Genomic DNA, 72089 nt, shown 5'->3' on the forward strand with positions numbered 1-72089 from the left:
ACAGCAAGGTGCACAGTCAAAACCAGGTATTGATGAAACACCATCGGCCAAGCTAATAAACAGAGAAAGCAACCAGCCATGGATACGAGAAACCCAATTTCCAGCTCTGAATTACAAGTTTTAAAACTCTCCCTTCAATCAGCTGGGAGATGTGGTTGAATACCAAGAGGCGACTCGGGACTTGTGTGCTTACCTAGGAAACTGTTGGCCAATGACTCTTTAGCTGAAAATGGAATCTTTAAATCTCAAACAGCGTTTTAAGGCTGCATGCAGCTAGCAAGACTGACCCCAATATTGTATAGAATCAAGAACACTCGTAGCTGGTTCCTCTGAAGCAATTTTACCACTTCTCCCAATGTCCCAAGTCTTCCCTTTCCTTTTCCTCCTTTCTCCCTGAACCCACTGGTGTCCTGGTAATACAGAGAATTCTACTCACTGAAGTTTCCCTCTATGCTGGGTGCATCTACTTCCCCAAATAGAGCTGAAAGACTTTGTTCTCTTTTAATCTCCAAAAGAGCAACCATCACCATTTGAAATGGGTGGCCCAGAGAGGGCTCTTCTGGGAGGATTCAGCACAACTATCTCCTCGCTAGAAGTTGGTGGTCAAATGGCCTGGCCAAGCAATAACCCCCTTGACCTGAACCAAACCCTGCCATGGGGGATAGGCAGCATTGGAGGGGTGGGTGCAGCAGCCATGAGTTTGGGTCTGGACAATTATACCACACAAGAGTCTGTCACCAGGACTGTGATCAAAGAGAAAAACTGGCCAGCGCTGCTCATTCTCGTCATCATCGCATTGACGGTTGGTGGAAACATTTTGGTGATCCTGGCAGTCTCTCTGGAGAAGAAGCTGCAAAATGCCACTAACTTCTTCCTAAGGTCCCTGGCTGTGGCAGACATGCTCGTGGGCATCCTGGTCATGCCTATTTCCCTTATCAACATCCTCTACGGTAAGACACATGCACTAAATACACCTTTGTAATGGAAAGTTTGTGAAAAGTGTTTTGATTAAAGAACAAAAACATAAATCAAAAGGGGACGCTTTTTAAAAAAAAAAATTTATCTGTACAAGTCAACCTATCAGAGTGCAAGGAACAGTGTAAAAACCTTTCTATTTCTATGTCCATAAAAACACATAATTATCAATGTATGGTATGGTTGATAAATATTTATTGGTTCATTTTGCCATTTTTACTTTGAAAATATGCACTTTAACCCACAAGAACCCAGGGTGACATATATGATACAGACAGTTTATAAGAGATTTGGCATCACTTTATTGTAAAAACTTTGCTCAAAACCCTTTTGAACACAATCAGATTTTTGTTTTCTACCCCTCAATGGATACCAGAAAGCAGAAGATCAAACTAAAGAATTTTGAAATATCAACTGGTAACAAACAGTAAATATCCCCAGAAAACTTCTTTTACATTTTGTTAAAAGGAATAATAACGCCCTCATATTAAAAAAGTTACTTTTTTATTTATATTTTTAATGGGTAGGGTCTTTGAAGGATTAAAAAAACTAAAATAGGTGAACTATGAGAAAAATACTGACTGGTCATGCAGTTAATTGTGCCGTAAAGCTGCTTTACCACATAACAGCATGAAAATACAACCTCATGGTTACACCATGCAATGTAAGGGCCACTCCATGGTGCTGTGTCTTGTGAGGTGGAGTCATTGTACAAGGTTTGTTTTAATCAATCCTTCAGATTCTCTGTGGTATTAGCATTAGGAGAGTTTAAAGGCCCATAAAGTGGCTTTTAGTTGACTGTATTCCTTGTGTTGTCCTTGGGTAGCTTTCCATTGGTGCAGGGCACATTGTCCTGTTGTGGAGGTTCCTAGCTTCGTAGGAGTGTTGTTGTCATGGGGGAGTCACACCTGATCTGCAGCAATGATTTGGTTGGTAGATCATTGTCAATGAAATGTTTGTCAGATTCCAAGGCTTCCCAGAAGAGCGATCCATTGTCAAAAGATGATCAATGTTTTTTAATTACTTTTACTTCAAGTGATCCAAGTGAAAAGGAAACACTTCCACAGCTGACTGACACATATGAAGTATGAATCACATCTTTATTTCTCAGGCAATTAATTATAGATATCTTTGAGGAATAATGGATTTTTGGACCTCAGATAGCCCTCGCTTATAGTTTCAAATACTTTTAGATTCCCAGACTAGCAGACGGTTTATATATCTCTGAACGGTAGTAATCTGTGTGCCAATCATAAAGTATGTTATGAGATGTTACTGGATACATTAACTACTGTCACTTGAGGAAAAAGTTAAGAGATCACAAGGATTTGTAGGGTTAATACTCTGAGAACCAAGAATATCTGAAATGAAATCAATAGATGCCAAATCAATGGACAGCTGTCGAGATGCCCTGAAGTTACCAATCAATAACACTGGCTTTAAGATGGAAAACATGCATTTTTAGAGAGGAAACTGACCCCTACAGTAAGAAAACATTGAGAAGGTTGGTTGTTTGAGTGTTTCTTTGGTTTATTGTCTCTCTGTGGTGGCCCTGCCAGAGTGTGCCTGGCCTCCCACCCAATGATTGCTGGGATAGGCTCCAGTTTCCCTACCCTAAATTGGAGCAAGCGGTTAGGAAAATGAATGGATTTTCAGATGGAGATTATTACAGTGAATATCAAATATTTAAACCATTTAATGCTCTCTCTGTCTAAATTTTTTGCATATATTCCAGCCAGCTTCTGTCATGCATATGTACAAGTTTTCCGTGATTAAATCAACACATTTACACAAGCACTGCATGCACCGATGCACTAAGACTCACTCATGTGTTCTATTTTAATCAAGATAGATGCATGCTTCTAACTTTCATCCAATATTTAAAAAATCTTCGCAGCAGTTTTCTACCACTGATTTCACACACTCAGTCACTCACCATCTGCCGCCGGTACACTGCAGCATGCGTGCTGTGATTATTGCACAATATTTTCTATGTAATTTTTACAGTTTCCCCTCACTTTCATGTTGTAAGTGACTACAGTTCCAGAGGATACTGACTATCTGCTATTCCTCTTGTTTACAGTATGTGACCTATGTTTCTGGATGAAAGCATTACACTAGCGTCTTTTGCCATCTTGAATAAAAAGTATTGAAAGCAGGCCGTCCACCACTAACTTTTAGCCAAGTCTCTGCCTTAAAACCTTAAAGGAACGAGTAAATATCACCACCACAGAAGTGAACCTAGAATTTAAACATTGGCCAACTTTTCTCATCAACCTCTGCACTTTCCATTGATGGTAATCGTTACCATTGCTGACATTTCTCACTACCAAGACCTCAACTTTTGGGGCATTTCAAGTTTTTAGTTGATATTTTTGGTGCAAATAGTTAGAACCTAATTTATAAGTACTCAGTGCTGAAATATTTGTTATTTTTTAGAGAAATGCAGGCATTTCATCAGTTATTTAAGGTGTTCTGGGGAGGTAATGCTTAAAAACCAATTCAAAACCATTCTCAAAGCAAAGAGTCACAAAGACAACTAACCGTGCACACTCCTAATTTCTCCTAGGGACACTTCAGAATAAATAATTGACCTAGCATGCATGCTGTGGGAGGAAACCCCAGTACCCAGAGACATGCACAAAGAGAACATGCAGATTTCACAAACAAAAAAAAGCTCCTACTTGAAATTCAAACCAGCACTTTGCATGTTTATAAAGAACTGCTGCGTAGTATAAACCTCTTTTTTGACGGATCACCTAATAAGTGATTTGGGAAGGGTACCATAAAGAAATATCTGCCACAACTGAGCTGTTTAAGGAGGGACTGTAAGCAGCTATGTGCTCTATGATTTGGAAGAAACACCTTTACTTCCCTATCCAAAAAAACCTTGAGCAGAGCCTTCCTCACAATAGAAGTTCCTTCTGTATTACAGAGGATTCATGGAGAAGTGATGAACTGTGCAAGATGTTTCTAGTTTTAGGGTCAAAACAAATCCAGATCAATGCACACATTGTCTTTTAATGTCAATACATCACGTGTAAAGGACGTTATGGCACATAGCCACAGTGCAACACAAAAACTGGCTCAACTGTTTTGCAGTAGAGGTATGTAACTTAGCTTTTCTACTTGTTTAACTACAAGCAGATCCAGCAGCTTACTATTACGTCAATCTGGCATCAGAGGTAATTAAAATTGCTTTACTTAGTAGTTTTTAGTAAACATTAAAGGTTGGAGCATACCACGATGTGGCGGATTTTATAATCTACCTTTTATGTTCTGCAGTTTAGGAAATGTCCTGGAACGTCACTTCAGATGGTATCAAACATGCATGTATGCAGATGTTCCTCTTGATCTACTGGTATTTTCACCTCTGCCTTCTTTCTCATCGCCCTGCAGTTCTTATTTATCCTCAACAAAACTTGGCCAAACTTGCAATTTCCAGTCCTCGCTTTTGTAGCCTCTGGGCATCCCTCAGGAATACTAAGCAGAACGGGGAAGGTTGATCGCTGCTTAATGGGCCGCATATGGTGAATAGACACACTCGCTCACTCTTTGTGTATCTGTCTGTCAGTTCAAGCTGTTGCCACCGCTGATTGCTCGCCGTGGTAATCAGCATTTCACTCAAGCCAACACACACTCAAGCAAAAAAAATAGAAGTCGGACGGGTATATCTTTCTGTTTCACAAACATCCCAAGACAGATCACATACACAGATCACAAAATAACACAAAGTCCCTGCAAACCTTTCACATAGGCGCTCGCACACACTTGAATGAACTTGAGCTTGGATCTATACTCCCAGTGTTATCCATCGGACTGGTAGCCAACTGCATCGATCGGCAAGGCCAGCTAATAGATAGACCAAATACACACATGTGCAAACACCCACGTGCACATTACTGAATGTTCTCACACCTTTGGAGTGACAGAGAGATTTTTGTGACTAACATTGGCAATGATGTAAAATGGTAATTAGAAATGTGTTATTTTTGTGTTTTTATACACGAATATACTCCAAAAATACAGCTGTAAGTAAGTCGCTAGTAAATACAATGGATAGAGACCAAACTTAAAAGAAAACACACACACACACACACACACATACACAGGTAGGCAGGCATGAAGAATGACTCATAATATATATGACAGATTATTCGCTCTTTGTAACCAACCATTGAAATGATTTTGATCACATTATTTTTCTTTGATTAATCTCTTTATCAAGAAAAGAGACTCCTTAAAAAAGGGGAAAACAAAGATGTCTGCTTTACACAGACACACAACTTAAAGGTCACATGCGGTCACCACAGTCCTGTTTGAAGGGATACTGTCGTTATGGTTGTTATTTTGTGGCAGTGAGAAAAAAGTTTTATTACTTTGAAACGGATGAAATCTGCCAGACATGTACAATACCGGACATGTGCAAAACTGAATCCTCATTTATGCTCCCTTTACGTACATAATGGTATGTTCACACCAAATGTTGTGAAACGTCACTGCTCACACACTCCCATGTATGCCGTACCCGTCTGCCACCATGTCAAATCCCGCCCCCAATGTGCAAACTCAAAACGCGAATCCCAACTCTTTGACATGGACGCGAAATGGTGCATGTAGTCACATGGCCACAGCTAGAGCCAGATCTGGTATGTTCCCAATCTGCGTGTGCGATCTAGAATTTTCTGTGTGGCCGAACCACAGTTTGCGGGTGATTTAGTGATTGTGTAACTGGACGGCAGGTGAAAACTTGTTGCAGACTCGACGTGGTTTGCAGCATGTCACGTTTGGAGAGAAAACATGACCTAGCAAAGAAATAACAAATAGAGGCTGTATGGGAGCACATTTATGAAAAAGTTAATGCTGTCGGTTAAAGGGGACGAAATAACGAAATAAAAAGACGGAATAAAGACATTAGAAAGTGAATGAAAGAATTAAAATTAGCCTAAGAAATCAAGGTACTGGGGAAAATGCCTTGTTGGTTTCTGTTAATGACTGTCGCGTGCGTGGAAACCTGATAACCGTAACCATCCGGCAACACGTGACATTTAGGACTTGAACTGCACATCTGGGGGATCCAAGTTGCGACATGTAACATCTGTCATCTGCAGGTGTGTGTGACTCCTCTCCACATCCATCATGAGTTTCTCTAAAAGCTTCAAAATGCTGGATAAGCCATATGTTTTTGATGATTGTTTCCTCGTTTATCCCACAAATCTTCACATGAGGTGAAGAACACGTTCTCTGCGTCTCTGCTTTGTTTCAGTGTCTCCTTCTTGTGACATTAGCCGCAACAATTCGAGCAAGAACACACAGACTGACAGCACGTTCTTTTGAAACGTGTTAATTATAAACGCAGTTTCTATCAGCAACATTGCTCTCAGGTTGACGAAATCACAGGTGTTAAGTTAATATATTTACATTTTCTCCTCCCAACACACACAGAACCGGCTGTGAAAGGCCCCATATTAAACATTAAACATTGGACGTACCAACAGTCGCGCTGTTTTTGTGCAAAAATTAAGACACAATCCTCAATGCGTGCTGTTAATAAATCAGCTTGTACATTTCTTGTGTGCGTAATCATTTTGCACACATTTTAGTTTGTGCAAACCTTTAGTAATCCGGGCATAAGAGTTCCACTGTATGCATGAGCCCACTGCGTTTTTATCAAGTAGAAAAATCAGCACAGTCGGTCTCACCTGTATGACTTAGACTGGTCCAGTACGAACTTACTGGGCAGAAATGGGACTGATGACTAGTCAAAAATAAAAATGATATGTCTGCGTCGGAGCACACAGAAACTGTCATATTTCAGCCTCAAACTGTGTAACATAGTCAGTAATCCCAACACTTATGATCACTGACATTCTTCATAATGTGGATTTTAAGGACATAATGAAGCTTTCTGTGCAGAAGAGACCAGAAGAAAGCGCTCCCTAAAAGAACAGTGCAGTGTTTAGTGAAAGCATCTGCAGGTTTTTACATGTTGCAGCTGCAGTGTCTGAAAAGTCATGTCGATAAGCTGTTTCTGTTTAGGAAGCTTCACAGGGTTGTTTGATCTGTTGCTGCTGTTATTTAATCGTTCATTATTGTATTCAATACCGTTCATTATGGTCATGTTTTTAATATGTCAATACAACTAACTAAATAAAGAAAACCTCAGTGTAAACTTGGGTATTATTTTCTGTAATGAGACTTGGTACATTTGGAGGACGGGGCCTACCGAACTTCTCAGCACAAGGGCCCAACAGTAGGTAAATGCGGCCCTGTCTGTGACACGTAGTGTAAAGCGCTCTCAGTGTTTCGCATGACTGAAAAAGGGCTACTTACCATGTTGACTGTCACTTCAGCTTTCTTTAGAAACATCATCAGAGGTCCATCATCTTGACGTGTCCCTATCAGCTGGTGGTGGAACCCTGGTGGAGGAGGCAATCGGACCGATTTGCCCAGTGAGCCATGGCTCCTGCCACCTGGTGGTCTTTGCAGGATGTTGCATGTGTTGGACATAGGCCTGTCAAATTTTGCCATGTGATTAATTGTCTCAGAAATTATTGCGATAAATGATAATATTGCGCTCCGCGATTATTGTTGTCATTTTGGGATTTAAACTAAAGTAACAATAAAGCCATAATAATGCAAGAACACCCTTTCAAAGATCAACATACTTTCATTTCTAAAGAACATTTAGCTCGATGTGCAGACTAGACTCATCTAGTCTCCCGTCTGCTAAAACAGATCAGGATTTCTCTTGGAGTTTTGGCAATGTGGTTACTGGAACATATGGTCTCTAAACACCATGTAACACAGTTACATAGTCTATGGTCCAGTTCATGTAAGTGAACGTGTTTGGACTTGACCAGAGGTCAATGGAATGGTAAAATGTCATTTTTCATGTTATTGTAAAGTTGTGGTATTGCCGTTTGTAACATGTACGTTCATCCAGGCGATTCATACTGGCTGTGAAAAGTTTGCAACATCTTTCAAAATGTCACCTTTTTAACAATATTAAAGGGTGGCATCACTTACCAACCACACTGTCTGAGTGCACACCATGTTGCACAGTCCTGTTTGTATTTAATCTGTCGGTTAAACACTCCAGTAATCGTGGACTGTCGGGAAGATGGAGCTAGCCTGTTTGTTAAGGTCTTAAGCACAAATAAAAGCTTGTTGTATTGCCGAATTCAGATAAAATTGTCTCAAAACCAAATGCAGCAGAAGAGAAAGACAAATGAAAATTATTCCATCTGACAAACATGCTTTTTTTTTTTTATTGTGTGATTCATTAACTTATTGCTTATTGCAACAGGCCTAGTTGGACAACATTAAGTTGGTGTCCTCGGCTCGCCTCTTCATTTCTATAGCCTTGAACTTGCTGCTCTCCGATCCAATGACTCTTGCCTCGTCCCAATCAATGATGTGGCTTATTTACGGTTCACCTGTTCTGCTTTCACTTTTTGAGATCTCATGAGTTTTGTTTCCTTTTTGCGTCCTTTTCTATATTTGTTTTGTTTGTTGTTGTTTGTTGTTGTTGAACCTTCTCCCTGTCTGTCCTATGCATGTTTTGCATTGGATTTCATACATAACACTGCACTTTTGGTCCCAGTGAATCTCCTCTTTTGGCTTTACCAGTAGCTGGTTTTACTGCAGCTTTCATTTTGTGTTTTTAATGGTCTTCTGAATGCATTCACCAATTCCTCTGATGTGCAGTGTGGTGACCATGTTCTTGCTTCTGTTTTTGGTGTATTGCTTTTGATGTTTTGTCCTGTTTCCTTCATTTTTGACTGTTTTTGACTTGCAGTGCATCATACATTGTAAGAAAAAAACAAAAACGGCAACAAGAACATGGCCATGGTGCCATACATCAGTTAGAATCTGTGAACATATCCAGGGGACGTCGGATGGCGTTTCTGAGGAAGACAGAGTGACAGCTGAAACATGTCAAAAAGATAAAACCAGCTCCTTTCTAAAAAAAAAAAAAACCACTCGAACAAACAGCATATCTATCACACAGCTGGTGAGTCTGTTTTTGCTTTGACTAGTCGTCTGAATGGGAAAAGCCTCCATTTTTGTTTGTGACATTATGAAACATGAAAATCACTCCAAAATTCTGATTTATAAATTTGGGTATTTAAAGAAGGAATTAACCCAATTTTTGATTTATTTTTTTTTTTTTTTTTTTTTAAACTATGGCTTTTAAATAAATCATAACATCATAACAAAGTGGAAGCCTCCAGATGGTGGAAATAAGGAAGAAACTGTGAATGATAAAACAGCAGCAGAGATGAGCTCATCTAAACTCTATCATGGGAGAAATGGGAACACACAGCCAAATTGCAGGTGTTACTTTAAGCAAAATGGGAGAACACACACCAACAAAGCATTCAAACCTTCCTTTAAAGTGTATTATCACAGAGATCCATTTCTGCTTTCATTCATTGGAAATAAGACCAACATCCATATGATGTAAAATGAAATTAAGCATTCGTCTGTTCCTTTTGGCCAGTCTGTGCCTTGCTGCTATTTTGACCTTAAACTAAATCTGTATGAAATCCAGATGAAAAACAAACCTTTAATTAAACCTGTATATTAGATTTTTCTTCTATAATGTGCTCTTTTCTCATTCTGATGCAGAAAAGGTTAATTATACTTGAAAACGCTGCAAGATATGTACCCTTTTAATTTGTATGGTTTGATTGCCATTAACTTGAAATTTATTTATTAGAAGGATAACCCTTTGAGATGCATCATTTAGTCTTCAGGGGATCCTCTGTCAAATTATGATCATAGCCAACAGCAATGACTGCATCATTTACAGTCTAATAACAGATAGCAGTGTCTGGATTTCTATTTTAAGGATTTTTTCCACTTTTCAAGATCAGAACTTCGTGAAAAGACCAAACAAAACAATGTCATTTACAACAAACTGTTTATCTTTAGATGCTGAATGTCTGTTGTCATTAATCCTAAGAACTGACTTAACACTCAGTGCTGTTGGCAAATTTCTGTTTGAATTCACACTGATGATACTGTATGTTTAGCAAAACTGTGGTAAAAATAGAAAAATAAATAGAAAATCTATAAATCTATGTTTTATATTTATTTTAACATTTTTCTTATCATCAAATTCTTTCTCCTTAAGCGACTCTTCAGGTCCCCACATTTCTCCTCAAGGTGTTTTTGTTTGCACATCAGTTGAAAGAGCACTTCAGTCAGATTCAATTTTTCAAGGTTTTATTTTATGTCGGTCATCTCATTTCTTTGCACAAAGTTTCCAGCAGTATCACTTCCAAACAGTCTAAGTTCCCTCAGTCTTTCTGCACCAGCATCTGCAGTTCCACCTTTTTCCAAACAGATTTTATTTTGCTGACGTAGTCTCTTCGAGTTCTCAACGTTGTTTTGGTGGATGTTTTGTCATGATTATCTCTCCTTTTTACCTTGAGTGATAACTTAATCTTCTAAAATATGATACATGTTTTTACCAAGCGGCAACCTCCGGCGGTTAAAAGTGAAGCCTATGCGGAAGTGCATAAGACTGCAGTTCCCCCTTCATCCACTAGGGGCTGCAAAACAGAGCAAATCCCCATAGACTCCCATGTTAAAAAGGGCAACTTCACGGCAGAAATAAACATGTTTACAACCTGGTTCAAAAATCCATTTTCGGTTTATAAGTCAGGTTTACCTTCATGACAACTGTGGGGGGAATTAATTTTTTTTTAAACTCGCCCGTTTAGAAGTAATTTAATCTCGAAGTTCGGCATATTTAGGGGCGGGTCCTTTTGATTGACAAGTACCAATCTCCGGCTTCAAGTCAGAAGAACGTAGAACAACCGCGGTTTTCAGCCGGTTAACAACGTGACTTAGCTTTAGCCCCCTAACCTCCATTAGCTGCTTAGCTCTCATCATCTCCGGGTTAGCTCTTAGCTACAGAAAGCTCGGAGTTCGCGCGATGTCAATCATCTGCCATGACGCTCACGGCTGCCCTCTCAGCTCCGCTTCTTTGCCCATATTTGTATTTTCTGGGCGAGATGACGCGCATGATGCTGCCAACATGGCGACAGTAGGGACCGCCCATCGAGCTTCAGTTCAGCTCTTCGGAAACCTACGGGTAACATCACAGAGGCTCCATCTATCTCTGTATATACAGTCTATGGTTTTTACACCTGCATCCACAAGTGTATTTCTTAATTTTTTTTAAGCTTAAATTTTTTTTTAAGCTGTTTGTACTTTTTTTTTTTTTTAAAGTACAAACAGATTTACTAATGGCATGGACTGAGGGTTGCATCTTTCACAGATGCAAAATAGCACATCTCCATCAAGTTAGTGCATCTGCCGCAATGAATATGCAATATAGGGCGTTCACATGCTATTTTTAGCACCTGCAAAGAAACATGAAACAAAAAGACATGCTTTAAAAGGATGTGGAAATAGTTTGTGTGCATAATTGTACACGTGCGGTCATTTTCACAGAAAGGAGACATTGAAAGGAGATCCAGAAAAGGCATCTTTCATCCTTGTGTGAATATATTTGGAATGAATGAGGAAACAATCATGAAATTTTCTTGCTTAGGCAGCTTTGCCATTTTAGAGCTGGAACTGAGGATGGAGTTGGAGATGAGTCACACATACCTTCAAATGACAGAGATTGCGTGTCACAACTGGGATTCCTCAGTCTCATTTTTCAGATGTGTTGCTCAAGTCCTAAACTTGAGCAACACATCTGCAAATAACTGCAGCCACATGTCCCTGGATGGCTGCAGTTATTTGGTTTTCACCCCCTCTGCGGTCATTTACTGAGATCAAACAAGGCTTTTTGCAGTAGCTGTATTTCCTTGAGTAAAAGGAGTGAATCTGTCACATGGGAAAGCAAGAGGACCCGAGACCAGACAAGCAACCTCTAGCAACAAAACAGTTTATTGAAAATGGCAGCAAAGCAGGGCAGGCAGGACCAGTTGGCAGACGAGCAGGCAGGTTAACGCAGCTGAGACACTGGAACAGCACATTGGTGGGAGAACTTCTGCACAGAAGGAGAGATAAAGTAAGACATCAACAGGAGAAAGAAACCACCGCAGAGGCTAGACGTTACCAACTGATGTGCAAGCAACCATCCGGCTAAGGATTGTGATCAGAGCAACCCCCCCCTCCCCACAACATTGTAAGAAAACATCTCAGATCAGTGCATGATTCTTTTATTTTGAAAAACATTTTTCTGCTCTCCAATTTGCAACCTGGTGTGATTAAGACAGTTGGCTTGCAGATGGATCAATTTGTGAAATTTTTAGTAAAACTAAATTAAGCCTATATAAGAAACAATAAACTGGGTCATATTCATTCATGTTTTCTTTCTCATTCTAAGCTAAACAGTGCATATCCCCTACACCCTACTCCCCCATTTGTTTTATTTGCAGACATTTTATTATATCCCAGTAGGCTATTCCTTTTGTGCACTTTCTGTCTTTATACCATCTTCCCACTGTTTTTACAGCATCCCTTTTTATGACTTTGCTCCCTTATAGCGGTTCTTTGTGTGGCCAGTCAGATTTCTTTGCTGTAGGTCATGTTTTACCTCAAAACTTACCATGCTGCAAACCAACAAAACGTGCAAAACCCTCATTTAAATAGGGAGTCTCAAACAGATCTGCACCTGCTGCCCATTCAAGCAATAATTCTTAGTAGATCACCTGCAAACCCTGGTTCAGCTCCACACACAAAATTCTAGACTGCGCACACAAATTACTGTAAATTGGAATCTTAGTAGATCCAGGCCAATGTCACTGCAATGACTCAGCAATGTGCTAGTTGCCAAGTCAGTTATTTACAGACTTGGTTGTTGCTACATGTTATTCAAGGTGTAAATATTTATCAACTACCAAGGAAGAGACTTTTAAAAAAATAGCCCTTAACTCCATTCAAAAATGGCCTCTCCACTCATTTTTTCACTTCCTGTTATTTTCTGTCCAGTATGTACTTGTACTGACCAACAGAGAATGTCCCAACAAAGATCAACACGGACTACTCTGGCTTCACCTGGACAAACTGTTTTTTCTGCATTTTGCAATGACTATTTGAAGTGGCTATCTCCACTTTGTAACGGCCTCTTCACTATTCTCCACAAATATAACATTGCTTGGCTTGTGCTTGTGCTTTTTAAGGGGGGTGGGGGTCTACTTTATGTGACCGTGCCAGGCATTTGAGCCACATACAGACATATATTTGTTGTTGTTCGCTTTTACTCGCTGTGCTGTTCCTTTTAGATTTTGTTTCTTAGCAATGATGAGCAGCAAACCCGAGCTGGGTTGGAAGTACTTTCTTTTATTTCTGTATTTCTTTTCATTTTGTCTTTGTCCTTTTGTCTCAATGGGGAACATCTCAGACAGATGGTGTTGGGTTCTGATGATGTCCAGTTGGATTTCTGTTGGCTGGTAGGAATCAAAAACTACATATTAGTGCGTGATGTCTTTGTCCTCAGAGCTGATATGTGCAGAGAAGGTCTCTCCTTCTTAGGTTTGGGTTTTATCATTCCAGCCCAGTATCACAAGAAAACTTGAAGTTGTTGAAAATAACTTAATAAATTGACTGTGTAACACTGTCTACTGTACATGAGCTGAGGTGATGGCCATGATATAGTTTTTCTCAGGGTGTATATTGGTGAGACCGACAACCGTTTTGGAAAACAGACTGACAAAATACTTTAATGATAGAAAAGCTACTCCATAAAAAAGATACCAGTACAATGGTTCAGCCATGACTGAATCCTTATTTAAAAGGTGCTTGCCTTGGAATGCACAATAACAAATTCGGTCATACACAACAAAATAATCAAATTCAAAACATTTTTTTAAAAGTGACTGTTAATAAAAGATGCAATAAAATGAAAAAAAATAATTGAATTAATAATATCACACAGTCCAAAAATGTCCAAAAGAAACAGCATCAAATGTCCATGTTAATCTCTGCCCTTAGTTCATCTGTGTGTAATAGCCCTGTAATGTACGAATGTGAGATTGTTCATGTAACTGTTCATCTACCCAGGGAGTGTGATTTGTGTTTTCTTATCTGTATGATGATATAGCAGGGCTTTCTGTAGATGCACAATGAAACAGTCGCAGGTGTCACTCACTTCACGCATGTAAGCTAGCATAATGCTTCATGTTCCTCTGGTTGAGGCTCTGGCTCACCATCAAAACTCAGTCATACACCAAAAAAAAAAAAAAAAAAATGTACAGAGCAGCAGTTTTTTTCTGTTAAAGATCTATTTATCTCAAATAAACTATACGTTGTTCATTTTCTTTAAATCTAAATAAATTAACATGAACCGTTCACAATGAAAATGCATCATATAAAGCTATCAAATAATTTTTTAACAGCCAACACACATAAAATGATGAATATTAAATGTCTTCAAAGATTTCAGCTTTTCCAACTATATAGTGTAAAAAATAACTTAATAATGTTCCAATCATGTTTGAAAATTACCAACCAAATTACTGTCTCCCAAAAACTTGATTGGACACTCTTATATAACTTCCAGTTTTAAATATACTCTTAGAAACATAATGATATACAAAAAATAATACAGCCACAGAATGAGTGAGTAATTAGCCATGGTCGGCAGGAGCTAGCATACTATGCTAAGCGCTAATAGTTGTTACTCACCAGAGTTTGGTTTTCTCACAGAACAAAACACCACAGAAATGTCCAGTAACCCCAAAAAAAACTTCTTTACAGGTGTGGATACCTCTCAAAGCGAAATCTCAAAACAAAATAAAGCTTTACCACTCTTCAACAACCTATTAACATTCTATGAACAGTGTCTGTTCTCATTGACTGCATTATCAATTGACCCTTTGTTAAGTCCGGCCTTAGAAGCGCCACTGACTAATCATACATTAGCAATGGTAGCTAAGAGAGCACGGTCTGCCAAACTTTCTCTTCCTGCAAAAATGACAGAGTGCACTTGCTTTTCAGTATTTTTCACATCTTCATAACCCAAAAAATGATTGGACAGATGCCAAATATGGATCAAACGGTTTGGAGGATCTCAATCAAAAAAGACAACTTTGTTTTTTTCCTGGGTAAGATGCTAATGCTAGCACATGGTTATTAGCTATAAAACTAAGAAATTATAACTGAAAGTTACTAGTTCTTTAACAATGAGTAAGGTAGGTGTGTACCAGTTGAGAATGACCAAATATATCAGATCAACATTAGAATGTAATTCCAATAATCAGCAACAAATTAAAACATAAGAGATACAGGCGTTCATACATTAAAGTTAGCTTAAAATAAAACAAAATATTGACTTACCCTGCATTGCAAGAACATTGTTGTTCCTTTATAGGTTTGTTCTCAACAAGAATAGTCACAGCATGAGGTGGCTTTGGTGACAAGGAAACAGTGAGCCTTTGCATTGATTTTAAGGTCTTCTTTGTTAACATTACTCCGCTGACAAATTATGTTATAGAATTGTTTCTCAAAAGCATATTGCAGTCCTCTCTGTCTATTTCCAAACAATTACTGCAGAAATTTAAATTGATGTCATTTGGAACATCTTCAACCAAAATCTCTGAGAAAGCCATGTCTTTTCCAAGGTAGAAATGGCAGAGTAGAAAGCTTGCAAGGCATAGCAACAGCAATCATGAGGGGCGGGGCTTATCGAGGAGTCAATTTATGTGCGTTACAAGATCAGAAATCTTTGTTTAACCCTAACTCCAACCCGCTTTGACAAATATTTAGCTTACTTGTAAATTCAAATTCTTCCATCCCTGCATCATGCCCAACTGGATACCGTTTAAATGTAAAATAAAATCCATCCATTTTCTACATCCGCTTAATCATCATCAGAGTCACAGATCCACAAAGGTCCCAGCTACTCTTATGGCGTAAAATAAAATCCATTTTAAGAACAAATTTATGACTCCAAAGTGATGTTTATTGCAAGAAATTTTAGGAAAAAAACCATCTAGCATTCAAGGCAAATTTGGTCCAAGGCACCCGCTAGACAGCTGAGCAACATATTTGGTGTGTGTGTGTGTGTGTGTGTGTGTGTGTGTGTGTGTGTGTGTGTGTGTGTGTGTGTATGTTATAGTGTGCTCCAATAAGTCTCTGACCTCTGAAAAGTTATGCAAGTCGCCTCCCACACACACACAAACAAGCACAATGATTCATTTCACATGCATGACATACACACTGCTTGTCACACAAATGAGAGATGAATTTACGCCGCATGCATAAATCTGTGTGTGTGAGTGTGTGTTTGGCTGCAGGTCTTATCATCTGTGAAGAAACGATTGCAGGTGTAGAAAGACAAAGCAACAAGCTTTGCCTGTTATACTCTTTAAACAGTTTGCACATATCAATGCAAAAGAGAAGCAAGATGGAAGAAACTGCCGTCGGTGATAATGGCGACTGATTTTTCACTTGCATTGATCTTGCACAGGAGAGATTTAAGGGGAATTGATCTTTTGGAAAAAAAGGCAATTTGTAAACAAACTTGAATCATTTCTGATATTATTTAGGCATCTATGTAGTTTAAGAATACAGACATTGATATCACACAGTAGATGAGAGTGATAAATAACACACAAGCCTGAATAATAAAAGAAAAAAAGACAAATCAAGTGATTAAGTGTAAAATAATTAAACATTTAAGCATGGAAAAATTGATTCAGAGTTAGATAATTGTGGCCCACTCATTTGTTTTTTTGTTTTTTTTTCATCTCTTCTCCAGCCACATGCTTTTTATCTTTCCTGTCAGCATGTAGAATAATGCCAGGAAAGTATTTAAACCTGTTAGGCAGTCAACATGCCAATTATGTAAATTCCTTATTCCCAGTTTAGGCATAAGTTGATTTAATATTCTCTTGGACAGTCTCTGCCAAAGTGTTTCCTCTTGCGGTCCTGTTATTACTTCTGTTGCTGTGTTTAGTCCAGACACTGGACAAGTGTGCCATCTGGCACACTGATGTACAGATAGAAACTCTTACCGAAACTGTTCAGTGACCAGAGATGGTGAGCTGCAGCTCTGTTGGCATATGAAGCTGGTACTTTGGCTTTTTAAATCACTCTTAAGGGATCAGTAGAACATCAGTTTTAGTACCATTCTTAGATCATAAAATATATATAATGTCTTTTTGTCTGTTTGTCTGTTTGTTTGTTTGTTTTGCGAAGCAAAATTCAAAAGTGATTGTTTTCCAAAATCCATTCATCCATTTTCTCAGCCGCTTGTTCCACTTAGGGGGTCAAGGAAGCTGTAGGGTATCCCAGCAATCATTGGGCGAGAGAAAAGTTGTTTTCCATAATATTTTATTAAAATTGACTTTTTATATTTTTCGAAGGGTAGGATTTTAAAACAATATTATATTTAAAACAATATTTTAAACAATATTCAAAACAATAATTATCAATCAATTACATAAAAAAACTTTTTTTTTCTTTTTTTTTTTAAATTACAGTTTGAATTGCAAACAATGTTCAACGTTTGTCAGTGCACAATATCCTGGTACACCAATTACTTCGGTGCACATATCAGAGCCTAGCTAATAGCTTAGCAACTTTGATGTTATTTAGATGTCTATATAGTGAGGTTTCAGATCCCTTTAGTGACTCTTTATAACAAAAAAAAAGACTGCTCTAAAGGTAATCAATTTTCTTTTGTGCTATTGGAGACTTTTGGTGACTGACGTAAAGGCGTAGAGTTTACTCTTCTCGATTAGCCGTTGCTAGTGCTGCGTATGGCATATGCTCTCCTAAAAAACGCACAAGAAGTTTGGCATGCATCCAGCTCCAAGCTGCAGTCAGAGTAGGAAATGCTCCATGACATGACTGAACGGAAAAGTTTCCATTGGTCGATCCTGCCCTGACTTAATCCTAGATATTAATGTCTACTGATAAAGCATGTGGATGAATACATGTACGAAGTTCTAAGTACTGTAACATGCTATGGACTCTTAAAAAAAGAACACTTTTTACCTTTAGGTCTCTGCACTCTGATTGACAGAATGGTCCATTTTCCAGGAGAGCTTATTGATCAGGAGGTAGAGCTTTTCTACTCATTAATCTCTTATGAAGAACCTAGCCAGCTCTGGAGAAGGTAAACTGTTAAGCGTACGTTACCGTGGTTATTTACCCCAGTGAGAAGCAGTGTTGTGCTGGAAAAAAATAATTCATTTAATTTACCAATAACTTAAATTAAAAAAGCACCTTGGTTACTTTGTTCATTAATACGTTACTGTTAAAAGTAACTATATTTACTTTTTTTTTTTTTTTTTTAAATCTCAGAAGTATTTGAATTAATATTTGTTTTAATTAACTCCGGCTTTGTGTAAAATATATTTCAAACTCAAATACAAATTTTTCAGCACTAAGGAGATGATTTTTTTTTTTAAATAATTAAAAATAAAAAAGCAATATAACTTCAACTCAAAAATGTTAAACTTATACCTATATACTGCTTATCATATATATTTTATTTACATATTTCTATAGTTATTTCGAGGTGTTTTCACTTTGTCAAGTGAAGTTGTGTGTGTGTTGTGTATGTGAGGAGGGACTTCTGGTTCAGACGGTTGCTGTAACCAAGGAAACAAGTCAATGGACAGCAGTTCATAAAAAAAAGAACTGTTGGATTAATGCTTCCCATTCATTTCCCATTCTTGCTCATTTGTGGACAGCTGTGAGAACATCGGTGCTTGGTAAAGCGAGCAGAAGAAGCCCAAGTTATTCTGCATGACCTGTGACAGTGGGAGCATGCAAATGTTAAACAGAAAAGGCCCCAGGATGGAACCTCGGGGAACTCCACATGTAATTCTTGTCCACTCAGATCGAAAGTTGCCTATCGACTCAAAGTACTTCCAGTTCTCTTAGTATGTTTTGAACCAGTTTAGTACAGTACCAGAGAGACCCACCCAGCTACTGAGTCACTGGAGTTATATATCGTGGTCAACTGTATCAAATACAGCACTGAGGTCCAGTAAAACTAAGATAGACATTTTTCCATCACCTGTATTCAAACATATGTCATTAATAACTTTGGTCAGAACAGTCTCAGTGCTGTGGTGCTGTCTAAAACCTCACTGGAAGACATCATTACTGTTGTTTTGTGTTTAGCTGATAAAAAATGGCTTTTCCAATTATCTGAGAGGGTCTTGTGAAAGAGTTTACTATTGTTTAAGTAAGAGTATAATAGTGTTTGTGTGCGAGTATGATGGTATGTGTAAAACCAAGTTTAAATTATCTCTCCGGCGGCCTCTCATAGATTGTGACATCGGTCTCAGTTCAGTTACAGAACAGTGTGACAAAGTGTGGCATAATCGTTCAGACGCGGATCCCTTTGAAAAACAACAGATATGGATCTGGTTTGGTACTACAAAGGAAATTAGTCTGAGTTGGAAAAAATCTGATTAATTCTGTTCAGACTGTATTAAAAAACAAAACAAACAAATAAAAAAACATGAGTTACAAATAAAGTCAGATTTGCCTGCAGTGGGAATAGTTTCCCTAAATATCAGACATAATGTTTATTATCCTGTAATATCATTAAAAAGTCCTGATATGAAACAAAAATGATGTGAATAGAAATTATATTCGAGAACAAAATGTGATTTACAAATACAAACATCTAAATTATTTGCAAAGATGAATATACAGCTGTTAAACTTTTATAGCATTACTTATGTTGAGCCCATAAAAATGTCATGAGGTGTTTCACAAAGATCAAAATCAACAAAAACATGTTGTACAAGCACAACACAAGCAGAGATCATAGATATTAGCTTCTCTAGCTCTAATCCATAACCAAGATATTTGATGATTGAAAGAAAAGTTGTATTAGAAGCATGAAGTACCACGTTTTTTGCCTCATATCCTCTGGCAATTACTCTGGTCAGAAGCGTTGAGGATTGTGGCTTCTGGGATTTTTGCAGGATCTCATGCAGCACAGCATCATGGTGCAGTGACTGTTCCCTGCAAAAACATGAGGCAAAGTCTATCTAAAACATTATATGAGGAGTAGTTGTAAATTTCCATTGGACTCTTTCATCTGTGAGCAAAATAATTTCATGTCCCGTCCATTTGAATCCCTGTAAACATGTTTATCTGATATCCTGAATCATAATTATCACAGTTACTTGGTAAATCCGTGCACGTAAACCTTGCTGTTCCTTGCACTTTGATGTTCTCTAATTAATTACAGATAGGTCAAGCTATCTTAAGCCGTCACTGTCTGCAAACCCTGATGACATTCACCAAATCCGGCCCTCAGAACAGACTGACTCTGTGTGACAGATGTTTACAAAGTCAGCAGTCTTAAAGAACAGCAGGCTCATCAGAATTCCCGTCAAACTACCAAAGCTGCATGATGCTCAACCATGCTTTCTGTTGTCATTTTTCCAGACTATGCCTGGCCTCTCCCCAGCGCTCTGTGCCCGATTTGGATCTATCTGGATGTGTTGTTCTCCACAGCCTCCATCATGCACCTCTGTGCCATCTCCCTGGATCGATACGTCGCCATTCGCAACCCCATAGAACACAGCCGCTTCAACTCGAGAACCAAAGCCATGATGAAGATCGCTGCTGTCTGGACCATATCTATAGGTCAGCCCGCCTCTACATTGAAGAAATGAAAGAGATGCTCAGATTCTACTCACACAGATGAGTTTAGAGACAGATTAAGCCAACATACTTCTGCATGGTAAACTAAATTTCTCTTCAGGTGCAAAATCCAGTAAATTACACAGAATCATTACATGCTGGTTCCATTCGTGCTGCAGAAGGAAGAAGCACAGTGGGAGGACTGTTTCAACAGATCTTTTCACTTCGCTGCAAAAATATATATACATTGTTTTAATAAATAGCCATTTTTGTATTCCTCTATTTGTATTATGTGGTGTTTCAGTTTTTAATTCTAAAAGTACAAATACACAACAGTGTATGGTGGGTGGTACTGCTTAGTGGTGGGACGCTGGGAGTGGTGGGCGGTAGTAATGGGGCCCGTGATTGGGGCCTTCCTATTCTCTGTCCTCCAGGGACATCTCACACCAGGCATGTTGGGAAAGAGAGATGAGGGCGTGTGGGAGAGAATGGATGAAGTTGGAGTGGAGGGGGATAAGGGGAGAAATCATGACTTGGGAGAAATTTAGGTACAGGGTGAGTGTATGTGGTTGGGTGTGGGTGTGTATGTGGGGGGTTTGTTGGTGGGTGGGGCGCATGATGGGTTGGGTGGTGTATGATGGAGTGTGCTTGTGTAAAATGAGGACTGTGAATGTAGATGGAGGGTGTGTAGGGGTGTGTATGTCTTTGTGCAGAGTGGAGTGTGTGAGTGGGGATGGGATGGGGAGTTTGGGATGGGGTGTGTGTGAATAAAGGGGGAGTATGTAAGTGGGGGCAGGGTAGAGGGTGTTTGATGGGGCGCGTGTCGGTATATAAAAGTGGAGGGATAGGATGGGATGTGTGAGCATCTAAGTGGGGCAGTGTATGTGGAGGTTTAGGGGGTGTTGGTGTGTGTGTGTGTGTGTGTGTGTGTGTGTGTGTGTGTGTGTGTGTGTGTGTGTGTGTGTGTGTGTGTGTGTAGGGAGGAGCGGGTCAGTGGAGGTGGGGTGGGGATGTGTGTGTGATGGAGCGTCTGTGTGTGTAAAGAGGAGAACATATGAATGGGATTGAGCAGGGGGTGCGTGTCAAAGTGTGTGAGGGTATAAAGAAGGGAAGCTTGGGAGGGGGGTGTATGTGTGTATGGGGGAGTATGTGATTTGGGGCAAAGAGGTAGGGGAGTGTGAGAGCGTTTGTAGGGAAATGGGAAGGTAAGGTATGTACAGAGAGGGAGTATGTGTGGGTGTGTGTGTGTGGGTGTGGTGGGAAGGGGGTCATAAAACTGGGGAACGTGACTGGTGAACCTGGGTGCGGCCTGGCTGCCCCTCAGTGGGGATCTGGGGGTCCTGGCCCTCCGTTAGTGTGGGATGGGCCCTCTGCCTCTGGGGGGTGGGGTGTTGCCTTCAGGCTCTTGGGGCCTGTGCTCTGTCTTCCCTGGGCGATTGGTACCCTGCAGAGCTGGCCCTTGCTGGTATGGGCACCACTAATGCCTGATCCCCCTGACTGCCAGGGACTCTGGCTGGGCCCCCCCTCCTGGGCGAACGCATGGCTGGCACCAGAGTGGGGCGGTTGGGGTCTGTGCTTGGGTGGCATCCAGTTACCCAGGTCTCAGGATTCTCCTGGCCTGCCTCTTGCCTTTGTGTGGGCGGGGTCACACTGGCAAGATCACTCTTCTCTGAACATGTTCCACTCTGTAAGTCCTGCATGTGACACAGTCACTGAGTCGTCCTGCAGGCTCATTCACTAACAGCAGCTAGCTTTCCATCTATGTTTCTGATTTAACTTGTTAGTTTCTGGTGCTCCTGACAGCTGACGTTTGGGTCCTCTCGCAGACGGACAGTGAATCTATGGTCGGCTTGTGTGTGTAAATGCGCGTGTATGCACATGTGTATAAATAGGCGGGTGCATATGTGTGCATATGTGTGTATGTGCATGTATATGGATATGTATGTATGTTTTTCTCTCTTTATCTCTCTCTCTTTCTCTGTCTACAAGGCGTTTTCTCTGGGGGTTTTTTTTTTCATTTTTTTTCGGTTCTCTCTGTCCCTTTTCTATCCTCTCTGGTCTGGTCCAGCAGTACAAATTCTGTAATACGAACAAATATGCTAAAGAAGAAGAAAAAGAAATCCTTGGATCCTACTGTCTGACCGTTGCAGCTGAAATGGAGACTCATCAGACCAGCAACGTTTTTCCATCTTCTATTGTCCAGTCAGACAGGAGTGGCACCCGGTGCTGTTATCCGCAGCATCTGCTTAAATAACCAGTTGTTATTTAAGGTACTGTTTCCTTTTTATCATCTCCAACCAGTCTGCCCATTCTCCTCTGACATCAACCAGATCCAGCCAGCCGTTGCTCCCTGGATATTTTTCTCTTTTTCAGATAAAACTCTAGAGATGGTTATGTGTGAAAATCTCAGTAGAACAAGAGTTTCTGAAAGAATGAAACCAGCCCATCTGGTACAACAACCATGCCATGTTCAACGAGCCTTAAATCCCCTTATTCTTCATCCTGGCGCTCAGTTTGAGCTTCACCAAGTCGTTTTGACATGTCTATATAATTAAATGCATTGAGATTCTGGGATGTGATTAGCTGATTTGTGTTCTTTCGTCCATTTTGTTAAACCATTTAGTCCAATTCTTGGTTGTAAGAAAGCTGGAGCTTATCCCAGCAATAATCAGGTGAGAGGCAGGGTACACCCTGGACAGGTCGCCAGTCCATAACAGGGCTATTTGTGTTAATAAGCAACTAATTCATTCATTCATTTTCTGTGTCATTTCATCCAAATCTTGGGTCACAGTGGAGCTGGAGCCTGTCCCAGCTATTAGCAGGGAGGAGACAGTGTATACTGCTGTTACAGCTGCCACAAATTTTCACTAATCACCCATTTCATTCAGCCTGGAAACCATCCTCTGGCATCCCCTGGCTGGAATTGGCTCCTCACCTTGACTTCATCGGCGTTGCTGAGTTGCCACTCCACCTCTGAGCCAATGAAGATTCGACACCTCGCCACACCAGTATAAAAGAGCGTCAGTTCTTTCATTCAGTGGTAGCTGTGTGGTGGATACAGCTTGTCCACTTTGAGACTAGTTGTTGTTTTGAAGAGCCTTTACGGCCTTGTATGCATTATTGTTGGCCCTTTTTGTATGACAGTTGAGCTTAGCCTTTTGTTTTGCTGTTTCGATTGTTCTGTGATTTGGGTTGTTGATGGTGCTTGATTGTGTTTTTGCTTTTGAAATAGTTTGGTTTTGTATTTGATGTGATCTGCACCACCTGCCCTCCCATTTGGGCTCATATTGTTTCTTTTTCTCTTGATATGGGAATATAAAATTTCCCAAAACTTATTTTCGGTTTTTGGCACGCTTTTGTTTTATGTTGTGGCCCTTACCCCTAGAAAGCTGGGTTGTTACAACCGCGGACAGGTTGCCAGTCCACTGCAGTGAATAAGCAACTGAACAGGGGAAACTAATACAGTGGCTTATAAGTGTATGTTATCAGAAATGTTTATGTTAGAGCAACAGTCAGTGTATTGATGATGCATTATAGCTAATATTTGCAGCACTAAAAAGTTTGCTCTCCCATATATGTGGAAAATGTTGAGGCATCTTGGAGATTTGGCATAAAGCAGTGAATGAAAAATGTTTTGAAGTAAAATATGAAACAAAAAAGATTCATTGTCAAGTATGAGCATTTTTTCAACACTTCCTTGATGTATTGAGCTGATGATTTATTTGGATGTTAAAGGGCTGTTTTTGTTGTTAGTTTGGAAGTTGTTATGCATTTGGATGGTAATAGGTGTGTAAATAATTTGTGGGGTTTAATCTTCTCTAACAAAATATGTGGTATTAAACATTTCATTTTATTCATTCTCCTATATTGCAATTTATGCTTTTTCTGCAGCTATTTTTCAGGCATCTTGTGTCAAAAGTTTATGTAATATGAAAAGATGTCACTCAGTCACATTCCAGGAGGGAGAAGGACTCAGACACAAGACTAAGGAAGAAGGAGTAAATTAATAACATGGATTTTAATTTAAATTAAACAGCAGCAGAAGAAGAAATGTATAAATGTAGGTGCAGCAATATTTTAAAAAAGGCAAAGTCAACAGAACAACAGAGGCAAACAATGACAAGGATTTCTCGTCTCATCTCATCTTCGTGCCGCTTATCCAGGGTCGGGTCGCGGGGGCAGCCGCCTAAGCAGGGAAGCCCAGACTTCCCTCTCCCCAGCCACATTTGCCAACTCTGCGGGGGGGATCCCCAGGCGTTCCCAGGCCAGCCGAGAGATATAATCCCTCCAGCATGTCCTGCGTCTTCCCCGGGGTCTCCTCCCAGAGGGATGTGCCTGGAACACCTCACCAGGGAGGCGTCCAGGAGGCATCCTCACCAAATGCCTGAGCCACCTCAACTGGTTCCTCTCCATGCGGAGGAGCAGCGGCTCTACTCTGAGCCCCTCCCGGATGACCGAGCTCCTCACCCTATCTCTAAGGGTGAGCCCAGCCACCCTGCGGAGGAAACTCATTTCAGCCACCTGTATACGAGATCTTGTTCTTTCGGTCACTACCCACAGCTCATGACCATAGGTGAGGGTAGGAACGTAGATCGACTGGTAAATCGAGAGCTTCGCCTTCTGGTTCAGCTCCTTCTTCACCATGACAGACTGGTGCAGAGTCCGCATTACTGCAGACGCCGCACCGATCCGTCTGTCGATCTCACGCTCCACCCTTCCCTCACTCGTGAACAAGACCCAGAGATATTTAAACTCCTCCACTTGAGGCAAGACCTGACTCCCGACCCGGAGAGGGCAAACCACCCTATTGGCTGAGGACCATGGTCTCAGATTTGGAGGTGCTGATTCCCATCCCAGCCGCTTCACACTTGGCAGCGAATCGCTCAAGTGAGAGCTGGAGATCACGACCAGATGAAGCCAACAGGACCACGTCATCTGCAAAAAGCAGGGACCCAATCCTGAAGCCACTGAGCCGGATCCCCTCAACACCTCGGCTGCGCCTAGAAATTCGGTCCATATAAGTTATGAACAGAATCGGTGATAAAGGGCATCCTTGGCGGAGTCCAACCCTCACCGGAAACAAATCCGACTTACTACCGGCAATGCAAACCAAGCTCTGACACCTGTCGTACAGGGACCGGACAGCTCGCACAAGGGGGTCCGGTACCCCATACTCCCGGAGTACCCCCCACAGGAGCCCCCGGGGACACGGTTGAATGCCTTCTCCAGGTCCACAAAGCACATGTAGACTGGTTGGGCAAACTCCCATGCCCCCTCCAGGACCCCAAAGAGGGTATAGAGCTGGTCCACTGTTCCGCGGCCAGGACAAAAACCGCACTGCTCCTCCTCAATCCGAGATTCGACTATCCGGACCCTCCTCTCCACGACTCCTGAATAGACCTTACCAGGGAGGCTGAGGAGTGTGATTCCCCTGTAATTGGAACACACCCTCCGGTCCCCCTTCTTAAAAAGGGGGACCACCACCCCAGTCTGCCAATCCAGCGGCACTGCCCCCGATGTCCACGCGATGCTGCAGAGGCGTGTCAGCCAGGACAGCCCCACAGCATCCAGAGCCTTAAGGAACTCCGGGCGGATCCGCCAAGGAGCTTTTTGACCACCTCAGCAACTTCAGCCCCAGAGATAGGAGAGTCCACCCCTGAGTCCCCCAGCTCTGCTTCCTCATCGGAAGACGTGTTGGTAGGATTGAGAAGGTCTTCGAAGTATTCCTTCCACCGACCCACAACGTCCCGAGTTGAGGTCAACAGCTCCCCATCTCCACTGTACACAGTGTCGATGGAGCACTGCTTCCCCCTCCTGAGCCGCCGGATGGTGCACCAGAATCGCCTCGAAGCCATCCGGAAGTCTTTCTCCATGGCCTCGCCGAACTCCTCCCATTCTCCCACAAGGATTTCACACTGAACAAAACAGACACCAGAGACACACTGAAGGAAGTAACTTAATAAATAGCAGGTGTTGCATTCAAAGACAGAAACCTGATGGGATTTAAGAGCAAAAACAAAGTTAACGGGAATGGTCAAAGGAAGCACAAACTTCGAAATACAACAGGGAGTGAAGTTAAACTAAATGCAGAATAGTACAAAGAGACAGGAGAAAGGCAACATCTATGAATATGGCTTTAGTGTTGGGGGTGAAGAGTGGGCAAGACTTTATCAATGGTCATATACTAAGAGAGGAAATAATTGCGTTCCTCTCTTACACACTCACATGCATTGCTGTGGTAACTGTGATAGTTAATAATCTGGATCACCTTGTGGAAATATTTGCAAGTTCAAAAAGTCCATGACTGCGATGGACTGGCGAGCTGGCCAGGGTGTACCCTGCCTTCCGCCCAAAGACTGCTGGGATAGGCTCCAGCTTCCCCATGACCCTTCGTTGGACAAAGCGGTTAGGATGATGAATAAATGAATGTAGAGTCCATGCTAATGGACCATGTTAGTCATTGTTCTTTGTAGTATGTAGCAATTGATGTGGTGGGAGGGGGTCCAGTGGCTTTCTCCCTATTGGTGATGATGGTAGACAGGATCCATGTATGTGACCCTAATGGCTTGTGTAGCTAGCTCCATGTTGGGAGCTGTAAGGGAGGCTGACATTGGGGATGTGGCATGTCAAAATATCTCTCAGACTGGTTATAAGGCTATATTTCTTGAGATTTTTCTTATTTTACAATAAATTAATAGCTTCGCTAACTTTCTGTTTACATGAAACTGGATTGTGTAGCTCGAGCTCAGTCATCACAAGGCATCTTAGGTTTTGAGGTACCTGCTGGGCGTCTTTAGTAATAGTATTTTTTCAGCTCCATCGTGAAAATTTTGATTACTTGAGTGGTGTGGGCCCTAAATTAACTCACAGAAAGCTGAATGTGGCATAATCGAATGCTAGCATATAGCTAGATGCTGCCTAGCTTCGAGCTAACATCAGGTTAATGGCCTTATAAGCTGTAGGAAATCACATTTAAATTTACTTTTAACTGTTGAAGTGACAGTGGTGGACACCCTCTAGCTCCTCCCCTGCAACCAAAAAAACTGGACAAATAAACAGTGCATAACATGAGTCAATGAAATCATAGAAACACATTAAAAACCAACATCCAGCTAAATTCACACACAATGGCTAGAGTTACATTACGTTTTTTTATATGGAAATTAATAATTCTGAATTAAATATTTCCGAATTAAAGTTTTGTCTTCAGTTTTACATGGAAATAGTGATTCCAAATTGAGGTTTACATGGTAAATACATTTATTTGTCTGTATTTATTTCTGCTTTAGATCCGTGCATTGGGAAGGACTCTGATTGGATAGGGGGCAGACATGAGTAAACTCCACTTCCTGCTTTTCGTCTTTTCAGATATAACGGAAAACCACAATAAGAACTATTTTCGCTTTGATTTTGATAATGATTTTGAAGCACCATCTCAACATAAGCTTCTCGACCACTTCGCTTTTTTCAGCAGCTAAGAAGGTGAAGAAAGATAAAGTACCAGGGATGGGAGGCAAATGATCGGAATATATGCGTTATCGGGACAGGACAAGGTAATGAGCGAGTGCCAAATTATCGGAATTAACTTAAGCAAAATGAATGTTCCCATGATAGAGGGATTAATCAGTTCAGATTCAAAATGGGAATAAAACAGCCACTTACCTTTAAAATCGTTGAGTTAAAAATGGTCACTTCCATTCAGAATTAGGTGTTTACATGGTTATTTTTTGCCTATTTAAAGCAGATTTAACTTTTATTCGGAATTAAAGAGGGATTAAAACTCTCATGTTAACGTGGCCAATGACACTCAGACCTTCCCTCAAATGTTAATTAACCTGCAGGTCTTTCTTAATCAATACTTTTTGGACAGTATTTACTCTCTGGTCTTGTTTAGTGTCTTTTGTTTAGAAAGTAATTCTTTTAAAAGATCATGCAGCTCTTACACATGGTTCAGGTCAGTGATTAATTAACACATAATAATTCCTTTCCACCTGAATAAACTCACCTTAGTGTGTCCCCCATCCTTCCCATCTTCTCCCCTTATTAGAAGAGTTTCTCTCAAGAGTTTCTCAAGTGTGCGTGTTTGTGTGAATTTCTTTGTGGAAAGTGTTGAGGGATCAGATGACTTTAAAAACTCTTCTCTCAACACTGCCTTACTCTCTCTGACCTCCAACTTCGATTGATGTCATTTCGTGCCCTTTAAGGCCCGGGAGGGCTTCCATTTCTTCGCTCACACACATACATAAACACACTTACAGGCATGGAGAGATTGTTAGAGTATCATTACATCTTCTGACCTTACAGTTAAGGCGGCAAAGTCATATCATTAGTTCATGACTCCCCCGAAGGATAGCTTGTTGGTGCATGTACAGCTTTGCAGTGTCTCTACAGGAGATGTATATCTCCTTTTTTTTAGAGTAACATGTTAATTCAGTGCTTTTATTTAGCATTTATGTCGCTTTCTTTCAAAGACAAATGGAAACACATTCAGGAGGTCTTAATGGAATATATCTGATACAGTTTGGTTAAAATATTACAGAATTAGAACTCCCCACTCTCTTTCTTCTGTTGTGTTACTTTAGATGGACAGTGAAGTTCTCTACAACAATGTAAAACTACATTTGAAAACAAATTACTTAGATTACACTTAGATTACAATAGCAACTAGAAAAGCACTCAGAGAGCGCAGACCTCCGCCAAGCATATTGTGATTAAGACCCAACATAACTTCAAAGTGATCCAGAATCCCGGATCTCCACCAAAATGTAATCATTTGTAATCATTTGCTCCTTGTGAGAACCCCAACATTGTGCACAAACAAATTCGGACGAAAACATAGCCTCCTTGGCGATGGTAATTACAAGCACGTATAGCAAAGTATAGTAGAGTGCACTACAGATAACAACACTGACTGAATGTAAACCCAACAATAAAGGTAGATTGTCGCATTCTAGACTTTCTGTCAGTCCATTTCCCTTTGTTTTGTTTTTCTATTTGCTAAAGGAACATTGAGTAAGAATTACACTCATCTACTGCTGAAATTGTGTATCACATTCAAACAGAGGTGTATAATCCAGGTGCCAAAAAGTAAAAGTCCTGTCCAGCAGCTGTTCCAACCAGTCACTAAACCAGCTGAATTTAATTAGCTCGGCTCCAACGTAATGTAGATCAGTAGCCTGTTGGTGACAGCACCTGTTGTAAAAGCACAGGAAAATCCAAAAACATGGCAGGACTTTTACTTTGTAGCACCTGGACTATGTATTTTAGCACCTCGACTTTTTGAACAGATATTGCGACAGTAGCTGCATGAAAAAGCTTCAACAATGCCAATAAACCCATGTCATTCCACACTTCATCGACTGTTCACTGTGATGAGGAGGTTTAAACGCTGGTTTTCAGCAACAGTACAGCCAGACTAAAAGGCAGTGGGAAGGCTATATTTACTTTGACAAAAAGCTTTGGCAGCTACTGCAACCATGTGAACATCCACTTCTGCACCAACGAAGCTGGTGTTTTCTACCAGCCAATGGTAATTCTCAACCCTTTCTAACAAAACACAATGAACAAAGTTAGCTTTAGGCTAATTCAGGTGGAACAACTGATGCACTTATGGAGGAGAAAGCTACAATTCAGCATCATATTTTAAATTTTTCTCCTTGTTTAGCTCCTCCCACCTGGGGCAGACTAGCCTCATGTTCAGTCTCTTTTTTTTTTTTTTTGGGTCAAGCTGCCTTTTAGGTGTCCTTTTTCTCCTTCTTGGCGGTGATGAAAATGGCCGCATGTGCTGTTCCTGCATTTTTCTAAATGACAATTGAACAGATTTTCCAACTTACCGAGGTAGTAAGCCTCTTTCACTGATCCACTCTGGCGTCTCAATCACTGTGTGATGGCTAGCAGGGAAAACATGTTCTTATTCCACTTCGGTGTTTTTTTATCCCATAACAGTGTCTGTAGTTTCAAGGTGGCCGACTGTCAATGCACCTTTCTACCGGCTTACCCATCATATGTATTAACATTTCTAAAAATCGTGATTACTAGCTGTGGTCATAACACACCATTGATCACACACATATAAATGAGGACATCAGTAAACAAAAAAATATTACACAATGTCCATTCAAAGCTAATGCTAACAACTGTAGCTATATTAGATGTTAAGAGGTTTATGGTTTCTAGTTCAGCTGAGGGCGCTCTGGCTGAGGAAATTTGCTTGTTTTAATCATAATCACTTATCAATATGAACATTCTTCAAACCTTTTATAATATTTTCTGCTGTTAAGTTGCTATTTTGTTATTGCCAGACTGTTCATTTGTTTAGTACTGTTTCCAAGGTTCCTGATAACCTGTTGGTGTGTGGGACTGTAATTAACGACACACCACATCTGCATGTGTGACGTTTTTGCAGTTTCGTAGGAAATACTGGGAAACCATTGTATGGCTAAGGTGTGCTGCAGTGGTTTTCTCCTTATTAATGTATGAAAAATGTCTTGTATTAGCTTAAACTCCTCAATAATGCAACATTACTGTCGTTATGTTCTTTTCAGGCATTTTGGTTGGTAAAAACCAAATCTCACTAAATCTGTCGGAGATTTTTCCTCGTTCACTTCTGACCTGTTATGGAGGTGGAGAGAGTCTATGCCACTGTCTGCATTTTAACTGTGCCCTTCATGCTATCCGCAGAATAAATCTGCAGATTCTGATCCCTGGTGAGACGTTGCTGTCTGTCTGCAACCATTCAAAATCGCTACACTGCAAACAATAATATATAGAAACTTTGGTTTTCCAACTGCAGAAAACAAACGAATTTCTTGCTTTTTCTCTCTTTTTCTCAGCTTAAAGTGTAAAGCACTGACTGCTAGAACTTCATTCAGGTTTTCCAAATACAACTTTAGCATTTGAAATAATTTTCTTGAGAAACTATTTCCCTACAGCCAAACCATCTTCCATTTGCTCTTTCTGATCCAATAAAACACTAGAAAAAGCACAGGTCGTGTATTACTAGCTCACCTCTTATTGAAGTGACCTATAAAGTTGCTTTTCAAAAGTAAACAAGTTCCAACTTCTAACTTCTGCGGTACAGCAAATTCAGGATGATTAAATGAAGTTTTACATGTGGAAATAAAGATCCAGAGGCTGAATTACAGTAATTTGAGCTATTCTGATGTAATAATGCTGTGATGTAAGAGAACTGTGCAAATCTTAGTCTCTACTCTGTCCTCATCTTCCCTTGTCCTGGCATCTGCAAAGCTGAGGGTCCCAGCTGTCTGCGGGGATTATAAAAATTAAAGGATGATGCATGTAGATGCATGTTATGGTACAGATTGTCTCAGCTTCCCACAGAGTGTTTCAGTCAAATTTCAGTCTCCCTGCAGTAGAAATGTCGGCGTTTCGTGTAATTGTTTTAATCCAATACAGCAAGTTTGGAATATTAAAAGTACTCTGGTGGATTTGAAAGGTCAAGATATATATTTACACAAACGTGTACCTCAGTGTGCCTGCGTTGTACTTTGAGTACAACACAGGTACTCAGGTACTTAAATCCCTAACCAGTGATTTAATTATATAATCCTCACATTAGCGATATTTTAGTAAAAATAATTAAATAAAAAATTCTAAATAAAATGTATTTTCAAAGATGCAATAAAACAAACAGGAACTAATTATTTGACTTTTTGATTGACTGTTAATAACAAAGTGCTGCTTCGTCATTTGATATGCAGAAACTTTTTTTTTATTTTTTTTTTTTTTTATGAATTTTTCATTAAGGTCAATATTAAGTGACTTTTTAAAAGAAAAAAAATATTCCTCAAAATACTGATGAGGTACAAGGTCAAAAATAAAGATTAATTTTAAATTTAGCCCATTGTCCAAAAACCTTCAGAAAGCATGGAAACCAGTGTTCATGTCAGTTTCAAAAGATAGCAATAAATTTGAATCATGTTTCTGCTGAGGCCTGAAAAATGACAGAACAGTGCAGGATGTGTCATATTTGCATCAAATTGTAAAATTATGCAGAACAAGGCTGCAATATGTCACATCTGTGTGACGCGTCATTGCCATTTCTCAATGAGAAAGATGTTTTTTTCTCACTCAGAAATTGAAAAATATGGAAACAAGTCACTTCCACATCCAACCAAATATTTTACAAAAACATATTGGGTGTGAGCTCCACCATGGTGCCATTTATGGTGCATGGTGCTTTTAGGGGTATTAAGAATCATCCTAATTTTAGCTTTAATTATGGACATGTTTATGGGTCAGATTCAAATCTGGAATCTGTACAATAAAGTTGTCAGGTTTGGGTTTTTGAAGAAATTTTACAGTAAAAAAGTGCAACAGATAAGTAAATCAGCAATCGTGTTCATGTAATGGCCAGTTTTCAACAGAACTGCATGCTTAAAAAGCAAATGTATCTCTCATTGCCTTGTTCTTTCCAATGTGCCACTGATCAGGTGAACAAAGGATATGATATGAAGCAATCACTGTGCTTTATATTTGCTGGTATGGAACGTATGAGGCACCGCATACGTTAAGGTACATTTTCAAGGTGAGGAAATGTGGATAAGTAATGCTCTCAGACAGTTATACCATTGCCTCTCCTCACTTTGTTTTTGCACTGTAAAGATTTCTCAAGGGCAACTAAATGTGTTCACATCATCTGCTTTTGAATCAGACAAAATCTCTATTATTCCTGTTGGCATTTCTTTGAAGTCCACAAGAGATTGAACACCACAAGCTTCAGTGATGACTGGGGCTCTGGAAGAGCTTAAAGTAATCAATGCAGAAAGATTACCAATAAAACCCACAATCGAGGGTGTATTCACTTATCATGGAGTTTTTTTTTTCTTCTTTGTATCTATTTCAGGCTAGTTTAAGTCCTTCATTTCTTCAAATCCATACAGCCTTAACCATGTGTTCATGTGCCGAACTAGACATGACAGTCTACTCCTTTAAAGTAAACTTTAAATTAATGCGGTTATTGAGTCTGTTAGTCTTTAACTTACAAGCACTTAACTCAAAGACTGCAACAGTGCAGGAAAGACAACAGTTTTCTTTTATTTAGTTTATTTTGTAGCAAATGAAATCAAGTTATAAGAAGGATGTGTAATGGGGGTGGGGAGGACTGTTTTAATTGGATTTACCCTTATTGCTCTAAATTGGGAAAACACCAGATGTATGTACTGTAATTGCTTGCTTACTTAGGGTGATGAATTTTAAAAGGTTTAATTATTTTCTCAGCTTGACTAATTTTGTAACTCCCTGCAGACATCTTTATCAAGTTGGGAGCATCTGTTGGCAAACATTCATAAAAATGCTGTTAAGAGCAATTATAGATTTTTAAAACAAGATCAACAATAGTTTGAGTTTGATTTATAATAGTCAGATTAGTCCCTTCTTTGGAAAACCATGACTTTAAAAGATTAAAGGAAGAACGGTTTGCTTGATTAATGTCATTTTCACAACTAATACTCCACTAGTCTGTTTGATTTAGTACCAAGTTAAACCTGGGGTTGCAACATTCAGTGGATCTCACACTGCATTTAGTCAAACTAACCAAACCTTCTTTCTTTTTCTTTTTCTCTCCCTCTTTTTCTCTCTACAAGGTGTTTTTCTGTTCTCTTTCTGTCCCTCTTCTATCCTCTCCGGTCCAGCAATACAAACTTTATAATACAAAAAATTATGCAATATAAATAGAAAAATAAAATAAGAATCCAGAATATCAAGGGGACCATTATATCTATAATGCTTCTCTTTGCAAAGTAAATTTCCCCAGCGGAACACAGCATCCAAAACAAAATTAGAAAAAAAAAACAAAAAACAACCAAACCTTTTGAAAATCAATTTCTCCTCCCTGACTGAGGTGGCGCAACATCAAAATTACTGAATAAAAAAAACGAGACAAACTATAAGCAAGAAAACTGCTAATCTGTTGGTTAAAGTTGGGAAACTTCAGTCCCAAACAAACCAGGCTTTCCAAGCAAACAAACTGGTTTCAGTTGAAAGGTGCCTACTCTGAATGCACTCTAAAGAACCATTTATGCTCAACTACATACGTAAATGGGGAAGTCCGTTCAAACATTGTCAGAAAGCACCGCTCTGATACTTCCAAGCATCTTTACATTGTTTGCATAGTTAATAAGTGAGTTCACCCACAAGTGGGCAGTGACAGTGATATCATAAACTGTGTGTAAAAGATGGACGGAGCCTCCGTGATGTCACCCGCAGGTACCATTCACAAAGTGTAGGGCAGTTCTGTACCAAGTGGACACCCCTGCCCACACTGCAACACCACCACCACCAAAAGCTCGCCTGGTGACAACAGTGGCTGATGCATAGCGCTCTCCCTGACGTCTCCAACATCGTTGCCGGCCATCATTTCTGCTCAGTGTGAATCGACTTTCATCAGAGAACAGCACTGAGGCCCACTGGTTCCTCGTCCAGCGTAAATGCTCCCTGGCCCATGCAAGACGATGATGCCTGTGCCTGGTGGTGTGGTCAGGTACCCGTGCAGGTCGTCTAGCACGCAGACCACGCTGATGGAAACGGTTTCGAATGGTCTGACGTGACACTTGGGTGCCTCTCACCTCTCTTAAACGTGCCTGGAGTTGAGTGGCATTCATCATCCGGTTTCTCAGGGCAGTGTTCACAATGTAGTGGTCATCAGCACGGGATGTGGCCAAAGGACGTCCACTTCTAGGCCTTTCTGTGACTCTTCCAGTCTCTCTATCTCTGTTGCAACCTGCTGATGACACTCTGTGACACTCCAAGCTCAGTGGCCACTTCTGTCTGAGAACGTCCTGTTTGAAGCATCGCAATGGCAATTCAATTCAATTCAACTTTATTTATATAGCGTCAAATCACGGCAATGCCATCTCAAGACGCTTTACAGACAGAGGGGAAAACATAACGAAGGCCAATTCATAACAGCCTATATAAGGAAACCAACAGATTGAGTTGAGTCCAACTCAATCTCCCATCCTGAGCAAGCACACTGGCAACAGTGGGAAGGAAAAAACTCCCTTTTAACAGGAAGGAAACCTCCGGCAGAACCCGGCTCAGGACAGGCAGCCATCTGCCTCTGCTGTGTGGGGGGAAGAGGACAGAAAGACAACAGACAACAGGAACTGCTACTCCCGGCCAGGGAGACCTGCTGAGACAGGAGACATACATGTTAATGATGCAACACTGTTATGGGGGGGGGGGGTAAAAGAAAGAGATAAAGAGAAAAAGAAAGAAGCTCAGTGTATCAGGAAATGTCCCTCAGCAGTCTAAACCTATAGCAGCATAACTAAGGGATGCTAACCATCCCTAGCTATAGGACTTATCAAAAAGATAAGTCTTCAGCCTAGTCTTAAAGGTGGGGAGGGTGTCTGCTTCCCTAACACTAACTGGGAGCTTATTCCATAAGAGAGGGGCCTGATAACCAAAGGCTCTGCCTCCTGCTCGGCTCTTTGAGACTCTAGGAACCACAAGTAAGCCTGCAGTCTGCGAACGAAGTACTCTACTTGGTATATAAGGAACAATGAGGTCTTTGATATATAGTGGTGCCTGGTTGTGGAGGGCTTTATATGTAAGGAGAAGGATTTTAAATTCTATTCTAGATTCAACAGGCAGCCAATGAAGAGAGGCTAAAACTGGAGAAATATGATCTCTCATGCTGGTTCTGGTCAGGACTCTGGCTGCAGAATTCTGGATCAGCTGAAGGCTTTTCAGGGCATATTTAGGACAGCCCAGTAATAGAGAGTTACAGTAATCTAGTCTCGAAGTAACAAAAGCGTGAACCAGTTTTTCTGCATCACTCCGAGACAGAATGTCCCTAATTTTGGCTATATGACGTAAATGAAAGAAGGCTGTTTTAGTAACCTGCTTAATATGTGGGCCAAAGGACAGGTCAGGGTCAAATATTACTCCAAGGTTTCTCACTGTAGCACTGGAAGCTAAAGTAATGCCATCCAGGTTCATTACAAAACCGGAAAATTTAGCTCTGAGTTTTTCAGATCCAACGAGAATTACTTCAGTCTTATCTGAGTTTAAGAGGAGAAAATTTCTAGACATCCAAGTCTTTATGTCTATGAGACAATTTTGTAGCCTATTGGGCTGATTTGTTTCATCTGGTTTAAAGGATAAGTATAGTTGAGTATCATCTGCATAACAATGAAAGTTTATTCCATGCTGTCTAATAATTTTGCCTAAAGGGAGCATATATAGTGTGAAGAGTATTGGTCCAAGTACAGAACCTTGAGGAACTCCATGACTTACTGTAGTTTGGGAGGAGGACTTGTCATTTACATGAACAAACCTAAGTCTATCAGATAAATATGATTTAAACCAGCTTAACGCTGTACCTGTAATTCCAATCACCTGTTCTAGTCTTTGTAACAGAATGTTATGATCGACTGTATCAAATGCAGCACTAAGATCAAGCAAGATAAGTACGGACACAAGTCCTTTGTCTGAGGCCATAAGAAGGTCATTAGTAACTTTCACCAATGCTGTCTCAGTACTATGATGAGCTCTAAATCCTGACTGAAACTCCTCGCATAAATTATTTCTGCTCAGGTGGGCATGTAGCTGAGCTGAAACTATTTTCTCCAGAATTTTGGACATAAACGGGAGGTTAGATATAGGTCTATAATTTGCTATCACCTCTGGATCCAGAGATTGCTTTTTAAGTAAAGGCTTGATTACAGCAGTTTTAAATGATTGTGGTACATATCCTGTCACTAAAGACATATTGATAAGATTTAGTAGTGATGTGAATGGCAAGGGACTGTTGTTCCACTGTTAGGTGTCGTCTTGGTCTCATGATGTCAAAATGTGAACAGCATGATGAGGACAACTGTTTAAACACCAGCTCTAATTGAACCAGGACATTTATTGGTCAATTCAAGGATCACACACCTGCCGTGATTTTTGCCATTAAGCTCCTTGTTAGAGAACAGCAACTTGTGCAAAATTTATTGAAACATTTAACAGTTGGACATGTGCATTTAAAAGCTTAGAGAAGATCACATTAAGTTCACCTGTACAGGTTTGAATGCATTTTAGGCTTGTTGTGAAATTTCACCCAAAAGCTGAATATCCCTAACTTTTTGTGAATAGTGTATATATTAAAAGCAGTATTTCCTAACTTTTTTCACGTGTAAGAAAATTAGAGAAAAGTTTTTTATAGACTGTTTATAGACAGTTTAATGTTTCCATCTCTGGCCATAGATGCCAATGAGTTAATTGCTAGTGGTGGGCCAATAATTAACACTATCTAGCTGCTCAACTATTCAACATAGACAGCAAAATAACTACAGGGCTACCGTGTTTGGCGTACATCAAAATATGTACACCGGTATGTTTTGATCATCATAAAATTAATGATGGACTGTCACATTTGGTGCAAATCTCAGTATGAGTGGAAATGAGCTGCTTGGCAGAGGTCTGCGCTCTCCCAGTGCTTCTCTACTTCATTATGGTTTAGGGAACAAAACTTAGGGGAAAACGTGTTTTTTTTTCTTTTCTTTTTTTTCATTTTTAATTTCAAAGAAGAATTTCATTTCCTGTTTCATTTCTTCTGAGATCCGTACACTTTGTGCTTTCCGTTTGTCTTATCTGTACTTACATTTGGCTTCACTTCACCCTGAAATTGTGATGATTACTGCCTGCTTCACACTCTTTCTCAAGCCTGGTAGACAAACTAAGATTTACTGTTTATAGCATTAAAAGAAAAAAGTGGAGGAAAAAGAGACAATTAAGCAAAACAGACTCCAGTCGCTGTTTGAACGTAATGTTTTGTAGCATTTCAGAGTCGATGGAAGACAGCAGATATAAAAAACGCAGACATTAATCACTCATGTTAAAAACTTTATTGTTCACTATTAATAAATAACATGTTGTTCAAATGAATTTTCTAATTTCTGAGATGTTGAAATGCTCTTTGTGTTCAGTCAGATTGCTGTCACAACTGACTGCTTTTATCATTATACAAATCTCTTCTTTTCCTACTGGTATTTGTTGACCCCTCTTAAGGGCCCCCACTTCTACATGCTGCTGTGATTGAGGTCTGAGAGGGCATAAAGCCGTCAATGCTGAAGGATTATCGATGAAACATCCAGAGGGAGATTTCTGCTGCTCTTCCCACTCAAATAACTACATACACTGTTTGACTTGAAGGTTGTTTAAGTCCATCTGGATTTTAGATTCAATAAAATTTCAGCTTACACGTCCGAATGTAACTTTATAGCTACTTAATTATCAACATATATGGTGCTTGACTTTGATTTCTTGTTGGACTCATTTAATTTTATTCCACTGTACACATTTTCTATAACTGTGATTGTTACACCTTTATGCATTCCCACTGGCTTGTCTATGAGACTGACTTTGGTTCTCAACACTCAATCTCAATGGATTGTATGGACTCTTCACATCCTTGCATGTATGGCTCTTCCATACTGTCAGAGAAAACTCATCACTTTCTGTCTTCATTATAGTCTCCTCTAAATCTAATGCATTGGTCATGCAGATGGAAATTATTGCTAAATCGGGTGCAGCCGTCTTTTAGATTTTATAAATCAATGGAACTGCACATGCTCCTTTAAATATTATAAATACATTTTAAAAAAGCTGTTCATATCTTTAAGTTTGGGTCCATGAGGCCAAATCGTATAAGTAGTGGGACTGATTCAGGATCTGAACAACAATTCTGGACAAGCCTTCACTTGCTTCAGTGCTTTGGATTCCTTTATTCTTCATGACATAGGTATGTGTTAGAAATGTTCCTTCTGTCCCTCCGTCTATCAAAATCACTCTACTGGATTAAGATCTGGTGGCTGCGGAGGTCATTGGAGTACAGTGAACTCACTGTCATGGCCAAGCAAGCAGTAAGAGACGATTTGAGCTTTGTGACACAGGGCATCATCCTGCTGGAAGTTCCCATCATAGGATGCTACACTGTGTTCATTAGGGAATGGACATGGCCAGCCGTAATACTCCGGTAGGCTGTGGTGTTGAAATTACTTCTACTAAGGGGTTTAAGTTGGGCCAAGAAAACATACCTCATACCATCACACCACCAGCAGCCTAAAGCGTTGATACACGGCAGGATGGATCCATGTTTTCATGCTGAAACACTCAGACCAGCCTGATTAGCATCAACATGCATGCTACAAGCTAAGTCACATAAATAACACAGCTAACATCCCTAAATCCACTGAGTTGCTGCCATGTGATTGGCTGATTAGGTATATTTTTTAACAAGCAAAGGATCATGTGTACCTAACATAGAGAAACTTGTAACTGATTCCAAGTTTTTGGCTTGCTGGTAAACCACCATCCTTCTGTTGAAAGACTTTACATTGCAAGTTTAAGATCAATCATGTTTTTTTGTTTTTTTTTTGTTTTTTTAAATAACCATCAGATTGTGACAATAGAGAAGGAAAATAAGAAAACACAACGTCCCCAAGTCCACGAGTACCATGAGTCCATCTGTTTATTTGCACTGAATAAATGTATTTACACTTTATGTTATCAAGAATCCCGTCCACTGGTACAGTGTGTGTCTGATGAGCACATTATCATATTTGTTAACTTTCATCATTTCCAGATTAGATTTAAAAGCTGTGTGAAGCAGGGGTGCCCAAAGTTGGCCATCGAAGGTCACATGTCTACAGGTTTTCCATGTATCGCCCTCATTGCCATTAAATGGATCCAACAGCCAATCAAGTTGCGCACAATGACTGATCAGTTTGAGTCAGGTGTGTTAGAGCAGGGATACATTGAAAAACCTGCGGGATTGTGGTTCTCAAGGACCGCTGGGTCCCCGTGGTGTAAAGTTGACCTTTACACCCTCAAACGGACATTGTAAACTATCGTCATCAAAGTATCCAGGAGTATCCCAGCAGGCACTGCTCTGTCTCAATGGGTGAATCCCAGTATCTCGCCCCAAACAGCTGCTTTTGCAGATGGTTTGGGTATTATCTGTTATTTTCTCCTAATTTAATGGGGTTCGCTTGCTTTTATGGAAGCGATAAACAATTTTATGTGAATCAACATCCTAAATTTTCTTCCAAACACTATGTGAAAGTAGATAAATGAATTATGACTGGATCCAGACCACCAGACAGCCTTATTAGTCAGATTTATTTGTATTCATAGCTTATTTGGGGATATACAGAAGAGAAAAATCTGCTCATAATGCAGGCAAATTCATATTCCTGAGATGTTTCGGTGTGCCTGTGCAGTCAATTGTAACAATCACATTTGGGAAGCCGCCACCGCTCCAAATTGCATTTTGATGTTGGCCTGGACAGTGGCAGTGCAGGAGAAAATGATGTACCTTGCACTTATACCAGCCCACACTTTGGACTTAATGCATCTGAGAGGACTGAGAAAGCTTGCGGTGTTTGTCTTGTTTTCAGCTCTAAAGCACAAGCTTTCTCTTTCCTCTGTGTTTCTGTGCTCGGGTCAGCAGACACAAACAGAAAAGCCTTTCAAATCAAAGGGGAGCATTAGTCTGTATTATTATCATAGGTCGGAAAATCAGCTCAGCCTTGAAAAGCTTATCCCGCTTCGGTCTTTTATCAGCAGCCTCCTCTAACAGCAGCGCAGTAGCTCAACAAACATCCATTACACACTAATAGTTTTTAAGGAGACTAACAGCCTGTTGATTTATTGCAGGTGAAGCTCTCATCGCCAGCTTAATGTGTTATTCTCCAATAGGCTACATTAGGATTTTAGTTTTACTTTCATTATCAAAAATGAAAAAGTAAAGCTAGACACTTACTTAAATTTTCTTTGGAGCAGTTTTGAAGATATTTTTATGTAATTCAAATCAAAACTGATTATTTTAGCCCTTAAGAAGCCTCAAAACTCTGGACTCCATCTATGACTCTGGAGCCATGACACTCACCACTGCCTCTTAAAGCAAAACGTTGGCTGGTCCTCTCCTACCAACATTGATATTTTTCTGTTTTTAAGGTTATCGTTGGAAAACTACCCGCATACATTTTATCCCTATTGAGAGAGCTTTTATCATACTCGTTCCAGTAGCTTTATCATTTTTAAAGTTCCATTTGTTTCCTCAGAGTTCAGAAAAGCAGTCTTGTCTTTTAACGCTGCAGATACATAAAACTCTTCAGTAATCTCTGGGACCACAGATCATCCCATTTTTGTTTTTTTATTGATTTTAAACCTTTATGGTCTGACTTTCTAAATTTGTCATGTAATTGTTTTAGTTAATTATTTTATACTTTTATGCTGCCATGTCATAGATTTCAAACTTTTAATTCCTAAATATATCTATTGATGTAAAGTCATCTGATCTTGTTTTGTTTTATATGTTATATTTGATCATTGTTCTATGTTTATGATGTGTTGCCGTAAACTCGTCAGGCCTGTAAATGAAGTAAATTACGGTGGCCCTGAAGTGTCACAGCAAAACAAAAGCCACAACACAACACAATTAGCCACAACGGAAGTGATTTTCTTTTTTTTTTTTTTTTTTTTTTTCATTTCTCGGGACCACCACAATGGAATTTACATCATCTGAAGTGAGCAGCGATGTAGGTAACACTGGAAGTCAGCTGTTTTCAGTCCTTACAGATGATAAGCTGGAGATCATTTGAAAAAGTCACTGATGGTAAGAAGAAATGAAAATGAATCAAATTATTTAAAACGTTTATTAATATAAGTATTACCTATCATTATTGTCTCAACTGTGATATGTACGCTAATCCCTGAAAATATTTTATTTCTCTGTATTGCATTTTATTATTTCTGTGTTGTTATTCAATAAAACAATTATTTAAAATGAAGTATGCTATCTATAGTTTGTCGCTGTCTTCATTGCGGCATTTAAAGCTCCTCTCTCCAATTTATTGATCTATTTTGACCCGTCTAGACCAGCAATGCACACTAATTTCAGTATGCAGTGTCATCAACACTTACAGTATTTTACTCTGCATTGGATGAGGCCGACGTAGCGCAAAATCCCGGTAGTTTTTACATTCCAGTCAAACTCTTATTTAAGCTATCAAAAATAAGACATATCCGGGTAAAAGAGCACTTCTGCTCACCCTGAAATAAGCATAGGTTTGTTTTTTGCTTTGTTTTTTTGCATCCCCATCTTTTCCACAACCAGTTTCACGTTTCTGGGACTTTATCAGGCAACAGGCTGAGATGGTCGGTTTGGTCTATGTAAATAGCCACATACCACGAACATACAATAACTCCTGATTTACACAATTGAAACAATAATTACAATGCATACTGACAATATTTTAATCATTTTTTTATTTTTATTTTTTTACCATCAGTGCTTTCTTTTCTTCTCGGACATTTTCGAACAATCTCCCGTTTATCATCTGTAAGGACTGAAAACAGCTGACTTCCCGTGATGTTACGTACGTCGCTGCTCACTTCAGATGATGTCAATTCCATTGTGGTAGAAATAAAAATAATTTAAAAAATCACTTCCGTTGTGGCTAATAGTGTTGTGTTGTGGCTTAATGTGTTGTGTTGTGGCTTAATGTGTTGTGTTGTGGCTTAATGTGTTGTGTTGTGGCTTAATGTGTTGTGTTGTGGCTAATTGTGTTGTGTTGTGGCTTTTGTTTTGCTGTGACACTTGAGGGCCACTGTAGTAAATAACAAGTTAAAATAAAGGTTTAAAAAAATTCTTTGGCGCTTGATTCAAAGTCGCTCATTTTGCATTAAAATTATGCCAAGACTGTTTCTTTCTTTAACCATTTGAGTGCCGTTCCTATCTTTTGGGTTACTGCCTGAAAGTTGTATACCGATTATGAAATGAGTATATTTGCAACCACCAGGGGTATTTAAGCACTTTTCGAGAGAAAACTTGAGATTTTTTATCCATCCATCCATTTTCTTAACCACTTAGTCCAATTAAGAGTTATGGGGCAACTGGAGTCCATAGCAGTAATCATTGGGCAAGAGTCAGGCTACAGCCTGGACAGGTCACCAGTCCATCACAGGGCCAACACAGAGAGACAAACAACCATTCACACTCACTCCTTTAGAGTAACCAATTAACCTAATATGCATGTCTTTGGATGGTGGGAGGAAGTTGGAGTACCAGGAGAGAACCTACACATACACGGGGAGAACATGCAAACTCCACAGTCTACACAGAAAAGCCACCGTTCAAACCTTGCTCGAGCCAAAGCTCAAACCAGTGACCTTCTTGCTGTGAGGCCACAGTGCTAACCACTACACCACCATGCAGCCCATGCAGATATTTTATCAAGGTGTGTAAATATTAGTTTAGTTATATGTTACTGGTGAAGGGTAAGCAAGGATGCCACAATCGCACAAATGGAAAACATTTCAGGTTCACCTAAAAAAATAACACTTTCAGGTTGAGGATGAATATTTCTTTTTGGTCTTTGGTTTCTTTTTCAGCTCGCGAGATGTGACGAGTAAGGGAGGGGGCTTACATAACAAATAGTAGGGCTGTGACGATATGCTTTTGTCCCGATTCGATTCGATTCTGTTTTTTTGGGTGCCGATTCGATTTAAATTGCGATTCTCAATATTCTTCAATATTGATAATTTTTGTAATTAAAAACTTTTTTTTTTTTTTTTATAAAACTTCTTTTTGGTAGTAATTTTTCTTGATTTCAGTTAGGAAAAAACAACACAGTAGCCAGATCATCATTCTGCTGCTATAATGCCCAAGAAGACAAGTAAAAATATCAATAAAACAAATGAAAATGACAAAAATTTTATAGTGGATTAATTTTATTTGAAAAAAAAAAATCTATTTTTTCAACAAAAAAAATCGATTTTAAAATTGTCAAGAAAAAAAATCCTGATTTCCGATTTTTTGATTTGATTTTCCTCCCCCTAATAAATAGATAGTTGTTGGTTACCATTTTTCTCGTGTAAGGCTTTGGCAGGATAGTTTTTTTTATTGCGTCCTTTGTTAGAGGAAAGACATAATATATTAAGAGCGAAACAGATTTTTTTTTTCTTTTTGAAGGTGGTCACTTTGAAAAATTTATATTGATGAAACAAGTTGAATAGCTAAGTCATACTATGACAGCTGAGCATAATGTAAACATTCCCATATTACTAATTTCAATTAGACTGAAATGCAAATTTGGGTGAAATTGCTGGGAAAAAAAATCAAAATAGGACTTTCTAATGTCCAACTGGTGCCAAAAAATTAGAATAACAAGTTAAGATTTCACTCTAATACAATGTAATAGATTTAAAATACTGTTTTTTCTTCACTATAAATGTCTGCATTGCTGGGTTGGTAATAAACAGAAATGGAACTGAAACTGAAATAATAAATCATATTTACAACTCTGTCGTCCTCTTTAGGTGTGTCGATGCCCATTCCAGTCATCGGCCTTCACAACGAGGACAAGGTCTTTGTCAATGGCAGCTGTGCCCTCAATGAGGAACGCTTTATGCTGATTGGCTCCTTCGTGGCCTTCTTTATCCCGCTGGTCATCATGGTAGTGACATATTGCCTCACCATACAGGTAGGCCTTCAAGTGTGGGTTTATGTTTGTGCTTGTATTCCAGCTCAACGCACGTCCTTTCACCTTTTCCTCCCCGGCAGGTGCTCCAGAGGCAGGCTACCGTCTTCCTGTATGAATCAAAGACATCCTCTCAGCAGCCTTTGAACACACCAGCAATCACAAACACACTGCAGCCCCCGCCGAGCACATTCCACCTTCCTCAGCTCAATACACTCGATCGTCCAGACTCACAAGGTAAACAGTGATCAGTACTGAGGTTGTTCTGATCGGATCCTGTTACTTTTAGATGGAGATTAAAACCAGGAAATTGTGGGGATTTCTTTTTCTAGTTTTTCTGACATGTTCATTGGTAATATTTTGTTTGTTTTTCACCTTCTTTACTTTCTTGGAGACTTTAATCACTTAAATTAAACTAGGAAGTGGCGTACAGGAGATTGATGGCTTTGTGTTTACAAACCTCGGGCAAGTTGAGTAAATTTTTGGCCGCATGCTGTCATTCCCGTTTTAATCAGTAAAGAGGCTTTTATGGCAGCTCTGCACTCACAAGACTGAACCCACACAGCTTCTCCATTTATAACAGCCATCAACTAAAATGAGGAAAAGAAGATGCAATCATACTGTTTTCCAAAATGTTCGGACACCAAGTAAAGTGTGAATTAAAGAAGAAGAAAAATATTTGTTGATCTTTATTAGTTCATATTTCTTTATTTTACCAACATACTAAAAATTTGGGAAAGTGTACATCCATCCATCCAGCTACCCACCCGCCCATCTATCTATCTATCTATCTATCTATCTATCTATCTATCTATCTATCTATCTATCTATCCATCCATCCATCCATCCATCCATCCATCCATCCACCGTTCCATCCATCCATCCATCCATCCATCCACCCATCCATCCACCGTTCCATCTATCCATCCATCCTTTCGTGTGTGTGCACACAGAGAGGGTCAGACTATGAGCAGATTGAAAGACCCTGATGGAGTGGCCCCAGGATAAAGTCGTTACATTTCCTGAAAGAAGGTGACTGGTGTACCGTCATGGAAAAAACCAAGCTCAACCCGAAAGAGCCATAGTCTGCCACTTCCATGTGGGCTTCCACCTGTGGGGAGGAAAATCAAAGTTGTCAAAGTATCGTCCACCTGAACAGCAGGATGCAGGTTTTCCCATCAGAACCAGCAAGATGAGGAGTGTTGCAAAGTCTGTCCTGCTACGATTTTAATCTTATGGTTGACCTGTGTATATTGGTCAACATTAGCTTTGGTCTTCACAGGTGGGGAATTTACATATGACCTGTGCACTCACGTACCCCCATAACATCATGCACGCTGGCTTTTCAACTGACTGCTGATTACAGGCAGTATGGCTCCACTCCTCCAACGCCTGCAGGATGTAAACACTCCTTGACTTCCAATTAGAATTTCAGAGTTGAGTTTTTCTTGCTTCCGGGCAGTTTTCCTCTTCACCTCATTTCATCTTGAAGAGTTTGAACCCAGAGAAGGTGGCAACATGTCTGGATCTAGTTTATTTATCGTTATGGTGAGGATGTACAGCAGCTGTGGCTTGGGAGGTGAGGTACAAGAACACCAATCAAAGGCTGTAGTTTCCCGAAAGCTGAGTGGATGAGTCTGGTAAACAGATTCTACTGGTCTGATCACGTCTTCTACATGGATCGGTAAGTTGCAAAGACGCTGACTTTGTGCTCGCCTGCAGCTTTAGCATCAATGTTTCATAAAACATGCATTCATCACGTGCATGTTTAAAACCTTTGGAGAGATTCCTCCATGGATTCCTTCTTGGCTAGAAATGAGAAAGAGTCTTTTTGCCAACGAGCTCATTGGAAAATGTGTGTTTGGGAGGTCTTAGCATAAAACGGATTTCTTCAAGAGCAGAAATCTGAGCTTATTAGTTTGGCCCACATACCCAGCTTGCTCCATTGAGAAATAATATTAGAGGATTTGATAGTCTGTCCACATTTTCTACCTCATTTTCTCTCCATTCCAGACAGAAAAAAGTATGAACGGCCCTGCCAAAAGAAAACCTGACATGCTTTCATTGGTTCTAACATACAATAGTCATATTAAAAGCTTTAAAGTTTTCATTTTCTAGTGTGGGTTTGTTGATTATTTGCTTAAATATTAGTAAGAATATTTTTTTCTTTCCACCAACAAACCATTTGTTTTATAGATATTTAGGATGTTTTTCTTTTGCCTCTCTCAGAGTTAAAGCCTCCGCCCCCACAGAGCAGGCGAAACACCCTGAGCTGCCTGAAAGGCAACGAGCCCGGCATTCTGCTGAGCACCCCCACCTCAGACAGCATCAGCATCATTCCCAGCTCCGAGGTGGCATCGCAGCTCAGCTCTCCAGCTGCCGGTCCAGGCCGGAGCGACCCGTCAGGTTGCCATGGGAGACGCGGAATGATGCAGGCTATAAAAAATGAGAGACGGGCCTCAAAGGTGAGAGTAAAAACTGGAGTTCAGCCAGAGTGATAACTGAGTTTGATAGCTGGCAATGTTTCATCCATCCTGTTTCTCAGTATTTGACATTATTTTAACTTGTGTTTTTCACAGACTTCTACTTCTATTTTAAAAACAAAGAATCATATTTGTTAACAAAACAGAAGAGCTGGTAGCGTAGTTGGTTCACCTCACCAGTGCTTCTGTTACCATCATACATGTGATGTGAACTCCTCAATTCTTTGGAACAGTTCCTCACTCAGAATGAAAACTGAAAAAAAAACCTTTAGAATGATACCAAAGACAATACTGTTAAACATTGACAGGTGTCCGATACCAACGTGTAACCAGGATATGCACCAGAGTTCACATGTAATTTTCTAATGGGGGTCGGGTAACTTCATGAGCTGATAATAATGATACAGCTGCCAGTTAGAAAGGGTTATCATACCAAAATATCATCTACAGACATAGATCTTTTAAAAAATCATAAGTAAGTTTCATCAGCTTGAGTGGTACCGATATCTGGTCTGGCCCATGGACTATCTCCCCAACCACATTTGCCAACTCTGCAGGGTGGGATCCCGAGGTGTTCCCATGCCAACTGAGAGATATAATCCCTCCAGCATGTCCTGGGTCTTCCCCGGGGTCTCCTCCCAGAGAGACGTGCCTGGAACACCTCACCAGAGAGGCGTCCAGGAGGCATCCTAACCAAATGCCTGAGCCACCTCAACTGGTTCCTCTCCATGCAGAGGAGCAGTGGCTCTACTCTGTTCCCCTCCCGGATGACCGAGCTCCTCACCCTATCTCTAAGGGAGAGCCCGGCCACCCTGCGGGGGAAACTCATTTCAGCCGCCTGTATACGAGATCTCGTTCTTTCGGTCACGACCCACAGCTCATGACCATAGATGAGGGTAGGAATGTAGATCGACTGGTAAATTGAGAGCTTCGCCTTCTGGCTCAGCTCCTTCTTCACCACGACAGACCGCCGCAGAGTCCGCATTACTGCAGACACCGTACCGATCCGTCTGTCGATCTCACGCTCCATCCTTCCCTCACTCGTGAACAAGACCCTGAGAGATTTAAACTCCTCCACTTGAGGCAGGACCGGACTCCCGACCCGGAGAGGGCAATCCACCCTATTCCGGATGAGGACCATGGTCTCAGATTTGGAGGTGCTGATTAACAAAACTGGTGATGCATAAAATAACTGTAAACCTAAAAGAATTCAAACCTTCAATTTTAAGGTTTTTTGTCAGGAAACTCTTCTTCAATGTAGCCAAATGAACACATTTTGCGAAAACCAACGTAACATGTCAACACAAACATTTCCTACCAACTGTCAAGCATGGTGGTGGAAGAATGATGATTTCAGCTTGTTTTGGACCCCCAGGGCCATGACACCTTCAACTTCACCATCAGTACGGTTACATAGTGTTGTTTAATTCGGAATTAAACTATTCAGAATTAACGTATTCTCCTACGAGTTTACATGAAAATAATAATTCCAAAAGGAAGTTTACATGAAACACATCCTCACTTAATTGCTCTTTAAAAGGACATGTTGGGAAGGGTTCTGATTGGACAGAGGGTGCACGTGACGTATGACCTATACCAGAAATAAACAAAGCTTGCTCCCTGCTTCTCGTCTTTTCAGTTGTAAGTTGTAAAAACGACATAATAAGTACCAGTTTCGCCGCTATTTTTATTATAATTTTGAAGTACCAGCTCAAAACGAGCATACTATTTCACTTTTTGCAGCAACTGAGAAGAAAAAGAAAGAGACAACCGAACATGCGCATCTTTGGGACAGGACAAGGTAACTAGCATGCACAGAACAACCCGAATTAACTTTTACATGACAGAGGATTTAAATAGTTCGGAATTAAAATGCGAATAAACCAGCCACTTACATCGGAATTAAGTTTAATTCTGAATAGAAATTTACATTAGGAATTAAGTGTTTACATGGTCGTTTTTCATCAGTTTGAAGCGGAATTAACTTTTATTCGGAATTAAACAGGAATTAAAACTCCCATGTAAACGCACGGTATGACCTCCTTGGTATATCAAAGTGATCCCAGACACAGCAGGAGATCTAGAACATCAACCAGCTTGATGGCAATGCTGTGGCGGGCCCTTTAGAAAGCTGCATGTTAGGATATTTCTGCAAACCTCAGTGAACTGAAGCAACATGGAACAAAATATCATTTCCCAATACTGAATAACACAAGTCCAAATTTGATCATGTCTTGCTCTGGTCTGGCCTTCACGAATCAAAGAGATATAAACTGTTTTTGTTATTTTGCCAGCAAGCTGCTGTCTGTAAAATCATTTTAGGGATGAAGTAGCCAGGTCTCATATGAAACAAAACACCACAGGATGTTTTTTGTAGTCATTCACTTCTAACAGAAACTAACAAAAACAACTTCCATTGTGATGTTTTCCAGTTGAACTGTCAGTTGTGACTCCACTGTGAGTATAAAACAGAGAGGTCTGAGCTGGAAACATGGGGTATATTGTCTATTTAAACTGGGTTGTGTGTAGTGCTTGTCAGTACTCCGTGTTTTAGCTGTAGTAGGGAACAGTCAGTGGTTCATTATTTCAGTTCAAGCAAATGCAGCAATATTGATTTTTTAGACGTTGCCATTTCTGAATCAGACAATTACGCCAACTGTGTCTGTGCTGCCACACAGTGCTGCAATGACCTGCAGACTGTGCTAAAAGGATGTAGTGACAATGTAAAACATTGTATAAAACCATATAGCAGCTCTTGCTAAAACTCAGGTTTGAGTTGGTGCAGATGGCAAACTTCGTGCTCTTATAATGACCCTGCCAGAGTCAGCTTTTCTTGGCTGGCCTGTGAGGAATTGTTTCTGATTGTTAAATCTGTGAGTGCTGCCACTGCTGTCTGCAGCTGGTAAGAGTTAACCAAAGCATATCATTGGCAGGAAATAATAAGAATGTGAATATCCTAAAAAGGATTTGTCAAGTTAGCGACATGTCCATTAGGGGTGGGAAAATTTAATCGAAAAATCAACAATCTGGATTTTTTTGCTTGAATGAACCCAATTTTAAAATCGATTTTTTTTATTTATAATCATCTTTTAACTAGTCTTCTTGGGCATTGTAGCAGCACAATGATGGTCAGTCTACTGTGTTGTTTTTTCTTAATTGAAAACAAAAAAATGACGAGCTAAATAAAAGTTTTATATATTTTTTTGTTTGTTTTTAATTTACAAAAGTCAGCAATATCAAAGAATTGTGAGAATCACAATTTAAATCAAATCGGCACCCAAAAAATCTGAATCGAATCAAATTGGGACAAAAGCATATTGTCACAGCCCTAATGTCCATACCTGTCGAATGCGTCTTGGTCCGTTTTTTTACCCATCTTTCCTGCAACTTTCCCGCATTGTAATTTTCACGTAAATTTCCCTGATTATGATACAGGGAGAAAATAAGCCGACAAACAAACCCTCCACCCCTGAGAAGAGGATACATGTGGCAACCATATACAGTCACTTCCATCACCCACATGCATAGCAACACCCCACCCCCGACAATCGATCCGAGGAACCAGTGACCGAGATCTGGCTTTCACTTTTGCCAAATAAGTCCCCTTATTTTAAAATCCAGAACTTGACAAGTACGCTTGTCACTCTAAACTAACTCATAGTAGGGCTCATGCTCTATGTTTTACATTTTACGTTTATAAAATGTGCCATATAAATAAAGTGGATTGAATTGGATATGTTGGCACTTGGCAAACTTGTTTTGGGTTTTTTGTTTTTTTTTTTACTGTTGTTTGGAGGCAGATTTTCTTAAAGAAAAAATTGAACAACCTGAGTTGTAGGTGAGTCTAGCTTGTGTCTGTCCTGAAGCAACAGAAGTGGACAAAGCTCTGCTTCATGATGGAGTCAGACTATAGTATTAAAAGTCAGTGCAGCTGTTGACTTTTTTAGCGTTTTCCTCTGTAAAGAAATCTATTTAGATCATCCATTTTATAGTTCAAGCTCGCGCCAATGTCTGCTGTACTGAAGCCAGACCATAAAAACTTCTCTCAATTCACTTCCATTTAATTTTCTTCTAGTCTTTTAAGTTGTCACTGTCACTGATCCCATTTGTCTATCTCAGAGCGCCAGGAGCAGTGAGGTTTTCTGATGCAGATGTTTCCTTGTGGCAGCTTTTAAATTCCTCCTCTGAAATATTTAGAAGAGTTCATGTCTCATGTTATCAAATCCATGCAGACACTTTGAGTAGCGTCGAAAGGCTTGGAGTGCTGCCGGAGTCGCAGAGCGCTCCGAAGGGCGCTCAGAAACAACTCCACCAAATTTTAATTTGTCTTGGAGAAAAGCCAAAGCCCTTTATCTCCATATAAAATATTTAAAAGAGACAATCATCAGGATGTTACATGAGGCATCAGTTGACATACTGTATGGTGCCGGCATTACAATTTCAAGGATTTCAAGCAGGATTTTATTTTTTTTTTCACCTTTCTTCTTTCTCCTTCCATCTTTTTTCTCACAATTTCTCTCTTTTCTTTTCCTTCAGGTCCTGGGAATTGTCTTCTTCCTCTTCCTCATCATGTGGTGCCCCTTCTTCATTACTAATGTCACTTTCGTCCTGTGCCGCGGCTCCTGTAACGAGTCGCTGCTTCACGACCTCCTCAACGTCTTCGTCTGGGTGGGCTACATCTCATCCGGGGTCAATCCTCTGGTCTACACCCTCTTCAATAAGACCTACAGGAGAGCGTTCTCCAGCTACATCAGGTGTCAGTACAAAGTTGGGGCAAACGCGGCCGGCCAGGGTTGTAAAACCCTTTTGGTCCCTCCGCAGTGTCCGTCGCACGCCGTGACCCCTCTTCTCCCGAGCAGCCATGGGAAAGAAGGGGTGGACCGCAACAGTAACTGTCGCAATGGCAGCAGGGGGGATAACGGAAGGCTGACGGTGGACCCAGAGGACACAACCGATGATGGGACACAAATCGGGTTGGTGTCACAGAGCCTCTCTGAGTGCCACAACGTGGGTATGCTTTCAGAAACGGAGCCGGAAACAGAGCTGGAGCAGGAGCTTTCGCTCATCAGCTACAGCCCGGCCTCCACGGAACACACAAGCAGCGTGTGACTGCATGCGCCTCCTTCATTTGTCTCCTTTCCAACCCGGCTGAGCAGCGTTTTGACAAGCTGGTGCTTGCACATTGCAGCCTCTGCTCCGGTTATAGGTGCGCGGCTGTAGTGGAAGGCTGAGGGGCCTCATCTCTACACAGAAGTGCACTACTCGTATCTATGTGGAAAAAAGAGAGAAAAACCAGCATCTCTAATGTCTTTCTTCTTTTTTTCCCATGATGCCCATTAATAGATGATGAAGTCAGGCCTTTATGTGTATATAAATGTGCTCATCAATCACAAAATGCGCTATACGTCGACGAAAAATAGGGGTGAGGAGGAGAAGCAACCAGCGAAGAGCTAAGTCATTGCTTACCTGGTATACAGTCAAACTCACCCCCCCCCCCCCCCCCCCCCCCCCCCCCCCCCCCTTCGCCGAGTTCTACTGGTGCAGGTTACAGTCACCAACTAGGACATGACTGGAGTCAAACTACGGCTTCGAGCCCTCACAAAGTGAAAATACAGTCAGAGCTCCACAAAGCAAACTCAACCAAGTATATTTTGTGCCATCAAGCTTGACAGCAGCAGTCATGAAATCCACCTGAATGAACCTTTTCAGCATGTGCATTCAGACTATTCAGCTGGCAGAAAAGGAAACTTTCTCAAGGCTGCCGTCCAAGTTTACCTGAGAGGACCGAACATGAAGGAATGTAGAACTGCTACTGGTCTCCGGTGGACTCACAGTGCCATCTGGTGGCCACAGGAGTCTCTCGCATCGATTTTATGGGATTAAAGAAAAGAGCTTCTGAGAAGGTGCAAGCCTTTGAGCCAAACATCTGTCAGCAAGCTTCTTTTGACCAACACCACTTTGGAGACAGACAAACTCACAACTTCCAAATGTTTTTACTAAAATCCTTTAATAAAATCATCAGTTTCACCAATTAATCATTAATAGTAATGATTCAGCCTCAAGAAAGAGTTTTAAACTCACTTTTTATTTAAAGATCTTCCTTTGTCTGATTGAGTCTTGTGTTTATACAAGCTGAACTTGGGAATTCAGAGTAAATGTGTGCACAGTTACAGCTCAACAAAGGTACAAGCAAGACCTGAAAATGCAGTATTTGTTTCTTGTTCCATAAACTGGATTCATAAAGCTGACTGTCCACTTGAGTTTCTTTTAGCTAAAATGTTTTCAGGGAAAAAGGAAGTTCCCAAATCTGTTACATGGCTTTGATTTAGAATTCAAGGATGGTTTATTCTCTGGTCTAGAAGGAGAAGACTCCCACCGTACAGCTACCACTTAGTTAAATGTCTTTATACTCAACAATTGGTCTGAAAAACGCTCTCCGGGTTTGATGTCATTTGGTTAAATGGTTGGAAACAACAATGGTTTATTCACAAAATACTTTAACTGTCAGTAACTGTATCCATATATCATCAGGCTGCATTGAAATATTCACATCATGTCTCAGTATAAATCAAATTTCAGTCAGGGACAGCCATTACTTTGCTCCCATTTCTTTTCACAAGTCCCTCAGCCACAGGATTTTTCTGTCTACAACCCAAAATTTGCTCAGACCAGGCGTGGAAGCAACAAAGAAATAAGGAAACACTAAAGCTTCTGCTTATCTACCAGCTCTGGCTAGACATAAATCTTTTAAATACTCATGTAAAAATCCCACCATCAGAGCATCGCTGTTGATTTTTAACATGGAAAAACCTCCATCTTGAAAGTGCACAGAAAGAGACTCAACACCTTTAGATCGCAGTGGTTGGATAAAACACACAGAGAGTCGATAAGAGAAAAAGCCCTGACAGGCAGGTCGCCAACTTGCCACAGTCCCGTCAGTCACACTTCCTCCTCTCGTCCTTCCACTGGTTATTGACGTGTGACAGCCAGAGTAATTCCTCTGCTGGACATCTCCATCAGCTGAGATAACTGTGACTCCCTGACTCACAAAACGCCCAATACTGTGTAGATTTGAGTGATTAAATGACATTTATTATCAAAAGATGAACATCTTTAATGATAAAAGTGCACAGGAGCCAACATTGGTTGTGTTGCAAAGAAAACAATAACATCTGGAGGAAAAAACACTAAAAAAGATTATTATTTTCAACAATTCAATTGATTTAAAAGGAAGGAACATAGTACAAAAAGATGGTCTACGACCTGTAAGACTTGTTTACAATCATAATGAGGGAAGATGAGCTGCTATTAGCGCTGGTAGCTGTTTGTTTCATTCCCATTATTAAGAAACATCAATTAAGTAATAAATAGACTTTGGACATAATAATAACCAAAAAAAAAAAAAAAAAAAACAGGTGGGAAAAGTACTGAAAATTGTAATTAGGTGAAAGTGTGTTTAGTTAGCTTAAATTGTACTGAAGTAAAAGTAAAAGTACTCATCCAAAAATCTACTCGAGTAAAAGTAAAAAAGTACTACATTTAGAAATTTACTTTGAGTAAAAGTTACTTATTTTCAGTTACCTGATGTAACCAAAGGATGAGTCATAAATCCAATCCAACGCTGTTTTTAATGAACTTTTTTTTTGCTACCATGAATAATAAACTTTGAAACAGTTCCACCTGGATGAACCCACGCACGTCCACGCGTTTTCATTTCAGTGGGCATCGAACATGACCGAGGTAGGCTAGCGTTAGAGATGGACAGGCCGTGACATTTGGTACCAAATATCATGTTTTTTAAAATAAAAAGCTGTAAAACCAGCAGTACAGCAGATTTGCAAGACTGAAGGCTGCTGTCAGCAGCAAAGCTAGACTCAGGCGCCAATATGCCGGAAGTACCTTTCCCTGCGTTTCATTTATTACTCAGTAACAGAGATGTTTCCAATGCAGTGAAGTGAAATAGTACTTGCACAAAATGTACTTGAGTAAAAGTAAACCATTTCAAGTGAACCATTTCAATAACTATGTAAAAACAATTACAGATTACTCACAAAAACTACTCAATTACAGTGACATGAGTATGTGTAATTCGATACTTTTGACCTCTGAATAATCAGTCACAGGACGATTTAGATAGAACACTCAATATATTGCTGTAGAGGCAAATTCTGTTTGACTGAAATGCCTGGAAAGTTTCACGAGTATATGATCCCATTTAAAACGAGCCATTTCTGGAAGCCAACTACACCATTAAAAATTCTAAAAGTGAACAAAGACTGTCATTAAAACAGGATCTAGATCCCTAAAACCCACCAACATTGACAGTGGACTACGTCAAGAGGCACTTTGAGGGACAGTGTGAGAATCTCCCAGAAGTTCAGCCTGCACTAGCTGTATTTCCATTACATTGTTTTTGCAAAATAAAAGCCATGTTTGTAAGTTTAGACAAACAATTTCGATTTGCGAGTTGTTGTTTTTTTTTTTTTTTAATTTAACCGTGTTCATCACATAAGTCCCAGTTCTCGTAAAATCTCATCACCCGAACAAGATTTTACAAGAATTACGGCGTATGCAAGGTAGCCACATAGCATTATTTTGGGGTTTTCTACTTGCTGCAGAGAATTTGCTATGGCTTTTTGAAGCTTTTTTCCTCATTTTCTTTTCTAAAACTCTGAAATTGGCTGAAACTGGTCACGACCACATAACGACACGTCCGGGAACGAAAAGTGCTTCCATTGCACTTTTGCAATATATTTCTATATCAAATTCTGAAAAACCTCCTCATGAGAGCGTAAAAACTGTTTAGATATTTGAGACTTAATTCGAAATTTGGATATTTCATTAGCATCTTTGTTTTTATTGCAATATGTAGTTTTTATGAAATTCTAGGTTTAATGGAAACACATTTACTGTCTTACCTGCTTTCAAAAGTATTTACAAGTTGCATTATTTGCCATTTTTAATAGTGTCATGGAAACAATTACTTGTCGCGTTCCCAAACCTTGGTTTTGGACACCTTTCAGTGATCAAATTTGGAATACTAAAGACATAGCTGATCTGTGACATTTGAACCTTTTAGAAGTCAGATGATTAAATCCATTCAAAGGTATGCGTTCTGGAAATTTTCCGAATGTTGCCGAGCTGAGTAACGTTTTATTGGATCATATAACTGTCTCCTCCGGTTGTTTTAGTCCTCTTATAACTTCTGTGGCTCAAAAGCAGCTCTTCACTGTAAAAAGGAAGCTTATTTTAGTTATAAATGAAGATTTGGACCATTTAGTATGTTGATATGTCTCCAAAGACCAAATCAACTGAAGGTACACAGCAATTATTACCCATAATGCTCCACTTCAACGCTTGCAATGGACCAATAGAATCTTGACCTTGAGATTTCCGCCTCATTTAGAAGGTTTTGACTGAACAACAGCAGATAGTCCTGACATTTGATATGATTTTTTCTCTATGCTGCAGTCATACAAAGCTTTTTTCACAAGGAGAGTTTAATCGTCTCCAAAGCTGAAGAGCTGGGACCAAGATCTGACCCACAGATATCCTGCATGTTTACAGTGTTCAAAAGCTTCTTCCTGCCAACCTCTGAATTTGTCTCATCAATACTTAGGAGAAATGAGCAGCAGATAAAGAAAACGAGGGCTCTCTGAACTTGGTAAAGTTGAATGGGTCATATTTGAGCCAACACTGAGCAAGAAATTTGTTACTGCCAACTGAGTATGTCACAGTTTAATGACCATGTTTCCATTTCACCTGCATGTACCAGACTTGACTCAAATTGGTACCTGAGATTTATTTTCTGGCTTTTATTGATCGTGCCCAGCACAGGGAATGAAATTGAGTTCAGATAGACGGAAGCAATCACAGCAAGGAAGAAAGTGGAAAGATATCTAGAATTAATTTGATCCATGTCTGGTGTTCAGAGCTGGAGCTGTTTGTTGACAGAGTTCTTCTTCAATACATTTAAGAGGCGTTATACAGCATCACTTCCATTCTTATATGGTTTTTTTTATATTATCTTTTAATGTCAGCACTTGAAATTAGAAAAATAACATTCTTTATTCCCACACAATAAAACCAGAATGTCACAGAGCAATTTGACATTTTAAAGTAATTCATTTCAGACAGTCTTGTCTCTCTTTGAACTATGACATCCATTTTTATTGGACATAAACAATCAAGTTATAAACACAGAAGTGTAAAAAAAAAATCGCGTTTTCTATACATTTCTAAAATATAATGTGTTATTTTACCAGCGCTGAAGCGTAGAAGTGATGCTGAAACAGCCATAAGAAATAATACACATTATGTGCTGAAACAAGCAGAAACTTTACATATTAATCTCTTCACAAATGTTGGATTTTATTAATTAAAGTAGACTTAACAAAGCTTTTGGTTAACTAACCTTTTTATTGGCTTGACATGTTGGACTTTGCAATGCTAAGCTAACCTGCTAAATCTGAAAGGTTAGCTTAGTTAAGATAAATTAGTTTCGAACGTTAGCTAAATTATACCTGGTTTAGCTTAGAAGGTTGGCTAACTTGGCTAAACTGCTTACCTTAGAGCTTTAGTTAAAGGGATACCGTGTAACTTTTGGCCACTGGGAGCGTTAAACCTGTAACTTCCCGCATGCCACACCACACTCCTGCAAATTTCATTAAAAAAGAAAATTAAACCGTCTCCATCCGTGTTTTTTTTTTTTTTTTTTTTTGTGAAATGTTCAGGGAGTCATGCTAGCTTTGTGTCTAGCCCATAGACTGCATATAGAAAGATGGACGTAGCCTCCGTGATGTTACCCATAGGTTTCTGAAGAACTGAATTGAAGTTTGGTGGGCGGTTCCTACCATCGCCTTCTTAGCAGAGGCATGTGCATCGTCTTGCCCGGAAAATGCAAATATGGGCAAAGAGGTGGAGCTGAGAGGGGGGGCTGCATGATTGATATCGAGCAAACTCCGAGCTTTCTGTAGCTAAGAGCTAACCGAGCTAACCCGGAGATAACAGGAGCTAACCAGCAAATGGAGGTAAGCGGGCTAAAGCTAAGTCACGTTGTTAACCGGCTAAAAACCACGGTTGTTCTACATTCTTCCTACTTAATGCGGGAGATCGGGTACCTGTCAATCAAAAGGACACACCCTTAAATATGCAGAATTTTGAGATTAAATTATGTTTAAACGGGCGAGTTAGAAAAAAATTCACTCCCCCCACAGTTGTCATGAAGGTAAACCTGACCTATTAAACCTAAAATGGATTTTTGTACCAGGCTGTAAACATGTTTATTTCTGCTGTGAAGTTGGTCTTTTTAACATGGGAGTCTATGGGGATTCGCACTGTGTTGCAGCCCCTAGTGGATGAAGGGGGAACTGCAGTTTTATGCACTTGCACATAGGCTTCACTTTTTACCGCCGAAGGCTCCGTCCATCTTTCATATACGGTATAAGGTCTAGCCAATTAGCCTCAACTTGCCACAATTAGCTTCTAGTACAAAACAAAATAAAACAGACATATACTGCAACATGCAGCTCATCAGACACTTACTAGCATTGTTTTCAATAAACACTGGCTGAAAGATGTGAAAATTGCATCACATTTAAGTGCATTTGCACAACAGGCAGAGATCAAAATTACTGATTTGACAATACTAAGGCAACAAGAGTGGGCTTTCTATCCACACTGTTCTTTCATCAAACTCCAACAAGCAAATTCTTTGGTAAAATCGACAAAGTCACAATGTCTGGTTTCTGAAGAGGGCGGTCCCCTTGCAGCTTCAAAACAAAACTGCATATTTACTCCAGATATATCCTCTCACATTAGGCTAATGTTTGAGTCAAAAGTTACACATATCCCTTTAAGCTGAGCCAGAATGCCTTGCTCGAGTGGATAGCCAAGTTGAGCTAACTTGCTTAGCTTGGCTTTGCATCAATCCTGGTGTGGATCTACTTAGACAGAAAATCAAATTGTGCCAAAAACAAAGTCAACTTTATGGCAAATACAAGGCATACCAAGTACTAATAATACAAAATAATCACTGTAATTTATTTATGCAAATTAGTTTCAAAGTAAAAGTAAATGTGTGCAAAAATGCTGCAGTGTTTCCCCCTTAAAATGAATGAGAACCAGTTGAAAAGATGTCACCAGATTTGAATTGATCAATGGCTGAATGTGCTGACTTTTCCTAATACACACCAAACATTTCCAGAGTTTCAGATATCACCGCTGTCCAGATGTTTTTTCTTTTATCCCAGGGCCGTCTCACTTATCCACCAGCATAGAAATCTAACAGCCCTGAGAAGAGTCAGAGCAGGTAAGAGTCTAATAAACCCGAAGAGTTCGGACTTTTGAGCCCTATGGGTCATTTCTCTTTGATAATTGTTTGGATCAGCACAAACCAGCTGGGTGATCTGTCTTGCTTTTGACTAACCCGGCATTCAGAAGGATAATGAACTTATGTGTTGAATCTTCTTCTGTTAAGAAGCGGACATTTTCTACAACATTTCGATCGTGAATGTTAGCCTGACACATTTTTTTCTGAGTTCCTACAATGATTATTGCATCATCCACAAGTTGTATATATTTTTTGTGTCTGATGCTGCAAATTATTTATTAAAATATAGTTCTAATGTGTGGACAATTGTCTTAAATGTACATTAATCACATTATGAGTCAAGATCATTTATATCTCATTGCTACAACATTAAATTTTTGCAAAGTACAAAAGAAATTACTGTACACTTTATGTGACACTTGTTACGGGTAAGAGCTTCCAAAGCGGAGGAAGGAGCACTTTTCCTGATTGCTCTTGAAATACGTCTGCAGTGGGCTGGCAGCGTTCAAAAACACAAAGACACAATATCTGTCATTTCTAAACAGGCTTGAAGCTGATTAACAAAGAATAAAGGTGGACTTGTCGAGACTTCAAGCCACTCTTCTGTTGTGTTGTTGTAACTCAGATAAAAATAGTTGCACCACCATTAAGACTGTTCCTGCTTGTTACTGATGATAAAGGTTGGCGTATAGTTTGCATAAAGGCCTTCAAGCGTGCTGTATAACCCCTGGGAGAAATTACCAAGTCCAGCCACTAGGTGGCAGCAACGTAATATAAAACATACAATCAGCAGTAAACTAACAAATCATGATAAAATAATATTTCCAATACCACTGACCCCTCTCTTCTGAGTATATTTGCTTTGAGCTTTAATTCTGATTAATTAATTCTTTAATTTCTAATTTCAGAGCAGGTTATTTACAAGTTAATGTAATATAGAGTATTGTCCTTTTTACTTTTCAAAGCCCTGATTAAATTCCTCTGGATCATTTATTAGCAATGCCCTGGAGGAAAACCGATGGATTACATCCAGCTGTAGCAGCGCAGCCCTTAAGAGATATGGATTTGTTTTTTATTGAAATATATATTTAAAATAAAAAAACTGAATAATTGAATTAGGTATGAGCTACTTGATGATACAAATAGCAAAGGTTAAGGAGTCAGCTCTTTTCTATTCAGTTAAATGTTGCATTATATGGAAAAGAATGAGAATAGTACAAAAAAAAATATTTAATGTGTTTATTTTTGTCATATTTACAAGTAAAACCTTCGTTTATTCTGCATGTTAGACGTGGAGCTTCTCCTCTCTGCAGGCCTTTGTGGAGTCAGCACCACGAACAGTGTCATAAGCATCAATAAGCAGATGTTTCAGTCTTCATTACAATCAGCAGCGCGGACAGAGAAATAAGCATCAATAAGTAGATGTTTCAGGCTTCATTACAATCAGCACCGCGGACAGAGACAGACGCTGAGGAGGAAGCACCTGAAGAGGATGTCAGCCTGAAAGGTGGAGACACACTGCCCCCAAGCGGCGAGCCTGGGAAATGCCATTCATCTAAAACAGGCTCCAAAATGCGGTTTCTCACATCCGTTTTGCAACATAACTCCAAATATTAGAAAAAAAAAATACGCATAAAACATTTTAAAATAAATCCATAAGGTATAAAACTAAAACAGTACTCTAAATGTGTTGCAGGCATTTCATATCCTAGTCTATTATGTGTCCGTTTTACATAATCGGCCAGATATATCATAACCTGACGCTATTACAATATTTAATCTTAAAAGATATGAACATTTTAATTTTAATGTTTTTCGCGTTCATTTCTTTAATTAAAGCGACGACTGAAACGAGCCTCCTGCTCTCCGGTGCTTGGAGGAGTGGGTGGTGGTTTCGGCCTTCATCGGCAAGAATCGGAGAGATTCGGTTCCGCTTGTGTTCTTCCACCGATTTGCTGCGGCTCGCTGGTTTGTTCGTCAAGTTAGCAAAAGCTACACCTAATAACATCGCCTGTTGAGACTTTTTGCTTTCAGTAGAAAGGCTTTATGAGCATTTAGTACGCTGCTATTGTATTTTATGTATTACTTAAGCATTAATGTTGGAGAATGACAATTATCTGGAAAGCTGGTTCAGTATAACACTAGTATCCCTGCTTATCAAGACTTTAAAAATAGCTTGGAAATTATTTAATCCTGCTGTAGACGAAAGGCTGCATAAATTTAAATTTATTGCACAAAATAGATAAACACAAAGAAGTAACATAAATAGAAAACCATTCTTTTACAACTATAATGAGACTTTAATTTAATTCAATTCAATTTAATTCATCCATGTATTTAAAGAAGCAAGTGAGTACCAGGAGAACTTGTTAAAAGATGGGTCAAATTTGTCCAACTTTTGCAATTAAGATAATCAATATGAAACCGATCAGTCAATGCAACACGCGGTATGATTATGGAATTAACATTAAATAAATGAATGTTTACTATAAAATAATATGAACCTACTAATATATTTGAGCTGATTATTTTCTTCACACTACCATGAATAAATGAACCATAATTGAATTAAAAAAGATAACTAATGCTGTATCTTTTCTGATACATTATCGTATGGCCATGAATGTTTGGACCAAACATTCCTCACATCTGCAGTTTTCTTTAATCCTCTTTTTTTTCTTAACATAGCCACATAACCACAAGACGTAGCTCAAATTAATCTCCATCGTCATGCTTCACTTTTACCCATGACAGAGATAGTTTATGACGTTAGATCGCATGTTGGCATCATAAGTGCCAAAAGTACTCCCAAGTTAGACCTGAAATTGTGTGTGTAGAATCACATGTATTGTTAAAAAGTCAATAACTGTAAAGTTAAAAAAGACTGTGCGTAAGGCAAAATTGCACAATATGTTTGCAATATTAGATCCTTTATTAAACAACAGCCATCTATTTGCAACATTTAATCAGTGGCTAAACAATCATATTAGATATATAAAGAACTAATCTTAGTGCAGCATTTCTCAATCTTTTTGCAACACAGTACCCCTTGTAAAATATTTTTTCAGCCAAGTACCCCCTAACCAGTGCTTTTGGTTCAGAAAAAACACAAAATACAGCATTTTATCGTTTGTGTTTGGCCTTTTAAACTTTAATTGTCTTTTGCACACTTTCTACTATATGCTTCAACCAGGACTCCATTGTTTTTTGTCGTCAAGGTGACAGTAGGGTTCAATTCACGTCCGCATCTAGAATTTTGGGAGGAACGGAATGGTGTAAATCTCAATGTAAATCCAGTTTCTGAATGTACATTTATTGGAATATATTAAATATTTACATGATATTACATTTATATTATTTTATTTAGGGATGTTTCAAAGACAACATTAAAAAAAAAAAAAAAAAAAAAAAAATTCAAACAATGCCTTGTAGTACCCACAGGGGTATGCGTACCCCCATTTGAGAAACTGTCTTCGTGGTTAGTTGAAAGCAGTTTAACTGCAGCTCTTATTTTGAAATGATTACCGGAAGTGGTCGTTGTATAAAGCAGGTTGCAGCTTCATGGTCATCTCGTCGACAGACGCTGCCTTGGAAACGACATAAATCCAGTCCATGCAGCTGGGTAACGAGCAGGGACCTATATTTCCTCACTTCAAAGGCTTCCGCCCCTCCGCTCCTCTTCCTCCTCCTCCTCCATCTCTTCCTCCATCCCTTCCTCCATCCATCCATCCTACCCGTGCGCTGCGAGCATGGATGGTCTGAAATGAAGCGCAAAGCCGGAGATAAGGAGCGGCGAGGAACGTTTAAATAACCGAGTGAGAGAAAGTGACCGGAGAGCCAGGTAAATCTGAGCGGATAAATAATCGGCTTTGCATGTGACAGAGATGTTGCGTGGACACACGTCTCCCGTGGGAAGGGAGGGCGCATCTGTTGTTATTATTATTGCATCGTAGGCTCCTGTACGCACGCAGAAAGCACAATGCGCCCGCACTTAACCGAGGAGCGGCATGTCGAGCTGCATGCTTATGAATTCAGTCTAGATGTACAGCCTATATGTGGGCTTTTCTGCTCTCCACACCATTTTCTCCCTTCACGTTGACCGTCGCGCCGGTCAGGTGCCTCTCCTTTTAGCCTGCAACAAAATGTCACCAGTTTGGGAGAATTTATGGGAGGATTTGGCGAGAAACACGCTTCTGGCGTTCAGAAAAAGAGCAATGGGACTTAGAGAGGAGGTGTGCAGAGGATTAGTCTGTGACAGGAATCCATTCTGTCTGTCAGTGCTGCCAAAATAAGCGAGGTAGTACATTTAGAGATATAACCTTACCACATATGTGTTCGTACATTTTTAGTTTATCATTCAATGGGCATTATGGACACGGGCCCAGGGGCCCACACCCATTGGGGGCCCATGTGGGGCCCACATAGGGCATACACCAGCAGTTTGGACATAAATCAAAATGTACATAAAAGCCAGATAGTTACAGCACAGTGTTTAGTGAACTGCTATTGGTACCACTGGCTGAGATATGTTAGAAATTTCATTTCATAATGTATCTTTCCCAATTTTTACAATGTTTTGTTGTGAAATGGGGCCCGTGGACCCAGGGGCCTGTGCACTTTTAATCCGGTCCTTATCATTGTATCATTTTCAATGTTTAGACATCTGGGTAACATTAAAATGGGCAGCATGCTGTCTATTTAAATAGTCTTGGACATGTGAAAAGGCCTCCTGGGATGTTTTGTGTTGACTTAAACAACCTATATTAGAAATTTGCCAAGTTTTTGCTGTTATGGTACCTCATGTTGGCTGCTGATGCTCCCCTTTAATGCATCATCTAAAAGCCTAAAATCTGAAAACCCATCTGGGGGGAGTTTTACATATTACTGGCTTTAGAAAAACATCACCATGAAGGAAAGAAAAGTAAGCAGTGGATTTATGTGATGGAGTTTGTGCAGTATGAATGTGCTACCAACAACATTGAGAAATAATTCAAAGCATGTGTCCTGGAAGGAATTATGGTAATAAATTCAGATATTTGATCAGAAATTTGATCAATTTGCTCATTCAGACTTTTAATTAATTAATTTGACAACCAAAAGAGTTCAATGTTAACTATGTTCAGCACAGAATTATGAACTGTATGGTAGTTATATTCAGAGATAATTGGTTAAGTAAATTATTATTTGTTACCATCCAAATTTAGATGACTGTAGCATATTATAGTGAGGTTTCTGGCTTTGTTAAGACCATCTTTAGATTCCTCTAATTTAGTTATTTTCTTTCTAAAATTACAATGTAGATATTTGAGGAAACACAGAACATACTTGATGCGACATATAAGGCCTGAGTTAGCATGCTAATAGATTAGCAAATAGCCAAACTCATAAAAAGCTCCTTTCTTCAAATCACATTTATATTTTTGTAGTCTATTTGTAGTGACAGAAATTCATTTATTATTTCTTGTTTGTTTTTACATTAAATTTAAGCAAAACTTGTGAATTTTCAATTTACATTAAGCTAATTGACTGCTAGCGAAAGCTTCAAACTTAGCAAGCAAATCTAAGAGCTGTTACAGTATTCTTGTCTTACAAACTCAACTCTAAAAGCCTTTTACAGTAATTTCCTAACAATTTAAGTGACTTATAATGTATCAATTCTTAACTTCAATAATTATCAGGAAAAAATGTCCACCTAAGCGGGCCACAGCTTCCTGTTTTTAGCCTGTCTGCCATTGTCTGATGGCCGATTTAGTGTAGTTTCTTTGAGTTAAATCAAATCAAAAAAGTTCTCTCATAAATCACTTGAGGTTCTTATTTAGTTGTTTGTAAGGGGGAAAAAAAAGCATCCTCTAGATATAAACAGAAAATAGAAATTATGTTACTGTAAAAGTAAAAGCAATAGATTGTCGTAAGTTTTCTAACTTGAAAGGAAACCAGCTGGTAGGCACAGTAGTTTCACCTTCACCTTCCTGTCACAGCTCTGAGCATGTGTAGTAACCATAGACCGTATATGAAAGATGGACAGAGCCTTTGGTGGTAAAAAGTGAAGCCTATGCGGAAGTGCATAAAACTGCAGTTCCCCCTTCATCCACTAGGAGCTGCAAAACAGAGTAAATCCCCATAGAATCCCATGTTAAAAAGACCAACTTCACGGTAGAAATAAACATGTTTACAGCCTGGTTCAAAAATCCATTTTAGATTTAATAGGTCAGGTTTACCTTCATGACAACGGTGGGGGGGGAGTGAATTTTTTTCTAACTCACCCGTTTAAAAGTAATTTCATCTCAAAGTTCGGCATATTTAGGGGCGTGTCCTTTTGATTGACAGGTACCCAATCTCCCGCTTATAGTAAGAAGAACATAGAACAACCGCGGTTTTTAGCCGGTTAACAACATGACTTAGCTTTAGCCCGCTAACCTCCGTTAGCTTGTTAGCTCCTGTTATCTCCGAGTTAGCTCGGTTAGCTCTTAGCTACAGAAAGCTTGGAGTTCGCTCGATGTCAATCATCCACCATGACGCTCACAGCCCCCCTCTCAGCTCCACCTCTTTGCCCATATTTGTATTTTCCGGGTGAGACCACACGCATGCCTCTGCCAAGATGGCGACCATAGGAACCGCCCACCGAGCTTCAATTCAGCTCTTCAGAAACCTATGGGTGACGTCACGGAGGCTCCGTCCATCTTTCTATATACAGTCTATGGTAGTAACAGGCATCTGTTAATTGTTAAATTACTTTTGTTACCATAAAAAGAATGTTTTTGTTTGTTTTGTTAAAATTCAACAACTTCCAATTCAGCTTTTTATATTACACAAACCTTGATACATTAATTGTGGCAGGTTAGAAACGATCTTTTTTAAAATGATCATTATTGCCCTGTTAGAATAAAGGTTTCGTGATCTTTACCATTGGACAACAACCTTATTCTCAAGCTAATGCTGATTTTTTTTTTTTAACATATTTTAACATTCATGTTCATATTTTAATTTGTATACAAGCATTTGATTTCCAATCTATACGCCTCTGGATAGATAGCCAATAAGACCTGCTGTACATTAATTTAATGTAAATTCCACAAAGACAGTATGACACTACATTAATATTGTAATTTAGTTCACTAGACAGGGGAGAAATACAAGCATTGTGGCAATTTTAACAACCCAGGAAGTAAAATAAAAATTCTGAACACAATCGCTTTATTTAAAAAAAACTAAGTCCATTTCATTGAGTCCTTTCAAGTCTCTACTGCAGGCTGGTTGAACAGCGATTAGATAATAGCTTTCTTTTATTCATGTTTGCAAAGCCACTGTACAGCACAGCGTTGTATTCATAAGAGACTGTGCTCAAACTAGCTTGCGTTGATTTCTTACATAAGCCAATCATCGAAGAAAGAGGGCAAAGAAGCCTGAACGCTAAATAAGCATTAAATGCTCCAACAGGGGCACAGCACAGTTCACGCAGATGCATAACTGTACACACACATTCACAGACATTGCTACTTAACTTGAGGGTGCAAAGCTGAGACAAAGGATGGATGGGGGTGGGGGTGCTGTGCTGGTTTTCTGCTGAGGCCACAAAGGGTAGTTTTCTGGATTTTCAGGGCTATTTAGATGCATAACTTGTCTGTTTTTGTTTTTTCTTTTCACAATAGATTTCTAGTTGGTATTTTTTTTCCACAAATGCTGTGACTACAACCTTTTATACAACAGAACATAAATCAGGACTATGCCATATTTTTCTTTTCTTTTCCCGGACTAAACATCTGAATGCATCCAAACTAGCTAATTTAGCACAAACACTTACAGTCATTCGATTAAAAATTCAAAATCAAGAGTTAGGCAGCACTGATGGAAAATGTCAACATTTGGCCACATTTTACATGGTAAACTAATACACTGGAACTAGATGATTAATGGGCATTCGTACTCATGGGATTTTACTACAGGCACGTAACTTGGATAATTTTTATTTCATTTTATTGTTTTTTATTAAGAGGATGAATTTGAATGATTTAACTGAGCTTACTTGGTTCACCTAACGAAATATTTTGGAGATGGGTACGCCATTAAGTGGCTCAGCTGCTTCTTTTTTACCCTTTAACTCTGATAAAAACAGGTGAAAGTCCACCTGCTAAACCCCAAAATATGAAAGAATTTGTTGTGTTGGGAAATATGCAACAATATGTAAACAAGGGAGTGTCTTCAGAGAGAGGCTTCTTCAGGTCTGGAGTAAGAGAAGTTGTTCCTGCTAAAATTTTAATAAAGTATTTAGTTGAGTATTTAGTTTAGTTGAAATTATTTAGTTTAGTTGAAATAAGGGTGGGTGTTGTCCAGTTTTAAAAATCAAGTAACCTTTACTCTTATGGGGCAGTAATGATAAATTTAAAAAAAATCTTTTCTAACCTGCCACAATAAATTTCCCTTTGGGGATTAATAAAGTATTTTTCATTTCATTTTTCATTTCATTAAAAGCCATAACTTTGCAAAACAGGACTTTAACTAATATTTCTTTTACTAATAATCATCAGTTAATAAATAAATAAAATAAAGAAATCAACCTACTATACTATAAGTTTCTTTTACAAATTAATAAGATATATTTTTATTAAATTTCCAATACTGGTAAAAGTGTTGATGCCAAAATTGCACGCTGATTGTTTAAATAAATGATTAAAAAAAAAAAAAAAAAAAAAAAAAAAACATATTCAAGTTTCATTTTATTGATTGATTGTTTATCTTTTTTAGTGATTCCAGAAAGTGCTGAATCTCTGTTGCAGCTAATCCAGAAATGTTTTTCACTGTTGTGGACTGAAAGAATCTGTCAAGATAAGGAACAAATATTTTTTACATTGATTATGTCTGCATTTCTCATCTCCTCTCGGTGGCGGATTATGAATGAAACCATGAAAATTTTACAACAGCAGGGTTTAATTCCAATAACTGGCCAAGCTTTTAGCTTGGTTTGAGGAATTCTGTGGGTGGACTCTCTGAATAAGACAATTTGTGTTCAGTTTCAGTGTGTTTCAGCATCACAAGCTCCTTTTTTATCCAACAAACTTCAATTTGTTCTTCGTCTTTATATTTATTAGTTTTTTAAGCCCTTCCGGATACGTCCATTTCTGCATCTGTATTGAGAACTTTTTATTTCTGTCACTTTTACAGTAATATTTGTCTCCTTCCTGACAAAAATCAAGCAAAGACAGGTTTAAATGTTGCTTAAATTAAGTAAAGGTTCTTAACTATCTGTTAAATATTTATAATATCATTCATTCATGTTTTTTATAAGTTTTTAAGTTGCGCACTGTATTGAATCAAAATGACTGTCAGTCTGAAATAGCCAATCTATGTTGGATATGTTCTGCACTTTACATTTTATTTCCATTGCCGCCATCCCCCCACCAGCCTCCTCCTGTCCTGAAACTATGATTAGGAAACCAGAAGCAGGATGTAGGTAGTGTGTATTTCGGGAGTCAACCATTCGGGAGACCTTTTCTATCCGTTTTCCAGACATATGTCTTTTTTCCATGTGCTCTTACCGTTCCCCCTCGAGGGTCTTGTTCTGCAACTGAGCCTCCAGTTTGTTTCTCTGCCTCCTCTTTGAACCAGATCTGGCGGGTTTCAACGCTCCCAGGTGAGAGGAAACGAGATTTGAATGTATGTTTCGACAGATTTTTGGTCTTCAGATTTTCCTGTGAACACATGCTCAGTTGTGGCCGAACGGTTTGAATGAACTGTGAAGTAACAGAGCGGTCTCTTCAGGGTGCACTTAGACTGAGTGCTGGAGATTGGCTTTGGGGGCTATTCATAGTCTGAATGACTATCTGATGTGTTAAATGAGATTTGTCCGTCTGGAGGTCTCTACATATTTTCATCTGTGCTTATTGGAGGATGGTTGTAGTTAAAGGCTCTGAATGTTTCCAGCTATGACGAAATTGACAAAGAGACTGTAAGGAAAATCAACTTTTTTTATTTTTTAGCGAGTGCAGAAAAAAATGGTGCAGTTCTAATATTTGTCCAAATGATGACAAATCTTAAACAGGATTTAGTTAAATGTAAACACATAAAAGTCACATACTGGTAATGCAACATTGTATGCTCTTTAAAGTTGAATTCCCCCCATTTTTTTCAACCTGAACCTTCTTTTTTCACATTTTTGTCAGGAATTGCAATTGTCATTAATAATTTAATTGTCTTTTTATGTTCATTATCTGCCATGTTCTGTCTCAGATGATTGACATTGCAGTGATCTCACAGATTTTTTATGCAAATCAGTAAGAACACCTTTCCTAGACTACTAGTATCTATTTTTTCTATATCATAAGCCAAAAGAAGGCTGATACTGTGTTGCTCAAACTAGCCTCATTTCCAGATTTGGTGTCAATTCAATTCAATTCAATTCAATTCAATTCCAACTTTATTTATATAGCACTTTTCACACAGTTGTATTCCAAACTGCTTTACAACATAAAGAAAATTTCACACTTACACACACACACATACGCAATCACACACCAAACATACAACCAACACACCCAGCCCAAGCACTCGACCCCACCCTTCTCCTGACCCTCTTTGAACCTAAATGAAACTGGGGGAATACCTGGGGAATCCATCCACATCAGGAGCTGCCACCAGACACACATTCCCAGGAAATGCCCAGACCAGGGCAAACACAGCCATAAGGCTGCAGTGCAGAAACCCTAACAACAACCATGGAAAGGGCGACCACGCAAACCAAACAGGCACTGCTCCCGACATGGAAGATCCCTACGATGGCAATTGGTAATTAAACTGTGACCGTGTTGGGAATCTTTTCAGTGTCTGATGTAGAGCAAACCGCTTACTTTTAGCTGTCCAATGGTGACAGTGAGGTTGACGCAGTACGCGTGTTACTGTCATGGCTGCTTTGCATGTTTTGGATCTATTTTCAGCATCTATCCTCAGAAACTGATGCTATGTATTTGCAAGTTACACAGTATAAATAACCATTAAGGCCAGTGTTGTGACCAGTTTGACCTAAAGCGAGAGAAGAAAGTTAACAGCGGTAAATATAACTGAACCTTTTGAGGACAATCAATGTCCTGCTTGTTTTTAAGGGCCTTATTGTCTGTGATACCACCGCTGTAGTTTCTTCTTCCATGATCACAATCAACTAAATGCCAACTTCCTCGGTAATCGCCATGTTTATCGCTCTGTTTGCTCCCTACTAACTCACCATCTCTATCTGGAATGATTACTCTAATGCGCCCCCTAGTGGTTGTCCACAGGCAGGTATGCGAATAATTACATTACGCAAACGCAAGGTTAAAAAGCAACTATATTCTCAAGACTAAGAATGGATCTCATGTTTTGGGGATGGGGATGGGTTGGTCCTTGTGGACTTTGACAGCAGTGACCAGACAGCAAGGGTAATGATAACCAGCACGTTTGTCTCTCAGTTAAACCTGTAAAGATGGGTTACAATGCTGGGCCAAGTTTAGGTTTTGGCGAGGGATATTTTCTATTTTTTCTATTGTTTTGAGTAGAAATAACATTTAAGTGTATTTTAATTGAAAGAGCCGGAGTTTACATTGACAATATCTGTCTATTATTTGATTTAGTCATCTACAAAAATACATTTGAATATTAAAAAATCTTGCTTTTTGGGCCAAATATTGTTATGCGATTAAAATGTGATTAATCAAGATTAATTAATTACAAAGCCTGTAATTAATTATGTTGTTTTGTTTTTGTTTTTTTTATCTAGACCAGGGGTAGGCAACTCCGGTCCTCGAGTGCCACAGTCTTGCAAATGTTTGGCATTTCTCTGCTGAAACACACCTGACACACATCAGACCTAATGCATAAATCTGCTAATAAGCCATTGATTTGAATCAAGTGTTTTGCAGCAGGGAAACTCCTAACATATGCAGGACTGTGGCACTCGAGGACCGGAGTTGCCCTATTCATATATTTTATTTGTAGTTCCTCTACAGAAGAAGTTGTTCATGTTTTCCTGCAGCTACTATAAACCTTCCTAAATATTCTACATAATGGTTGCATTGATGCAACAGTTGTTACATTAGACATTGTAAACGTGAATACGCTTTGAATGGTAGTTTTGTAACTTATCTTTCAGTCGCATTTCTTCCCTCCATCAGCATCATTCATTCTTTTCATTTTCTGAATTCCCCTGTTTCTAAGATCTTTTTGTGTTGAGCTTGCGAAAGTCATCCTCCC

The 72089-nt window shown here is 39.5% G+C and overlaps 1 protein-coding gene across 1 annotated transcript; it reads left to right on the forward strand.

Moving 5' to 3' along the window:
- Positions 1 to 535: 535 nt before the first annotated feature.
- On the forward strand, positions 536 to 52651 carry htr2cl1 (5-hydroxytryptamine (serotonin) receptor 2C, G protein-coupled-like 1; the record flags this gene model as incomplete). The annotated part of the gene is made up of 6 exons (XM_079257524.1): positions 536 to 950; positions 20368 to 20568; positions 44899 to 45062; positions 45143 to 45209; positions 47289 to 47524; positions 52079 to 52651. 6 exons carry the CDS (start codon positions 536 to 538, stop codon positions 52649 to 52651), a joined length of 1656 nt encoding a protein of 551 aa, XP_079113650.1.
- Between the last annotated feature and the right edge of the window lie 19438 nt (positions 52652 to 72089).

Source organism: Telmatherina bonti (genome assembly GCF_933228915.1).
Source record: "Telmatherina bonti genome assembly, chromosome: 18".
Taxonomy (NCBI): domain Eukaryota; kingdom Metazoa; phylum Chordata; class Actinopteri; order Atheriniformes; family Telmatherinidae; genus Telmatherina; species Telmatherina bonti.